The following is a 72089-nucleotide window of genomic DNA, read 5'->3' as shown; positions in this document are numbered from 1 at the left end:
ACTTACCTCAGCTCTTGAAGGAATACGATCAATTTTATTAACCGTAAATTTTGGATACAGCTTTTTATGAACCACTTAACACTAGATTTTTGGATTTTGGCCCAAATTTAGAATATGTCTTCATGATCATGTAGGTAAATTGATTTTTATCGAGTCAAAGTTAATTTTATTCATGGAATTTGAAAGTATTAAATTATAATTTATTAAAATTAGATAATATAATCTCTCCAGTTAAAAATTGTTTTATCCGAGTAAAAGACTATCTTGCTTATTAACCTGGCAGAGAGAATTATCCTTTATGTTATGAGTATCTTTGTTTTTAAATTGGAGTGTCTTGGGAGAATGTTGAAAAATTCAGATCATGGAAAGGAATATTTTTTGGCAAACCATGATAGACTGTGAAGTTGACATTCATAATGTTTCTTATTTGTGGGTAGGGATTTTTATGGATAGCTCAGCTTTTATAGGGATATGGATAAGGATAAAAACAACTATGGTTTGATTACTTCTTTTTCTTAGTATTCAAAGATTTTTTTTGAAATAATTTATACATGTGATTCCTGGACTTCAGCTAGCTATTTCTTTTTGTGGCAGAACCCAGTTCGCATTTCTCACAGTTGATTCAAAAAAATCAGAGTTCATTTTTTATGGGATTAAAAAATAATCTTGTTTCAGACCAGGTCCACATCCGATGTGCTAGATAGTCTTTTATACACGTGTTCCTAAATAAGTTGTCCAGCTCTTAATGTTAAAAGAGTAAAAATGTAACGTTTTGCTCTCCTAAAGAGAACTTACTTTATTTTGTCTTCATTTAGGTGAAGTTGTTACCACGCTAGTATACTTTTCTATGATTGTCACAAAGAGGATATTACTGTACAAATCATCAGACTTCATTTTTCCAACTTAAAATCATGTCATCAGAAAATACTGCAGCAGAAGTCATGTAAGGATCTTTGAAAAAAATATATATCTAAAAACTTTGAAAGTTTTTAGATATATGAAGTGTTTTTGTGCTAGATTTATCAAATATTAGTGTGTTCAAATTAACCCGCTCCAGAGTTAATGCACTTTTCAAGTAGGACTTTCCACTCGTTGAAAGCATCCAGGTACTCAACATTTGGAATTATGTGAAAATATTTATGCATCTCATCATTAGGTCAGTGTACCAAATTGCTGTGACAGTCCTTTGTCGCTTCAGATTAATAGCCTTTACCAGTCCCATATTACTTTCTTCACCGATTGTTGTGGTTCGATAACTCTATGACTTCACGAAATTGATCTCTTCCAACAGATGATACTGGTATGTTGATGAACCCAAGTTGTTATCAGGTACTGATAGGCACTCGGACTGTAAAAAAAATGATTACATAGGCGCTGCCTACTAAGGGCTCGAGGGGCTTGAGCCCCCTCAATGCTGCCGTGGTGAGGCTCAGCCCCCCATTTTGTACGAGGTGGATTGGTTATAATGTCATACTTACTTGATACTTGAAGTCTTCATCGATGACTGGAATTCCAGATAGATTGCGTCAGTTTGGTTGATCCCGGAAGGTGGGACTAGAAGAGTGGCGTCGCATCCAGCTCAGTGAGTGAATAGAGAGGCCTTTCTATTAATTTGTTGTAGATTTCACTTCTGAACTTTAAACTGTTCAACGCTTTTTTCTCTTCAGGTAGGCTGTTAAAGAGTTTCAATGCTGCTACGGGGAAACACTTTTGGGACTTTGACAGTCTACATTTCGGGATGTTCAACGCTTTTGCTCCTCTGGTGTTGTAGTTGTGAACGTCTTGTCTTTGGGTAAAATTTTGCTGGTTATTTTTTACGTACAACAACGAGTTTAAAACGTACTGCCCAAATACTGTCAAAATTCCCAGTCGTCTGAAGATCGGACGACAGTGGTCCAGGTGTTTGGCAGATGTTAGGGTGCGCATAGCCTTCTTCTGGAGCAGCAATACCTCACCACACATAGGGGCATGTCCCCAGAGAAGCAATCCGTAGGACAGGTGGCTGTGAAAAAGTGCATGGTACACAATTTCAAGGTATTTCTCCGTAATTACATGTTTGAGTTTCCAGAGAAGGAAAACTACCCTGGAGAGCTTTGTGCAGATTTGCGTTATATGCTGATTCCAATCCAGCTTAGGATCAAGCCAAAAACCAAGCAGCTTAACAGCCTCCACATTATCTTCCGGATTTGTCCGCTTCAAAGTGCACAAGATCTGCTGGGTTTTATCTTCGTTTAATTTCAGCTTGTTTGCTGCAAACCACATTTTTGCAACAGACAGCAGATCTTCGGCATCTCTGAGAACTTCATCCATGCACCCCCCTCTTGAGACCAGTGTGGTATCATCAGCAAAAAGTAATGCCTGGCCGTTTAGTCTGAGGTCGTTGACCAGGATGATGAACAGCAATGGTCCCAGTACGGAGCCCTGTGGGACGCCGTGCATAATTTCCCTGCTGCTAGATGTTGCGCCACCGATGGAGACTATCTGGCGTCTGTTTTCCAAGTAGTTTTTTTCCAGGGTCTGTAGAGCAATTTCCCTTATTCCATACTTCTTCATCTTATCAAGTAGGATTCTATGAGGCACACAGTCGAAAGCCTTACTCAGATCGCATAGCGTTAAGGCCAGCGAATCCCCATCCTCAAAGGCCCTGATAATTTCCGCACACAAAGACAGAAGAGCAGTGGTGGTGGAGTGGTCTCTTCTGAAGCCATGTTGGTGATCTCCCCCAACAGAAGGTGAGATTCAAAGAAATTTGTCAATTGAGTTTTTTAGAATTGTTTCTCTAGCACCTTAGACATTATCGGGAGGACAGAGATAGGCCTGTAGTTTGCAATGTCTTCTGCATTTCCCTTTTTAAAGATAGGCACAGTACGTGCAACTTTCAATTTGGCAGGAAAAACACCCTGTCTAAGGCAGCTGTTTATAGCTGTACACAGAGGAACCGCCACAGTATCAATCACCGCCTTTAATACCTTGCATGACACTCCGTAGATGTCAGGGCTACTTGATGCTTTGAAGTTTTTAACAATTTTGACTACCTCTGATGGGGTCACCTCTTTCCATTGGCTCAGGCAAGGGCCCTGGCCATGCTCGGAATTTATAGTTCTAAAATTTAACGGGTCCTGTAATCCAGCTGGTATGCTTGACACAATTTCTTCTACAGTGTCGACAAAAAAGTTGTTAAAGGAGTCTGGACTCGAAGAACTGACAACTTTAGGCTTTTTAGATCTAGAGTCGTTAACCACTTCCCAAGCAGCCTTGCAGGGGTTTGGGGAATTTTCAATGAACTGTACATTGTGGGCCCTTTTTGTGTCAGTAACCTTCGACCTGTAGAGTCTGTTTGTTCTAAGATAGGTCGAGTAGAGTTTGATTTGTTCCTCCACTGACTTGGCAGATTTGTAGCGATCATGAACTGCAACCACAAGAGACTTAAGGTGACGCAATTTCGGCGTGCGTGTACCATGTTTTTGTCCACAATTTTGGCAGTAGGCCTAGTTCTTTTACTCTTAACTCCACTAAGTGTTTTAGCTGGGAAGAGATTGTCAAATTCAAACATGAATGAGGTGAAGAATGAATTGAAACAGGATTCCGGTTCCAGAACAGTAGATTCAGGCATTTCCTTCCTCCAGTCCAGTTGTCCTAATTGCCAAGATAACAGGGGTAGCTGGTCATCTTTGACTGTCCTTTTAATAAAATTGTAGTCTTCATGCCATGAAGGAGGAGTTTTACCTTCAGATGTGGCTGAGCACGGATAGTTTAAGTCCATCACAACCGCGTCATGGTCAGCGACCATAGGGGTTACAACTGAGACATTATAGTCCCATGAGTCAATATTTGTAGCCATAGTGTCGAGACAAGAGTGACCTCTGGTAGGAAGCCTATTTGCCACAAATAGACCTTGGCTAAGCAGTAAGTTTGTGAAGCGTCTTTCCTCGGTGGATGGGGTTTCCAGATGTATATTGAAATCTCCGCAGACCACAATCTTCTTTTTTCTAAGAGAGAGATAACTCAAACAGTCCTCCAGTCGTTCTAAGAATTCAATGAAATTTCCTTCCGGAGAACGGTACAAACAAAAAACCGACATCACGATAACAGAGCTATCCAAGAGCTCCACTGCCGCCAATTCCAGGGTTAATTCTTCACAAAATTGTAAAACATTTATTTCTTTATGTTTAACTGAGGAGTGTACATACACTGCAGAACCTCCATGTTTGCAGGCTTGACGGCAGTACACACGCTAGCCAACGTTAAATTACAGAGTCTATTGTATAGCTCATACTCACATTCCCGCAGCCAGTGCTCGGTAACACATAAAACATTAGGATCTAAGTCCTCAATAAATAATGACAGAACATTTAGTTTGGTTTTTCATACATTGAACATTTAATGTAGCTATAGCTAGGGTACTATTTACAGTTTCTAAAGGCCTAGGTAACGGGTGTGTTTTTGGCTTAGAGTTTTGTAAGCCTACGCCTTGCCCTAACTCATGAGAGGTTTTTGGGTGGGGGGGGGGGGGGGTGGGGGGGGGGGGGGGTGGGGGGGGGGGGGGGTGGGGGGGGGGGGGGGTGGGGGGGGGGGGGGGTGGGGGGGGGGGGGGGGTGCAAAAATAAAAAAACTGCTAATTTGAGTAGAAACAAATTTTCTATTACAAAACAATTAGGAGCCTAAACTAGTGATTATTTATCCTGTTTACTAATATTTTTCACATAAAACACTTTATGCAAAACAAAAATTAATATAACACACTTACTTATTTTACTTATAAGGATAAAAACAATTGTTATCATTCAAATATTTACTACCAAGGGGCAATCTGAGTACTCACTTTTATCATGTGTCAATTGATAGCATTGGATAAGTGTTATCTCTGGTGTAACTAACCTAATTCCATGAACATCAGCTGATTGGATTCCTACAAGTGAGTTGAAAATAAATCCACTTTATAAGCACCTGATTGAACCATTGCTCTCTATCTGTAGACAGGACAAAAGCTAATGTTTGAAATGAAATTATTACAGTAAATGATGAATACAGTAATGTTTGTACTATAATAAAATGATGAATCAACTGATTACTAACCATGATTAATATGTAATCAATAGATTGCAATTAATGAGAGTATAATAACGAAATACAAAAATTATGAATAGAGGAATATTATAAGTATATAGTTTATTTGCAGTATACTAGTAAACTTACTTGAAATTTCAACATAGAAGCATCTTGTTAAAACTCTTTATCTTGAGTTTTGAAACACTTTTAAATTATTGCTTTTCTAAAATATAGATGAGTAGAATTAATAAAAAAATTAAAACTTTAAGAATTAATATCTCTTTATCAGAGCTATTTTTTGCTTGCTTCCTCTGCCACACTTTATCTTCCTGTCTTCTTGATCTCCTATCCTGTAGCAACATCCTGCCATCTTTTATATTCAAAGCTCATAATTGTACCCTTCCATCTTACCTTCTATTGTTCCTTGTTCTATCCAGCCCAAATTCCTCATTCCTTGTTCTGTCTTTCTTTATTATCGCTGTACAAATTGAGATTAATTCGTTTGCATGATTTTGACTAGTTGTTAGAAAACAAAATTCCTGTATTTCGATACTTTATAGGAAGTATTCTTAACACTTATAATGTTATATTATCTATTGATTTATTTAACTCTGTTTCAGTTGTACGGCAACTTCACTACCGATATGGGGCATACGCCATTAGAGTCTACGAATTCAACACAATTCCATTAAAGACATCTTGTTCGTTTAAATGTTTCAATCCTTTAAACATTTTATTAATTTACTATTATCAATTTGGTAACTAAAGAGTTATCAAGATCTGATATTTTTAAATGGTATCGTAATCTCATAGTAATAAACTATTTTAATTAATATAATTAACGTTTTATGACGTTTTGGGCAGCTACAAACTCACAAATGGTGTTGAAAACACTATCCGCTATTAGATGTCATGCATTATTCTTTTCCTGCTCTCATGTGTGTAGTATGGACCCACAGACAAAACTTTTATTGTTAAGAAAAGTAATTCAGTGTAACATTAATAATTAACAAAACCTGAGTCATTTTAAATCTTGTGGACAAGATCACAAGGATAACAATGCTTCTTATTAGGTATTTAAACAATGCAGCAACCCTTTTTATTATTATTTTCTTAATATGTGATTGTTTAAAATATAGTAGAATGAAATTGACCATGATGTAAAACAGTAGCCAAATTCCGAGACTAATAGAGGAACCATGGCGATCAATTGAGATCTACAAAATAAACATGTAGATTTTAACATAGTATGCATTTTTGTAATAAATTGTTTGAGAATGCAGGAATGCTCCTTTGGACTGGCAAAGAGGAACAGTTATCCTAGGTTGGGTGTTGATTACCAAGACATTTCTTGGAATAAAATAACAAAAGCTTTGGCCAAGACAGCTTCTGAAAGCTTTCTGGTAGGGCCAGAGCGAGGTTATGGAATAACCTTCTCCTAGAGTAAAGCTCTTGTAAATGCCTGGGAAAAGAGGATCAGATCCGAGACATAGAGAAAAGCCTGAAGGACTCAGATGGTAAAACATGCTTATTCCTCCATATACTAAAGGTTGGATTAGTCTCCATGATCTAAACAAGGCATTTGTCTTTCATTACAGGTATTTTTGCAAGTAAACTCAAAATTGTAAAGTAATAAATACCACTCTTTAAAAAGGAAAACAAACTGATATTAAAAGCTATAGAAGAATGTTTTTTATGAGCCACTAAAAAATAAGTTAAAATGTCCGCAGACGCTATTTATTCTGAAGAAACACTTACACCTTCAATACTTTCAACTCTAATATAAACCATTACGCCACTAGTCCTGGCGATAACATAGTAAAATTTAATAAACTGTATAAATCTTTTTCATTTTCATAAACCCAAATTTCAATTAAAATAATAACATATGGTCAAAATGTTTCTAATATGAATAAGCAAAAGATTTTGTCATGCTTCTTAAATTCTCATGAGCAATTATTTATTGTTACCTTTTCTATCTAAAATTTTATTTAATACAGTGTTTTACAATTATATTAAGAGTGACATAGACAAAAAATAAAACAAGAATGAAACATACTCATATAAATAGCATTGTTTAGACAAATATTTCAACTTATAATACGTTATTACCGTTCCAAACAGTAAAATGCTGAAAAGTAAAATTAAGACAATATTACCGGAAGAAAATAATTCACTAGAATAAATTAAGTAATAAAATAAATGTTCTTTTCCCAATAAAAAGGAAAAACACAAAAAAATCATTCAGACCAGAAAAGGCTCACAAAAGCCTGCCACAAAAAACTTGAATTCTTTGTTCTTCTTTAATTCTCTTGCCTTGGCGAAAAGGATTCTTCTGGTGCGGGTCAGGGATTCATTTATGAAGACCGGCCTGCCTATCGCCATCCCCATATGGCTAGTATAAAAGTTTTGTTTTTCAAGCTTCTTCTGCATCAAGGCTTCTTTGTCTATACGACGTACAAACTTCACCACAATGCCTGCTGGTTTAGTGGAATCTGTTTTATATTTAAGTTTGTGGCAGGCATCGACCATAGAACTATTGATTGCGTAGCCAAGTCCTGCTCTAACCTTTTTAAATAGTTTGACTGTTTGCTCTTAAATCTCACACCTCGATCCCTCAGGAACACCTTGAATTTCAAAGGTGTTTTTTTCAAAAATACTGCTCCGCTTCTTCGAGCCTCACTTCGTGTGCAGAAAGACACCTTCTTTTTCAGCATTCTGTTTTTCAGTTGCTAGTTCTTTGTATTTATTCTTTAGTACTTCCTCCATCCTCGAAATTTGTGAATTCACGGCAGTATTATTTTTCTCCAGTATTTCGTATAATGCCTCATGCGATGTATTGAAATCAGCAAAGGTCCTGGCTTGTTCTGCTCTTATCTCTTGTAGAATCTTCATTACATCGTTGACGTTTAACCCACCCGCAGCCTCTTGTGACTCTTGTGTCACGGCTCACACCAGTTGACTATACCTATCGAATTATCCTTGCACCCCAGAAACTCAACATTTGCGGTTAGTGATGTGCCACTCCTGGACATCCATAAGGTTGCCCAGATTTCAGTGACACTTAGGGCTTTTGTGCCCAGTGGTAGGTTCAACTGGAAGGTATAAATCAGCCAGAAGGTATAATCCCTGCTGGGTTCAGTCTAGGCTTCTTAATAGCCTTTGACACTTTGGAAGCATCTCTCATTCAAAACTGATCACTCACATTTCTTTCACCTATTTTCGTTCTTCATTCCTGTATTGCAACCTTTTCATGTCACTCCTGGATAGTATCCATTGGGCTGCCTGGATGTGACAGGATAAGATTGTCAAATACCTTAAATAAATCCTATTAAATGTACTCTCCAGCCAGGAGTGTAACTTTCTGCTCATGCTAATGAGTCTTACACCGAGCAACCTCCCCATCACACAAGAGTACTTACTCAGATACTGAGGGTCTCTGATTGAGAGAACTTTGACACAAGAGTACTTACTCAGATACCGAGGGTCTCTGATTGAGAGAGAACCTTGACACAAGAGTACTTACTCAGGTACCGGAAGCCCAGGATTCGAGATCCTGTTATTCCGGGTGGTTTTTAACCCTGACAGTCCCAGGATTTCAAAACGGCAATCCAGGATTTTTGGCATTTAAAAATCACAATATTTTACTAAAAATAAATCATTATTGAGAACGTGTGTAACATAGAAGAATAATTCTCATTCATTAGGCTATTCTACAAAAATTAATCTACATTACGTTGCACCATTAAAATAAAATGACTGTAACCCAATAATAGCGTGTGAATACAAGATCATTTCAACTTAAAACAAAACAAGAGGACTTAACATTAACTATTAAAAAAGATAGTCCTTTATAAAAATGGAGACACCAGAGGACATAAAGTTTACTACATATTGATAACACCACTAAGAAGTGTTAAAGCAGAGAGAGCATTTTCACCTTCGGGCTATACGTGCAATAAACTTAGAACCCTACTAAGAGATACAACATTAGATGCAATAGTTTTTCTCTGTTCCCACATCCAGTCATCAAAATGAAAATAAAAGGATTAGTGAATGATAATGAATAAGGGTTTATGTAATTTTAATTTTTTATTTAATTGTATTTAAATTCAATTTAATACCAAGAAGTATTAAACATATTTCATTTGGACTACAAATTTCTTTAATAAAATATTTATTTTGTAAATTGGATTTTAATATTTGAAGTGTATTTTTACTTAAAAAAAGATGTTTCATCTAAAATTTTTTTAATCAATTTTCTCACTCGCTGCATATTTTAAACGAAACAGAAATATAGATAAATAGGGCAGTAAAAATCATCTACATTCAACTTAACAAAATTATATTTATACTGCAATTAATTGTATTTACTTTGATGAAAAATGGTTTTAAACAACCAATTTTTCCCTTGACACTAGATGAGGTACAATTTTACACTGTGAATAATATAACTTAAGGTGTAATTTTTTTTTTTAAATGTTGTCATATAATTTAAAAAATAGATTTTATTAATTGTGGGATTCCAATATTATGCTTTCTAATGGTCTAGGACTTCAAACCCTAATCATGCAACAAGTAAGGTCTCTACACAATAAGGGGCACTTTGGAATCATCATTAAAGGAAAGAAATAATAAAAAATCGAAGGTTGGAATTTAATAAAACGACATAATTTGTCAATTTCTGAATTCTATCCATTTGGAGATGATGTAATATCAACATTACTCATTGCAAATACGTTCACTTGCATTTGAATGAACACATGTTCATTCTCTCAGCTTACATAGCTGACTATGCTGAACAGTCAATTAGTAAACACTGTACTAAATGTTAACATCGTATACTATAGCTAGATAAGTGTCAATATTTATCACATGTCCCAGAGCTTACACAAGCTATGCTGCTAAGCCATTATGAGACAATTTGCAGATTGGGAGTCAAAGTTTTCATTTAATTCACTTTGATCCATGAAGTTTTATTCATAAATATTGTTTAGCTTTAAAATTTCTTATATTTGCTTAAGCTATTCAACTTTTTGAATATATCTAAAATATTTAATGAAGAAACGAAAGGTTTATTCCAAAAAATATTAAGTCACAATTACAGAATTTTAAAGGTTAAGTAAAAAAAAATAGCATAACTGAATAAATAAAAAAAGAATGATATATTTTTAATTGCTTAACTCTTGTACTTATATTAAATCAAGTGGTTTACATATTGTATACTATTGTATATATAACATTACTGTGATTGTCTTGGAAATCAGCAGACATAGGCCAGATGTCTGTACATCTGCTGTGTTTGTATTAACGCACTAACTATGGTGGAAGAAGCTATTTTGACCAAAAGTGTCAGTACATATGTAATATAATAAATAAATGTTATTAGTACACGTTTTCATTACTTTAAAATATAAATCAACGGATTATTAATCCATAAAAAGAACATAAATTTAGACATTTAATTTTTATACTAGCGATGAAAAGACGTAATAGAATGTTTATTAAGAATAAACTGGAGCATGTTTAGTTTTTTATGAGATTTATTCTTATAAAGTTACATACACAGATTAAATGATTTACGCAAGTTGGAATCGATTGCAATACTGATGATACCTGAACTGCGGACAAAATCGACAGCCACGATGTTACAATAGAGGGCCCAGTCATGTCGGAACCAGTCTGTGACCTGCATGTTGGTGCGTGCCGCCATGGCCCGCAGTCCACCCTGCGTGTCCAACAGTACTGCCCACTTGTCCGGAGTCAGTTCAGCCATTGCTGCCCAAGCCTCCAGTGGTTGCCTGAATCAAACACTTAAAATACATCACTTAACTATAAATGTTTAAATTTCTATTAGGAATCCATTTCATCCTTCAAAACCCATTCTTTTTTTTGGATTAGGATTGACCCTTTTGAGAATCAGAATGTTGGAAATGCTGGATATGCCTTCAAGAACGTAGCCAGGAACAACTTTTGGGGGGTTCAGACAACTGATATTTTCCCAAGTGGGCAGATAGTAAGGCCCCATTTTGCCCTTAAAAAGTGCTTGACCCGTTTATTTGTTGGGAACGATTTTTTAGCAGTAAATGTCAGTAATACTGAATTATTTAAATAGTAATAAACATTTTTTTTTAGTAATTGAAAAAATTAAAAATATGGGGGGACCGGACCCCTTGAACCCTCTTGCTGGCTACGTCCTTGTATGATTTTGTATCCTATTATATTTAAAGCCCATGCCAAACTATTATATTTGCACAGTTATTATAAATACATTAGCATTCTGCTTTTATACAAGAAAATCATATACATTGTATGTTTTATTTGATAAATGAAATGAAAGTTTGATATGCGTTGCTGATGTTTTATGAAATGTTGAATTTGTTATGACAAAAACAAAATTGATAGACTCAAGTAATAGGCTTCACTAATACTCAGCCAATAGTAGTTTAACATAAATAAAGCATTCTAAACTTTCTCCTGAATGTTCAGGTTACATAAATATAAACATCTTATGACCATAGCAGTTGCTGATAGAACTGTTATGATTATAATCAAATTTATTTTACATACTTTTTTGGGGCACTTAAGTTTACACTAGTTGTAAAAAAATGCCTTATGGTTCATAATAATCTCTATGACGGAAAATGGTACGGTCTTAACACATACGTTGCACTGTAAAAAGACTTAAGTAAACACAAAAACACTTGTATGTACACTAACTACTGCGCTAATTGCAGCAAAAATTAAAAAAAAAAAAAACAACTGTGCAGTAGACTCATCTCTAAATAAAGTTGTAACGAATTTAAACAAACATTTTTTCCTGGCTTTTAATCAATCCATTTTATTCATTAAAAGAATTTTTTTACTGTGAAACTGTTAGTTTGTAGACATAACCTATTTAGGTTAATGATTAGATTTTAAATAAATAATATGTTTTTTAGTTATACAGAATATATTAGAATATTTATCAATGTTATGTAATTCTGTTATTGTACATTTTTAAGGCTGGTTTTACTTGTAGTTATTTGATTATTTGTTGTATACCTGTTTTAATTTGTTATTTACGTATTTAAATTGTGGCGTGACTGTTTTGGCAACTTCATGTTTTTGAGTACTAAATTTTCCTTAACTGGACTTCTGCTAGTTTTCATATTTTATACATGACTTGTGTAAGCTTTATGACAATAAACGTATTCTTATTCTTTAGAAACCAATTAAGCTATAGAATTGAAATTTTGCATGAAGGTTCATTTCCATATAGTCAACATCTAGTAATTCAATGATAGTACACTTCCCTCCATGTCAATTGGCTGAGTGTTACCAAAGACCTACTGTCCACAGGATATTTGAAGAACAAATGGGGTTATAGACTAGAAGTTTTGTCTGAAATTTGTTTATATGCACAGATTGAATTTTATGATGGTGTATTAGCAAAGCCTGTGTTCACAGGACCTTTCTAGAACAAATTGAGATATAGACTTTGAATTTTGCATAAAGCTTCATTTTCATATAGGCAACTCGAATTCAATACAAGGATAGTACATTTCCCTCCAAGGCAATTGGCTGAGCGTTAGCGAAGTAGCAGCCGGATATATCAAGAACGTACTGAGCTATAGACTTGAAACTTTGCATGAAACAGTGAATCGTTATGCAATATGCATTATGTGTGTGTGTACTCCTACTTTATTAAAAAATAAATAATTCAGGTTGTGGACCGGGTTTTTAATTGATCTTTTTTATACAAGCTGTAATTGACTATGCTTCATGGTTGATGCTCCAGAAGGGGCTACAATATGACGTACTCTAAACTTTTACCTTGCAGACTATCCTTCGTATCATTTACCTCCTCATGACAGACCGCAGGTACTCCCTGAGCCCCTCGACTGTTCTCTACATCCCCCCACCGTTGCGAGACTGGATACCACAACTTGTGAGTCCCCTTGCTTACAATGGCTTTGTTGTTGTAAGACACAATCAGCTGTTTTCCAGTTTTCCAAACGTCCTCTAATGTTTGCTCTCCAGCCAAGTGCTGGAGTAGCCATGTATTCTGACAGTTCTTTCTCCAGGTACCTCACCAGTTCTTTGTGGTTCTCCTCACTTTTGAATCCTGAAATTGCAATAAACATTTAAATAAGTGGAGTTTTACTTCATTGGATTCAGAGGTTATGTTTAAATGTACTTACTGTTACTATCAGTGTCAGTTTCTTTGCTCTTTTTTTACGGACAAGAAGCGTATAAATTGCACCTAGTCCTATAAGGTGCGGTTTGTATTACTTCCGAAGTGAAAGGATATTCTGAAAGGGTAAGGTTGGAGGTAGAGGCTCCCTTCTGTCGAGATCCATGACACAGAATGTAGGGTACTAATCTCAAATCATGCCCCCTCAAAAGAAGGGAAGCCAGATCTGAAACAGCCTCTTCAGTAAAAGCAGGCAGGCACAACCTTATGTTGAGGCTAGCAAGAACCTCTGATACTTAAGGAACAATCTTCACCAATTCCAACAGTCATCTCCCACAGTAGACTAGACCTATCGAACTACCCTTGCATCCCAGAATCTCGATATTTGCGGTTAGTGATGTGCCGCTCCTGGACATCCTTAAGGTTACCCAGATTTAAGTGGCACATCGGTTTGGCTTTGCCCAGTGGTAGGTTCAACTGGAGGGTAGAAACCAGGAGGAAGTGATCCCTGCTGATTTGCTTAACTCTTTTACAGTACATGTGTTTATTACAAAATGTATTGACGTTAAAGAAAATCATTTTCAAATTCCTGTGAAAACAATAGCGACATCTGAATGTCATTCAACTATGACATTGTGCTAGAGCTAGTCTTCCAACTCTGTGGATGAAAGCAACCCGCTGTTCCATATCTATAGCATCTGAGCGCTGTATCCTACATAAATATTGTCAGCTGCATCATGAGTTGTACCATTACTGGCTACTACCAGGGACAAACACTCACCAGTAGACATTTTCCTCACCCTATGCAAAAAGCAGAAGGTGAGACGTGAAAATTCCAGAAGATATGCCACATCTGTCCTCAATCCTCAACCAGAGATAAGAAGAGGAGGAATAAAACTTGCCATGGTCAATATTGTGAATATCCTTGCTTTGAAGAATTTCATACAAAAACAAATTTAAGTCCTCAATATTTTGTTTTCTTAATCAGAAGTCGATGTTTCATTTTTTATTAATAAAAAGAGATGTTAGACTACCTTTCATGTGAAAAAAATATCTCTTACTATTTTGGGTGTGTGTTGGATTCAATATCCTTAATCCTTACTCTTATGAACGAATCATTTAAGGATGTTCCAGAACGCCAATACTACTCAAAGGGTTGTGTAAAGCTAGGCAATAATTTCAAAGTTTAAGTACGAATTTGTTGTTATAACACCTGATTTAACAAATGAGAATTGTTTATTTCTTAATATTAACAAATAGAAACATTTCTTTTTACTTCTGTAATGTATATCCATATAGTAATGTATTCAGTGGCAAAAGAAAAATTTTTTGAGCAATATACAATGGAGAGCAGTGCGTGTTTGTAAAATTGACTAGCTGGTGACTACAGTCAAAAGCTATTCCATAGCAGCTTATCAATACTATCTAGAATAAAAGCATGAATCTTTAACTCTGACTTCAGCTCACATGAAATTCACTAATTTCTCCTTTTACAAAGAGTAAAGTACTTTTAGACGTACAAAGAAAATTCAGTACTATAATTTATACACATAACGTAGCTATGGTGGAAAGGGTTGACTCAATGTGAATGTTGAGTTAAGCTCCAGTTCACCTTCCTCTTAATGCAGCATCTGAAATCTGATACTGTCACAGACTTTACTCCTGAAAGTGGGAGTCCTGTTCATCTGAAGAGATCCAAACTTTACGTAACTGGTATTTTTGCGATCTTAATAGAGCACTCAACACAGTTAACCATCTGAAACTTCTTAATAAGCTGGAGGTTGTCACCTACAGTGTCTTTCAAATCGTTCTCAGAGTGTACAGGTTGCTAACTCTTTTGGCATGGCAAAGTCAGATTTCGTTGAGGACTCTATGGGTAATCCTCAAGGTTCTGTTTTGGGGTCTCTTCTCTTTGTATTATATGTGAACGACTTCAGTTCTTGTGTTCCTGAAGCTTGTGTTACTCAATATACTGATGATACTACAATCATCGCTCAGGCAGACTCTACAATAGGATTAAATTTTCAATTAAACTCTATAATAAACAAAATAAATTCTTGGTACATTAGTAACGACTTATTCCTCAACAGTTTCTAAGGGCGTTGTTGCTTTAGACGAGATCAACATCACTGATGTTGATTCATGCTGTTTCTTGAGTGTTCATTTGGATACTGGATTTTCTTGACGTCAGCACGTCGAATCCCTTTGCTCTAAGCTTAACTCCATACTGTTTTCCTTGAGGTGTCTTTCCAATCTCCTGAATTGTAGTGCACCAAAAATGGTATAACATGGCTACTTTTCCTCTGTGATGTCGTACAGCGTGATTTTAATGGAAACAGCTCCACCTTCTTTGATATAAAGTGTCTTCAAATTGCAAAAAAAGGGCTATTCATCTAGTTTTTGGCCATGGGAGCTGAGAGAGCTGTCTGCAGGTGTTTATACTAACCCTTTCCTCCATTTTTATCTACTCTGTATCAGTTTACACCTTTAAACATGTTAACATGTAAACTTGTTATCCTATCCCCAATCAAATATATATTCTACCAGAAATAAAAACAGTTTGATTGTACCCCACCATAATAATAACATGTTCCGAATATCAATAGAATATCTAGGGCCAAAAGTCTATAATAGATTGCCAGATTATTTAAAAACCAGCCATTCCTTTTCATCTTTTAAAAATAAGCTTAAAGATTTCCTTGTAAAAACTGATTTTATTCACTCTCTGATTTTTCCCCACCCACTCATACCAGTAAAACTTATCCAGAGTACTGTCATTTTAATCTGCTGCTTAGTTTCAATTAGTCAGTCAGATTATATTACATTGATAATATAAACACATTTTTAGATTACGTTTAGCATTTAGTTGCAGCGGTAATAACTATTCTTGACGTATGTAAATGTCCATGGGAAATAAATTATTTGATTTGATTTGAAAAATAGTCATAAACAAAGAAGCTCAACGTACTCTTTACATCATTTTGACATCAGAGACACCTAAACCACAAAATGTAGTGCAATCTAGATGAAGAGGTATTTTCATTGTCTCATCAGGTGCACAAATTGAGTCAATTGGAACACCTCTTCACCTAGATTGCACTACATTTTGTAGTTTAGGTGTCTCTGATGTCGAAACAATGCAAAGAGTTCGTTATGCTTCTTTGTCTGCAACTATTTTTGGATTATTTCAGACGAACATGATTCCAGATTTCATACGCTATACTTAAGAAGAAGGTGAACTGGAGCTAAATTCAACATTCATACTATAATTGTATTCTACTGTTTATAAAAATAATATTGAGTTACGAAATGTTATATTATAAATGTCACAGCTTTTTGAAGCCAGAGTTCCACCTAGAATTCTATATTGATCATACACTGATGAGTATTGGCTGGCTTAAAACACATAACCTGCAAGCTCTGATTCCAAAGGACTTTTCTCATGCCACCAATCATAGTTCATTTCAACTTGATGACTACTACTTTCAATTTATAAAAACAGACCCACAGGAAAATGGTGCAGATCTATTATCACTATGTCCTTGGAATTCTCCAGGAAGACAACCAGATCGTCGATGACCCCTTGGAAGTGCCGCAGCTTGGCAAACCCGTGGTGAGAGAAGAAGCCTCCATCGTTCTTGTGGTATCCTAATCTGAGGTCAAGATATCTGACACCGTTGACCAGTTGGGAAAGGACTGATTCTTCCTGAAATCAAAACAAGATTTTATTGAAAGATAAATTTGGAAAGGTTTGACCAAATTACATTAAAACTTTTTCAAATGTAAAATATTCTAAATCTTTTAGTTTGTGGAGTTGGCAATAGCTTTTGATACAACACAAAATGTAATAATCCACAAACATAATTTTAAATTGTGTTCTCAAAATTATTTTTAACAAATAGACAGATTCAGTGAAACTACTAGTACTTATTACTCTTTTCATCCTGATTCACTTTCAATCAATCACCTTCATCTTCGACTGGCCCATAGAGAGTCTATAATAGAGTCTACACATATCCTTAGCTACTTGGTCACTCCACCTTATCCTGGGTCTGCTGAGTGGTCTTCCTCTTTTTGGCTTCCATAGGTATACTCTCTTGATTATCGTTGTTTCACCTCTCTTCTTAATTTGGCCCATACATCTTAATTTGTGTCTATTAGCCACTGTCTGAGTACATATAGAAGCCTCTTCTTCCTGATTCACCTTCATCTTCGACTGGCCCACAGAGTGCTCAGTCTATACTTGAGTTGTAAAACAACTATAACTATTAGCTCAAAATATTATTGATGAAGCCTCAACCTGGTTTGAAACTAATGGATTCCTTTTGATTGAAGATAAAACTTCAGCCTTGGACCTTATGGCATTAATTCTTCACAGGGATATATTATGTGCAATGTTAAATTCCTTGGAATTCATTTGGATAAGGCACTTTCTTGGGGAGTCCATACAGATGACATTACTTCCAGGCTATCTAGAGTCATTTTTCTTATAAGACGATTAACTCAATGTATTGACCAAAATTACATTAAAGCCGCATATTTTGCTTATTTCCAGTCTGTCTTTAGATATTGTATAATTTTTTTATGGTAATTGCAGTAGGAGAGGAGAAATTCTGATTTTGCAAAAGAAAGTAGTTCGAATAATGTCAGGCACCCTCAATGGAACATTGTAAGCCCCTGTTTAAAAATTGCAAATACAATTGTAATTGATATTTACATATATGATTTGGTGGTATATGTATTAAGAAATTGTCATCTTATCAAACATAAATCACATGAATATAACATCAAGAAAAATATGCGATGCTTTAATTGATTTTTATAGACTTGGTAAAAGTTTAAATAGTCATATTGTTATATCAGTTAAAATCTACAGTAAGTTAATAAGCTTAATAACTAAATACCCTATACCTTTAAAACTAAATTTTACAACTGGCTTCTAGATATGCCGTTTTATTCACTGGATGAGTTTTTCAATGTGTTTAACATAAATGTTTAGCAACTGTACACCATATTCTGTTTAGGTTTTTTTAAATTGATTTTAACCCTTTACTTTAGTTTATATTACAATAGTATATAGAATTTATGTAATGAATTAAAAGTGTGAATCATATTTTGGAATTAATTATATGGATCAACCACAATCTTTATATAGATTTTCTTTAAGATAAGTAATGCCGTCAAGTATGTTTATTTGAAACCATTAAGGTATGTTGAAATATATTTTAAATGTTATATTTTAAAGTATGTTTATTTTAATTTTTAACTCTTGTATAGTCTTAAGAACTTATTTGACTTAGTTTCAACTGACTGTGTATTCTCGACTTTGTTAACAACTCGTAAGAGCTCATACGATAAATAAATTTGATTTATTTATTTATTGAAATTAAAGATTTATTAACAAGGAACCTGAAGGATATATGTTCCCATAGATCGTTACCAGTCAGATAATCTTCACCAGTTGACATCCCACAAACTTCAAAATTAATTCTGAAAATCAAAATTGTTTTATCTCTTAGAGAAATAAATAAATTTGTGAATGATCCTTATTTTCTTTTACCAGATAAACTTGACAACTTACTCCATTTCTTATAGTAAAGCTGAGTAAAATAATTTGAATGAAAGTTATCTGTAGAAAGTTGTAAAAACAAAATATCAATTTAACCTCAGAGAAAATAACCAACCTAATGAATAAATACCTAATGAAATACGTTTATTAATCAATAAAAATAAACAATAAAAATATTAAAATATTAGTACTGAAAAACGTTTCAAGTGGAACAAAGAAAATAATGAAACATACACAATGAAATTGAAAATGTAAATTACACCAACAAGAAACATAGAATAGTCAATTATGACTAATAAAATTAATTGAGTGACTCTTGGGCAACAAGTGTAGGCATCCACAACAAGAAGTATAAATAAACAATCAATGAAACCAAGGATTTTAAAGAAGCTGTAAACCAATTTGGCAGTTTCTTAAAACTTCTTACACAGCAATAAAATTAAAAACCTTGTTATAAAACATCTTAGAAACTTATGTTTTAGAATAAAATATTTTCAATCCTGGAATTTTTACATTGAAACCCACACATAACTCATATTTAAGTCAGCAACAATCTGTAAATAGATAGGAAAGTAGAAAATAAGAATAGAGATTCTTGTTACGAGAAACTGTAATGAAGTTCATCAGCATGAGGGTAGAGTCACTGATACTCTCTGTATTTTACTACTGCTTCCCTTCATATGGCAAAGAGTTTTTTTCGTACTTTGGCCCCAAACGTACACTGACTACGTACGATGACTACGTTGCTACATTGAATACGTTCATTATGTTGATGTAATATTTGACTCTATAGTTAATTATTTTAGACAATAGTTGTTATAAAAAATCTTATGTTTCAGAGAAACTCTTGCAAATAAAGGCATTTTGATTGTCTGAATACTCACCTGGGTGAAGACATATTTATCGTACCGAGACTCTTCCCGAGGCTGGTAGGTGACAGAGTAGGCTGCAGAGTCGTGAGTGCCTGGGATGAACAATTCAGTCAGTCGTAACCGTCCTAGATCCTCTCTATGGTCACTCATCCAGCTGGGATTTGTCCGGAGACAAGATGAGGCAATCTCTGTAACCATCAGTTACTCAATACTTTTTTTATTCAGATTCAGATTCAGATTCAGATAATTCTTTATTCATAGGTATTACAGTCAATACATTGAATAGTGTCATTAACTTAAAAGTATTCAACATTTCTTAAAATTAGGCTAATTTTACTTTATTGCATTTATAATTCCGTAAAAAGAGTATAATATACTTTGATTGTTAGGTAATCCTTAAGTATTTTTTTTTAAACTTATTGAATGATGGTTCAGCTTAATATGTTCTGGAATTTTGTTAAAAAAATTTAATTCCTGCATACTGAGGTTTCTTGCAAAAAAATGCCGAATGATGAGTGGGAATGGCAAAAATCTTTACTTTGTCTGGTGTTATACATGTGAAAATCACTATTAAATATTTGATCATGATATCTTTGTTTTTAAAGATACAATTACTTCGTAAACATAAAGGCCATAAACTGTAAAGAATGTTTAATTTTGAAAAGTGTTCTTTAACTGAGGTTTTTGGTTTCAGGTTCTGAATAATTCTAATAGACTTTTTTTTGCATTTTTAGAATAGAATCAAGATTTTTTTGGCTAGTTGCACCATATAAGGAGATTCCAAAACTGATAATTGAATGAATGTAAGAAAAATATATGATTTTCAGTGTATTATGATCACATAGGTGTCTTAATTTGCTCAAATTGGTGTCTTCTTGCATTTAAATTGCACCAGAAATAGAGAAAATGTATCCATAGATTTTTATAGACTAAACAAAACTATTAATAGTCACATAGTAATCGCTTTGAAAGTCTACAACTTTTTAAGACCACTTATCTCTAAATATAGTTATAATGAATTTAAAAAATTGTATACCTGGCTTTTAGTCAATCCATTTTATTCATTAAAAGAATTTTTGCCTGTGGAACTGTTAGTTTCTAGACAGAACCTATTTACTTTAATGATTAGATTTTAAATGTTAAAGTCATTAGTTTTTTTCTTAATACAGACTATTTTAGAAAATGTATCAATGTTATATAATTCTGATATTGTAATTTTTGAGGCTGTTTTACTTGTTGTTGTTATTTTGTTATTTATTTATTTGTTATATACCTGTTTTAATTTGTTATTTATTTATTTAAATTGTGGCGTGACTGTTTTGGCAACTTCATTTTTTGGGTACCAAATTTTCCTTATCTGTACTTATACTAATTTTCATATTTTATACATGACTTGTGTCGATGGTTGTGTAAGCTTTATGACAATTAATGTATTCTTATTCTTATTCACTATGTTTACTAAGTTACAATGAAATAAAATTTGATTGCAGTTAGGGTTTCAGTACTTTGCAGTTTTCTATCACAAATACTGGCTTTAATTTTGGTTGTTCATTCATTTTTAAAAAGCCACAATAAAAATGGTTATGTAGTTAATTGTTAGCTCATGAATAAGAGACGGGTATAGGTTGAGTAGTGGAAGAGGTTATAATATTACTCAGGCAAGTATTGAGATCAGTCTTCAATACTGTACAAAAATTGTCTATTAATTTCTGTATTCAACCGTAGAAAAACTCATGACTGGTACATTCAGTACTTTAGAGATGGTGGTAACATTGACTCCTTACAGTTTCCTGAAATCAGATCACAATTTGCCCATGCCAAAAAGGGTTAATTTTCTATTTAATAATTATGTATTAATTAATTAGCATAGACTTATATAATAATTTAAATTCCTAAATTTATGAATTTTGGAAAAAGAATTTTGGGTAAATAAAAATCACTTACTATCACGACCTCGCCAGTAGACCACCCAGTATCCGAGACAGACGGAGGTGAAGACGTGTCGATAGTTGAGGTACGTTTCACGCAGAGGAGTGTCACTCCAGCCAGTAGACGTGGAGGGGGGCACAGTGTATACAGGGGCAGTCAGGTTAACGGCAGGATCTGTCAGGTACAGGGCTATCAGATCAGCTGACTGCACCTGTGGGACCCACCAGCTGACTTGCAGACGACGACTGGTCTTTGTATCCAACTGCGGGGAGACCGTCAACTCCACCCCCGCCTCTATCCTCTCACACACACTCTCTGTAAAAAGTTTACACGTATGTTATGGGGAAATAGCAAAATTAAATAAAGGGAAGACTTTTGAATTTATGAATATTGAAAAGAGCAAAAGATATGGTATCTATAAATGTCAGTTGCCCCCTCCCCTAACCTGTTCCCCTACTTCAAGCTGGCTGGGGCTGGCCCCGTCTACATGTCTTTACTCTTTTTGTTATCTCGCCCAAATCTCTTCAGTATTATCAGTCTGTTTCTGACAATGAAGGTATCGTGCTGTAATACAATTTTTGTGTAAAGAATACACCCTTTACTTGTGCACAAATTAAAGAGTGCTTGGATGGAGTCTATGGGCAGTCCTCCCCCACATAGTCTACATTAAAAGAATGGGCAAACATTTTCAGGTTTATGAGAGAAAGTCTGGATAATGGACCCACATTCTGGTTGCCCTGTGGAAGTAATCACACCTGAAACAAACCAACTTGTGAAGCCAAAATACTGTCTGGCCTGGTATTTTGAGGACCAAAGAAATGGTCTGCAATGTTGGGATTTTTAAAAACGAGTGTTTTTTGAGGATCATCAACGAACATTCCCATATAAGTAAAGTAAGGTGCAATTATCCAGGTTTTCACTTCTTGCTGGTTTATACCTTCCAGTTAAACCTACACTGGGTACAGTAAAACCAAAGTGACACTTAAATCTGGGCAAACATAGTGAATGTCCAAGAGCAGCACATCGCTAACCGCAAATGTTGAGATATAGAATGCAAAGGGTAGATAGGTAGGTCTAGACTTTGCAGGAGATGACTGTTTGCAGTTGGCGGGGCTCTCCAAGTGTTTAAGGGCTGTTGCTAGCCTAGACATAAGGTGTGCCACCCCATGCCTGCTTTGACTGGAGAGGTTGGTACAGACCTGGATTCCCCTTTTATTCCAAGGAGATATGACTGAGATTAATGCCCAAAATCCTTTCCTCATGGATCTTGACAGGAGGCGGCCCCTACCCCCAACCTTACCCATCCAGAATATCTTGTCTCAACAGAAGCAGCACAAAGGTCTTTTTAAAACTAAGCATAATTTATCAGCTTCTTGTACTGGGAGAACCAAACTAAAAAAGTAAGTGAAAAATGGGTGCCAAAAATACTTTCAGCTGCTTAAAAAGAGGGAGTTGTTCGATCATCAAATGAATTTTTAAATGAATAAAGAGGCCTGAACCACACAATATCTTGGAATAAATTGTTGACAAGTAATGAAATAATGAGGCCCTCTACTATGGGGGGGGGGGGGGTACTCTCTCAGTAAAAGAGTGGTCCATGGAATGGAGAAGAAGAACAAGAAAGCACCCACGGTTAAGGAAAACAGTCACAAGTTCCAATAACAAAATGATGGCAACCCATTTTTTTTTGGTATTATAGAGGGATACTGCTGATTGATATTGAAGAAAAGTACACCTCTGTTAATGTAGAGTACTGTAGGCAGCCCTGGGGGGGGGGGGGTGGGGGGGGGGGGGGGTGGGGGGGGGGGGGGGTGGGGGGGGGGGGGGGTGGGGGGGGGGGGGGGTGGGGGGGGGGGGGGGTGGGGGAAAGAGAAGAGACCCAAAAATACTACCTTGATGGAACACCCATAGAGACCTCAATGAAATCTGTAACTTTGCACATGCCAATACGATGGTTAGCAAACCTGAAACACCTCTGGGTAACGGATTTGAAAGGACACTGTAGGGGGACAGCCTCTATAGTGACATAATACCTCCAGCTTATTAAGATGGTTTCAGATGGTTGTCTGGTTTTGATGTGCTTTTGCTAAGATCGCGTGGAAAAATATCCAGTTACATGATTTTTTGGATCTTCTTCATGAATTGAATCAGAACTCTACCATATTTCTGGAGTTAAAGTCTGTGACAGATAACAGATTTCAGATGCATGCTACTAAGAGGAAGGCGGTAACTGAATGCTGTTAAATCCTCAAACATTCATCTATTGAATCAACCCTTCCCACCATAGCTACGTGTATGGTGTTGCAAATTATAGTATCTCGGACTTTCTTTTTACGTTCTAAAAGTACTTCTTAAAAAGTTACTTTTTGTTAAAAGGAAAATTTGGTGAATTTCATTTGGTCGGGGTGAGCTGGAAGTGCTGTTGGCCAATGAGTTGAAGATTCATGCTTTCATTCTAGATGATAATTGATAAGCTTCCTATGGAATAGCTTTTGACTGTAGTCACCAGCTAGTCAATTTTACAACCATGCACTGCTCTCCATTGTATACTTGCTCATACAAATTTTTTATCTTGCCACTGAATAGAATAGAATAGAATTGAATATCAATAGAAAATAGAATAGAATATTCTTTATTTGCAACATATTCTTGGAGAACAGGGCAAAAGTCATGTTTATGTTTACAATTGGTGTCATGAGCTTATTGTTTGTCAAAATATTGTGTGTTCTTTACATTGAACAAATTCTTGGATTGTGTAAATTGGTCGCTCCAGTAGCCAGTTTCTCAAGGAGGCTTTGAAAGTTCTTTTCTGGCAGTCTTCTTAAGGGATTCAGGTAGTAATGTTGGCATAGAACATTGCTCCTCGATAAGAAGGTTTCCTGCTCAAATAAGCTGAGATGTATGTTGATTTTAGGTAGGAATGTTGCTCCTGTGTATGGTTTTATAGGAGTGTCTGTCTCCAGGTTCCTTGCGTGGCCCTTGATGGGGGGGTTTTGATTGTATAGAGGATTGTTTCTTGGATGTTTAGTCCTAATACAGTCAGAAATTTCTCAGTTCTTTGAAGGCTGTTCGGCATGTGTCAAGTGGTTCCTAGTCCTTTTAGAGCTCTAATTTGTCCTTATTTTGTTAGAACCAGCACTCTTTGGAGATTTGAGATTGTCGTGCCTCCCCCAGGCTATCAGGCCGTATCTCAAGGTTGAGATTCAAACAAAGAGTAGTATGCTTGTCATAGCTACATCAGTGTTGACTTGATTTGTGCAATTTCTCCTTATTGCGTAAAAGACTGACTATTTAGTTTTTGACAGAGCTGGTTCGATGTGTGGTTCCCAAGATAAAATTTACGGTCCAAGGTGTGGAAGTACCTAAATATTTTTATTTTTGCCCGAATTATATTTGTAGTTACTTCTGGGAGACCATGATAGTTATTTTCGAGTAGCTGTTAAAAAGTTAGTTGTTGGGTTTTTTGATTCATTTAAAACCAAATCATTTAGGGTTGCAATATTGGTTTTAGCCAATATTGAAAGCATACAAAGGAGTCAATGTCCTTAGTTGATCTTTGTTTTTTGTATTTGCTACAATAAGGGCTGTATCATCGGCGAGTACATTACCCATTTCACACATAGTTTTGAAGATATTCTGGAAAGTCGCTAGTCAGAAGGATATACAAGAACAGGTCCATAGAACAGAGCTTTTGCGGCAACTCCTCTGCTTACTGGTAGTGGTTCAGATTTTTACTTTTTTTGACTGTGTTGTGTGTAGTGTAAGTAATTTCCACAATCATGTGTCCTATTCGCCTGAGGTAGCTCTCTGAACCAGTCTATTTTCTTTTGTCAATGATTCCCAGAGTTTGCAGTTTTTTTGTAATGAGCTGTGTTGGTTCTAGACAATCGGAAGGCCTTGGTAAAGTCCAAAAGTATACTTGTGGCTATAATTATCCTGCTTCAAAATTTATCAATTGATGGTTTCAATTAGTTGGACCAGTGCTGTTGCTGTAGATCTGTCTTTTAACAAAAACCATGTTTGTCTCGGAGTAAGAAGAGTGCCGTGCTGTTTGAGATGGTCCAGTACGTCTATGTTAGACACTACTCGCTCCAGGATTTTGGAAAAAGTTGGAGATAAGTGAGATTGGCCGATTAACTGGGTGGCTTCGTCCCAGTTTGGCTCCAGTCCTTATATTTTTGGATAAAATTTTTTGCGAGTTTCAACCCCGCTGGGAAAAAGTCCCTTGGTAAAAGTGATTTGTTTATAAATAGTTCGTTAGTGGATGTGATAATTTCATGTTTGCATTGTGTTTGGACCAATTTAGAAGATATTTCTAGTCGTTCTCCTGTTGATGTTTTTTGATTTTAAGGTGTCTTATGATGTCTTCCTCGATCTTTCCTATTTCATTTGTCATCCTGGAAAATTTAGTCTTGGTATTTGGGGGGGATGTAATTTGGTTCTATTGTGTCGTTGTTGGTTCGTTGTTTCCTTTGGTATCAAGTGTTCTGTCAGCAATTGTTTATAGCAAGAGAAGCTATTTAAGTAATTGGGCAAAAGTCTATTGGAGTAAGAGACTGATGCGTAGTCCTGTATGTTTAAGCGTTCAAGTTGAGTTTTTTCTGATCTCTCTTTTCTTTCATTATTAATCCACTTTCCACATGGCTTTTTGATTTGTTGTCAGTATCTTTCAATGGTAGGAGGAGTTATATAGCTGTTTTTCTTAAGCTAGTTTTTAGTTTTAAATCGTTAGGATTTTTTCCTTTGGGGCTGTTTCTTTTTTGTCGTCAGGATGGCCCGTAATGTGGTTTCTCGATTTAGTGCTTCTAAGTATGCATTTTTTCAAAGCACCTGGGCTTCTTTCATCATCCCATATATTCTTGGTGGGGATTTCTTTTATGTTTTACTATTTTGAGAGGGCAGGCTATGTTCATTGCAGATTGGAGGATCCCATGAAACGCTTTATAAGCGAGCATCCACATTGGTCTGTTGAGCATAACTTGTGACCAGTCCTGTTGCTTGTAGATTATACCTCAGTTCTTCTACGGTTCTTGTGTTTAAATGGTCTTTTGTCATGATTGTGGGTCTTGCGTGGGGGCTTGTTCATGTTTGTTAGAGAGAGATTAAAGCATAACTGGGCAGTGTGATCTGATGAGGCCTCTGTTTATTAGCTACTCATGGTTTGATATTTCAGTTTCGTTTAATTGTTTGTGCATATGAAAATTCTATAGCAAAGTCTTGTCTGTGATACTGAGTTATTCTTCGTAGGGGGTAGGTGAAGTCCCTGCTCAGTCCATAAGCCGTGAATCATACTCGTCCAAGTTTCTTCTCTGTCGTTGCTTGCTACCAGGCTTGTCTACATTGACATCCCCTATGTACGTAGTACCGGGTTTTTAAAAGATATGTTTATTTTGTCCAAATTCAGCATGATAAAATAATCTAATGCTTCTTCCAAGTTGTCTGAGGGGGTACTCAGGTGGTCTGTATAAACCGCTAAAAGCGGCTGCAAAGAGAATCCTTGTTTTCAATACTCAGTTTTTAGACAGGATGGTTTCACATATAAGTTACCTGATGTGGTTCCTGATAAGGATATTACTGTAATTTTATTTTTAATGGTTTAAGTTTTGCTAAAGTCAGACCACTCCACCATTCTTTCTGTGTTGTTGTCTATTAAAGCTGCCTATAAAGTTCCTGTAATGCCAAGGATTTCTAGTTCTCCTCCTAGCTTTTTTCCGTTTGTTGTTTGTTTAAGCCACGATGACTCAGTAAGTATTAGTAAGTCTGGTTTGTTTGTTGTGGAGAAAAATGAGCAAAGTTCTGGTCGGTTTTATTTGTTCTGAAGGCCCGTCAATATTTTGGTTGTGCCAAATCATAATGTTTCCTGGTTGCTTAATTCCTAGGTTCTGGAGGAAGAATTTATATATTTTTGGGGATTTTGATTTATATTTTTAGTGTCATGTGCTGTTGACTAATTTCGGCTCAGCTATGTCCTTGTGGACTTGAATTTGTGGTTTTTTCTAAAAAAAGATGTCAAGTTGGTGGGTCGGCCATCCTGTGAAGAGGTTTTGAGTCTGAGGTCCTGGTATGTTTGTAGGGAGACTGGTTAGTAGGCATATCATGAGGGTGGACCAGTTATCACAATAATTAACAGAGGGTTTTGCCGTATTTTTTTTAACATTGTCTTTATTCTTTATTAAATGTTAGATATTGTCCTTGTACTCACTCAATGTGACGTTGTTGATGAACTCCTCCGAATACTTTCTCGCTTCATTTTTCTTGATTTTTTGACTAAAGCTTGGTGGTGATGCTTGAGATTCTTATGGGAAGATGTGTGGAAGGTGAAGTCTAATTTTTTATAAAGGCGCCTAGGCATTGCTGATGTTTGGTGGGGGGGGAATATCCGTCAGAGGACTCGTGGGTTCAGGATGGGTGCGGGGAGGGGGGGCGTGAGGACTTGTTCGCCCCTGGTTTGTTTTCTTGAGTCCCTGTCCTTGGAGTGTTCGCAGCACTCCTTGCATTTGGCTAACCTTGGCAACTTGTATGCTTACACTGAACTGAGTCTTCTTTTTGTTTTTGGAGATTTTTTTTTTTGATTAACACTTAAATTTTAGAGCAGTTTATTTTTCTGGACTATAGATTTTTGGTGATGTTTCATTTTGTGTGGGATTTGGGGTTTACTTGAGAGCAAGTCTTTTCCCAACTAGTTCTTTTAATTTTTTGGTATTTCACAACTCTGTTTCATTATTGCCTATCTTTTACAGGGCAGTTCAATTCGGTGTAATTGTTATCAATTGGTAAGAGAGTCCTTCTCCTGTATGGTGATGGGGGCATGTTTTGGAAAATACCAACGTCCCGATTGGTAGCTTGAGGGATTACTGATTTTTATTGTACTCCGAATTTGAAAGTGAAGTTTCTTTTTATAGTTTTTTGCTTATAGTTGAAATATTGTTTTCTCTAGATTGGTTCAATAAGTTTAGCGTTGGTTGTTTGTCTTGTTCCTTCAAAAAATTCTTGGAGCTTTGTTTGGTTATTTCTCTCGCCTTATGTCTAGCTGGCTCCTGTAACTTTTGCCTAGTTCTTGGTTGTAAAATTCTCTGAATTTTTGCAGTTCTATAATTTTTTTCCTTCAGTTATGCTCCATTTTCTTTAGGGTCTCTGTTGGTGTGTGTCCGCTTTTCTCGAATAGTATTCTGCACCAGCATCCGCCTCGCAGTCTCATAGCTATTTTTCAAGCAGCTTATTGGTTTCTCTGCTTTTAGGCTATTAGTATTCTCCTGTAGAAGGGGACACTACCTGCCTCAGCTGCAAGAGATTAAAGACAAATTGAGATTGGCTTGTCCTCAGGATTTTTACCTAGTTTTTTGGTATTTTCTCCACGATAGTATGAGTGTCATTTGCAAAAGATTTGTTTTCAGTAGAGACTGTGGCTCTCCAATTCCTTCTTTTTAATGAGTTTGTTTGCATAGCGCCTGTGGGTATCTGCTCACAGTTAACCCTTGTGTTATTTGGGGGTGGGACGCAGCAGAGCTTTTTTCTTTTATGTTAGGTTGGAAAATGTTCTTCAACCGGTGCCTTGGGAAAACTTCCTCTCTCTCCTGATAGTGCGTGCACAGTCTATGTGAAGTATAGTGGCTTTGATTTCGGGGGTATCTAGTATTGGGAGATTATTCATATACTTGGTTAGATGTCAAGGGAGGGTTTTGGTTGGGGATGGAGGAGAGATGTTGCAGTTTCTGCATTTCCAGTTTGATATCTCTTTCTTTGTGAGTTTTGTCACTTGTCTTTCTGTAAGATTCACACAACCACCATGGTACCAGAGGTTGCAGGTGCCTGTGCATAAAATACTGGAGTATTTTACCACTGAATACATTACGATATGGATATACATTACAGAAGTAAAAAGAAATGTTCCTATTTGTTAATATTAAGAAATAAACAATTCTCATTTGTTAAATCAAAACTTTGAAATTATTGCCTAGCTTTATGTAACCCTTTGTGTAGTATTGGCATTCTGGAACGTCCTTACATGATTCGTTCATAAGAGTAAGGATTAAGGATATTGAATCCAACACACACCTAAAATAGTAAGAAAATATTTTTTTCACATGAAAGGTAGTCTAACATCTCTTTTTATTAATAAAACATGAAACATCGACTTCTGATGAAGAAAGACAAAATATTGAGGACTAAAATTTGTTTTTGTATGAAATTCTTCAAAGCAAGGATATTCACAAATATTGACCATGGCAAATTTTATTCCTCCCACTTCTTATCTCTGGTTGAGGATTGAGGACAGATGTGGCAATATCTTCTTCTGGAATTTTCACGTCTCACCTTCTGGTGTTTGCAGAGGGTGAGGAAAATATCTACTGGTGAGTGTTTGTCCCTGGTAGTAGCCAGTAATGATGGTACAACTCATGATGCAGCTGACAATATTTATGTAGAATACAGCGCTCAGATGCTATAGATATGGAACAGCGGGTTGCTTTCATCCACAGAGCTGGAAGACTAGCTCTAGCATAATGTCATAGTTGAATGATGTTCAGAGATGTCGCTATTATTTTCATGGGAATTTGAAAATGATTTTCTTTAACGTTCAATACATTTTGTAATAAACACATGTACTGTAAAAGAGTTAAGCAAATCAGTAGGGATCACTTCCTCCTGGTTACTACCTTCCAGTTGAACCTACCTGTGGGCAAAGCAAAAACCAATGTGTCACTTAAATCTGGGCAACCTTATGGATGTCCAGGAGCGGCATATCACTAACCGCAAATATCGAGATTTGGGATGCAAGGGTAGTTCGATAGGTCTAGTCTACTGTGGGAGATGACTGTTGGAATTGGTGAAGATTGTTCCTTAAGTATCAGAGGTTCTTGCTAGCCTCAACATAAGGTTGTGCCTGCCTGCTTTTACTGAAGAGGCTGTTTCAGATCTGGTTTCCCTTCTTTTGAGGGGGCATGATTTGAGATTAGTACCCTACATTCTGTGTCATGGATCTCGACAGAAGGGAGCCTCTACCCCCAACCTTACCCTTTCAGAATATCCTTTCACTTCGGAAGTAATACAAACCGCACCTTATAGGACTAGGTGCAATTTATACGCTTCTTGTCCGTAAAAAAGGAGCAAAGAAACTGACACTGATAGTAACAGTAAGTACATTTAAACATAACCTCTGAATCCAATGAAGTAAAACTCCACTTATTTAAATGTTTATTGCAATTTTCAGGATTCAAAAGTGAGGAGAACCACAAAGAACTGGTGAGGTACCTGGAGAAAGAACTGTCAGAATACATGGCTACTCCCTGCACTTGGCTGGAGAGCAACATTAGAGGACGTTTGGAAAACTGGAAAACAGCTGATTGTGTCTTACAACAAACAAAGCCATTGTAAGCAAGGGGACTCACAAGTTGTGGTATCCAGTCTCGCAACGGTGGGGGGATGTGAGAACAGTCGAGGGGCTCAGGGAGTACCTGCGGTCTGTCATGAGGAGGTAAATGATACGAAGGATAGTCTGCAAGGTAAAATTTTAGAGTACGTCATATTGTAGCCCCTTCTGGAGCATCAACCATGAAGCATAGTCAATTACAGCTTCTGATATATCCTGCTGCTACTTCGCTAATGCTCAGCCAATTGCCTTGGAGGGAAATGTACTATCCTTGTATTGAATTCAAGTTGCCTATATGAAAATGAAGCTTTATGCAAAATTCAAAGTCTATATCTCAATTTGTTCTAGAAAGGTCCTGTGAACACAGGCTTTGCTAATACACCATCATAAAATTCAATCTGTGCATATAAACAAAATTTCAGACAAAACTTCTAGTCTATAACCCCATTTGTTCTTCAAATATCCTGTGGACAGTAGGTCTTTGGTAACACTCAGCCAATTGACATGGAGGGAAGTGTTACTATCATTGAATTACTAGATGTTGACCTATTATGGAAATTAACCTTCATGCAAAATTTCAATTCTATAGCTTAATTGGTTCTAAAGAATAAGAATACGTTTATTGTCATAAAGCTTACACAAGTCATGTATAAAATATGAAAACTAGCAGAAGTCCAGTTAAGGAAAATTTAGTACTCAAAACATGAAGTTGCCAAAACAGTCACGCCACAATTTAAATACGTAAATAACAAATTAAAACAGGTATACAACAAATAATCAAATAACTACAAGTAAAACCAGCCTTAAAAATGTACAATAACAGAATTACATAACATTGATAAATATTCTAATATATTCTGTATAACTAAAAAACATATTATTTAAAATCTAATCATTAACCTAAATAGGTTATGTCTAAAAACTAACAGTTTCACAGTAAAAAAAATTCTTTTAATGAATAAAATGGATTGATTAAAAGCCAGGAAAAAATGTTTGTTTAAATTCGTTACAACTTTATTTAGAGATGAGTCTACTGCACAGTTGTTTTTTTTTTTTTTTAATTTTTGCTGCAATTAGCGCAGTAGTTAGTGTACATACAAGTGTTGTGTTTACTTAAGTCTTTTTACAGTGCAACGTATGTGTTAAGACCGTACCATTTTCCGTCATAGAGATTATTATGAACCATAAGGCATTTTTTTACAACTAGTGTAAACTTAAGTGCCCCAAAAAAGTATGTAAAATAAAATTTGATTATAATCATAACAGTTCTATCAGCAACTGCTATGGTCATAAGATGTTTATATTTATGTAACCTGAACATTCAGGAGAAAGTTTAGAATGCTTTATTTATGTTAAACTACTATTGGCTGAGTATTAGTGAAGCCTATTACTTGAGTCTATCAATTTTGTTTTTGTCATAACAAATTCAACATTTCATAAAACATCAGCAACGCATATCAAACTTTCATTTCATTTATCAAATAAAACATACAATGTATATGATTTTCTTGTATAAAAGCAGAATGCTAATGTATTTATAATAACTGTGCAAATATAATAGTTTGGCATGGGCTTTAAATATAATAGGATACAAAATCATACAAGGACGTAGCCAGCAAGAGGGTTCAAGGGGTCCGGTCCCCCCATATTTTTAATTTTTTTCAATTACTTAAAAAAAATGTTTATTATTATTTAAATAATTCAGTATTACTGACATTTACTGCTGAAAAATCGTTCCCAACAAATATAAACGGGTCAAGCAAACTTTTTAAGGGGCAAAATGGGGCCTTACTATCTGCCCACTTTGGGAAAATATCAGTTGTCTGAACCCCCCCAAAAGTTGTTTGCTGGCTACGTTCTTGAAGGCATATCCAGCATTTCCAAAATTCTGATTCTCAAAAGGGTCAATCCTAATCCAAAAAGAATGGGTTTTGAAGGATGAAATGGATTCCCTAATAGAAATTTTAAACATTTATAGTTAAGTGATGTATTTTAAGTGTTTGATTCAGGCAACCACTGGAGGCTTGGGCAGCAATGGCTGAACTGACTCCGGACAAGTGGGCAGTACTGTTGGACACGCAGGGTGGACTGCGGGCCATGGCGGCACGCACCAACATGCAGGTCACAGACTGGTTCCGACATGACTGGGCCCTCTATTGTAACATCGTGGCTGTCGATTTTGTCCGCAGTTCAGGTATCATCAGTATTGCAATCGATTCCAACTTGCGTAAAGCATTTAATCTGTGTATGTAACTTTATAAGAATAAATCTCATAAAAAACTAAACATGCTCCAGTTTATTCTATATGTCTTTTCATCGCTAGTATAAAAATTAAATGTCTAATTTATGTCTTTTTATGGATTAATAATCCGTTGATTTATATTTTAAAGTAATGAAAACGTGTACTAATAACATTTATTTATTATATTACATATGTACTGACACTTTTGGTCAAAATAGCTTCTTCCACCATAGTTAGTGCGTTAATACAACACAGCAGATGTACAGACATCTGCCTATGTCTGCTGATTTCCAAGACAATCACAGTAATGTTATATATACAATAGTATACAATATGTAAACCACTTGATTTAATATAAGTACAAGAGTTAAGCAATTAAAAATATATCATTCTTTTTTTATTTATTCAGTTATGCTATTTTTTTTACTTAACCTTTAAAATTCTGTAATTGTGACTTAATATTTTTTGAAATAAACCTTTCATTTCTTCATTAAATATTTTAGATATATTCAAAAAGTTGAATAGCTTAAGCAAATATAAGAAATTTTAATGCTAAACAATATTTATGAATAAAACTTCATGGATCAAAGTGAATTAAATGAAAACTTTGACTCCCAATCTGCAAATTGTCTCATAATGGCTTAGCAGCATAGCTTGTGTAAGCTCTGGGACATGGTGATAAATATTGACACTTATCTAGCTATAGCTATAGTATGTTAACATCGTATTCTATAGTATATGATGTTAACATTTAGTACAGTGTTTACTAATTGACTGTTCAGCATAGTCAGCTATGTAAGCTGAGAGAATGAACATGTGTTCATTCAAATGCAAGTGAACGTATTTGCAATGAGTAATGTTGATATTACATCATCTCCAAATGGATAGAATTCAGAAATTGACAAATTATGTCGTTTTATTAAATTCCAACCTTCGATTTTTTATTATTTCTTTCCTTTAATGATGATTCCAAAGTGCCCCTTATTGTGTAGAGACCTTACTTGTTGCATGATTAGATGTTGAAGTCCTAGACCATTACATTAGAAAGCATAATATTGGAATCCCACAATTAATAAAATCTATTTTTTAAATTATATGACAACATTTAAAAAAAAAATTACACCTTAAGTTATTTTATTCACAGTGTAAAATTGTACCTCATCTAGTGTCAAGAGAAAAATTGGTTGTTTAAAAACCATTTTTCATCAAAGTAAATACAATTAATTGCAGTATAAATATAATTTTGTTAAGTTAAGTTGAATGTAAATGAATTTCATCGCCCCGTTTATCTGTTGAATAAGTTATCAGTTGAATGACTGTAGATGACTTTCACTGCCATATTTAACCTGTTAACTTCAATATAGATGACTTTTACTGCCCTATTTATCTATATTTCTGTTGTTTTTTTTTTTTTTTTTTTTTTTTTTTTTTTTTTGCGAGTGAGAAAATTGATTAAAATAAATTTAGATGAAACAACTTTTTTTAAGTAAAAATACACTTCAAATATTAAAATCCAATTTACAAAATAAATATTTTATTAAAGAAATTTGTAGTCCAAATGAAATATGTTTAATACTTCTTGGTATTAAATTGAATTTAAATACAATTAAATAAAAAATTAAAATTACATAAACCCTTATTCATTATCATTCACTAATCCTTTTATTTTCATTTTGATGACTGGATGTGGGAACAGAGAAAAAACTATTGCATCTAATGTTGTATCTCTCAGTAGGGTTCTAAGTTTATTGCACGTATAGCCCGAAGGTGAAAATGCTCTCTCTGCTTTAACACTTCTTAGTGGTGTTATCAATATGTAGTAAACTTTATGTCCTCTGGTGTCTCCATTTTTATAAAGGACTATCTTTTTTAATAGTTAATGTTAAGTCCTCTTGTTTTGTTTTAAGTTGAAATGATCTTGTATTCACACGCTATTATTGGGTTACAGTCATTTTATTTTAATGGTGCAACGTAATGTAGATTAATTTTTGTAGAATAGCCTAATGAATGAGAATTATTCTTCTATGTTACACACGTTCTCAATAATGATTTATTTTTAGTAAAATATTGTGATTTTTTAAATGCCAAAAATCCTGGATTGCCGTTTTGAAATCCTGGGACTGTCAGGGTTAAAAAACCACCCGGAATAACAGGATCTCGAATCCTGGGCTTCCGGTACCTGAGTAAGTACTCTTGTGTCAAGGTTCTCTCAATCAGAGACCCTCGGTATCTGAGTAAGTACTCTTGTATCCAGGGCCGCATTTACAAATTCGGCGCCCCTAGGCCTACAGACCAAAGAGCGCCCCCCCTCCCCCCCAGAGGATCTGATTACACTGACGTAGAAATCCAGTAAATTTCTTAATTAAGTAATTTTGATGAAAGATAATTACAATAGTATAAATAAATATATATATATATATACATATATATAATATATATATATATATATATTATATATATATATATATATATAGAGGAGTGTTTTGAATAAATAAAAGCAAAGAACCAATGAATGAGTCAACGTCGCACCCCGGACCTAGTTGACCTTGGCCACCCGCCCCGCACGAGCGCCAACAGAGACCCGCCGCCGCAACTTTTTTCTTTTGTGTACTTTAAAATTTATGCGCCCCCTAAAATTTTGCGCCTAGGCCTGGGCCTAGTGGGCCTATAGGGAAATGCGGTACTGCTTGTATCATGGGTAGGTTGCTCGGTGTAAGACTCATTAGCATGAGCAGAAAGTTACACTCCTGGCTGGAGAGTACATTTAATAGGATTTATTTAAGGTATTTGACAATCTTATCCTGTCACATCCAGGCAGCCCAATGGATACTATCCAGGAGTGACATGAAAAGGTTGCAATACAGGAATGAAGAACGAAAATAGGTGAAAGAAATGTGAGTGATCAGTTTGAAATGAGAGATGCTTCCAAAGTGTCAAAGGCTATTAAGAAGCCTAGACTGAACCCAGCAGGGATTATACCTTCTGGCTGATTTATACCTTCCAGTTGAACCTACCACTGGGCACAACAAAAGCCCTAAGTGTCACTGAAATCTGGGCAACCTTATGGATGTCCAGGAGTGGCACATCACTAACCGCAAATGTTGAGTTTCTGGGGTGCAAGGATAATTCGATAGGTATAGTCAACTGGTGTGAGCCGTGTCACTCAACAAGAGTCACAAGAGGCTGCGGGTGGGTTAAACGTCAACGATGTAATGAAGATTCTACAAGAGATAAGAGCAGAACAAGCCAGGACCTTTGCTGATTTCAATACATCGCATGAGGCATTATACGAAATACTGGAGAAAAATAATACTGCCGTGAATTCACAAATTTCGAGGATGGAGGAAGTACTAAAGAATAAATACAAAGAACTAGCAACTGAAAACAGAATGCTGAAAAAGAAGGTGTCTTTCTGCACACGAAGTGAGGCTCGAAGAAGCGGAGCAGTATTTTTGAAAAAAACACCTTTGAAATTCAAGGTGTTCCTGAGGGATCGAGGTGTGAGATTTAAGAGCAAACAGTCAACTATTTAAAAAGGTTAGAGCAGGACTTGGCTACGCAATCAATAGTTCTATGGTCGATGCCTGCCACAAACTTAAATATAAAAACAGATTCCACTAAACCAGCAGGCATTGTGGTGAAGTTTGTACGTCATATAGACAAAGAAGCCTTGATGCAGAAAAAGCTTGAAAAACAAAACTTTTATACTAGCCATATGGGGATGGCGATAGGCAGGCCGGTCTTCATAAATAAATCCCTGACCCGCACCAGAAGAATCCTTTTCGCCAAGGCAAGAGAATTAAAGAAGAACAAAGAATTCAAGTTTTTGTGGCAGGCTTTTGTGAGCCTTTTCTGGTCTGAATGATTTTTTTGTGTTTTTTTTCCTTTTTATTGGGAAAAGAACATTTATTTTATTACCGTACTTTATTTATTATAGTGAATTATTTTTTCTGGTAATATTGTCTTAATTTTATTTTTCAGCATTTTACTGTTAGGAACGGTAATAACGTATTATAAGTTGAAATATTTGTCTAAACAATGCTATTTATATGAGTATGTTTCATTCTTGTTTTATTTTTTGTCTATGTCACTCTTAATATAATTGAAAAACACTGTAATTATCAACATTTTAGATAGAAAAAGGTAACAATCTAATAATTGCTCATGAGAATTTAAGAAGCATGACAAAATCTTTTGCTTATTCATATTAGAAACATTTGACCATATGTTATTATTTTAATTGAAATTTGGATTTATGAAAATGAAAAAGATTTATACAGTTTATTAAATTTTACTATGTTATGTACGCCAGGACTAGTGGCGTAATGGTTTATATTAGAGTTGAAAGTATTGAAGGTGTAAGTGTTTCTTCAGAATAAATAGCGTCTGCGGACATTTTAACTTATTTTTTAGTGGCTCATAAAAAACATTCTTCTATAGCTTTTAATATCAGTTTGTTTTCCTTTTTAAAGAGTGGTATTAATTTATTACTTTACAATTTTGAGTTTACTTGCAAAAATGCCTGTAATGAAAGACAAATGCCTTGTTTAGATCATGGAGACTAATCCAACCTTTAGTATATGGAGGAATAAGCATGTTTTATTATCTGAGTCCTTCAGGCTTTTCTCTATGTCTCGGATCTGATCCTCTTTTCCCAGGCATTTACAAGAGCTTTACTCTAGGAGAAGGTTATTCCATAACCTCGCTCTGGCCCTACCAGAAAGCTTTCAGAAGCTGTCTTGGCCAAAGCTTTTGTTATTTTATTCCAAGAAATGTCTTGGTAATCAACACCCAACCTAGGATAAACTGTTCCTCTTTGCCAGTCCAAAGGAGCATTCCTGCATTCTCATAACAATTTATTACAAAAATGCATACTATGTAAAATATACATGTTTATTTGTAGATCTCAATTGATCGCCATGGTTCCTCTATTAGTCTCGGAATTTGGCTACTGTTTTTTACATCATGGTCAATTTCATTCCACTATGTTGGTTTTTTTCAAATTCAAAATTTCTTTATTTAGACATGTAACAGATTACAAGAATAGCGTCACAATAAATCTCAATATAAATTTATCATTTTATATAGTAAAACATAAAAATCAGTTTGAACTCACTGAAAAAGTAAGATTTGGCTATGTAGCCTTCTACAGAGTAAGTTAAAGCAATTTTTACATCAAGGCAGTTATTAGTTAAGGTAATTTAAGGGGATTTTATACATATCTAAACATACCCAACAATACTTAAAAGTTATTTACATATTGAAGCAAAAAAAGTTTTCAAAAGAATAAAAGGATAACGTTAATAAATAATCTTTAAGTAGTTTTTTAAATTTTTCATAATGTTGCTCATTTGGAATATTGAGAGGAAGGTTTCAAAACAATCAAATGTTTTTTTTTTGCTGCATTGTTTAAATACCTAATAAGAAGCATTGTTATTCCTGTGATCTTGTCCACAAGATTTAAAATAACTCAGGTTTTGTTAATTATTAATGTTACACTGAATTACTTTTCTTAACAATAAAAGTTTTGTCTGTGGGTAATACTACACACAAGTGAGCAGGAAAAAAATAATGCATGACATCTAATAGCGGATAGTGTTTTCAACACCATTTGTGAGTTTGTAGCTGCCCAAAACGTCATAAAACGTTAATTATATTAATTAAAATAGTTTATTACTATGAGATTACAAAAACCATTAAAAAATATCAGATCTTGATAACTCTTTAGTTACCAAATTGATAATAGTAAATTAATACAAATATTTAAAGGATTGAAACATTTAAACGAACAAGATGTCTTTAATGGAATTGTGTTGAATTCGTAGACTCTAATGGCGTATGCCCCATATCGGTAGTGAAGTTGCCGTACACTGAAACAGAGTTAAATAAATCAATAGATAATATAACATTATAAGTGTTAAGAATACTTCCTATAAAGTATCGAAATACAGGAATTTTGTTTTCTAACAACTAGTCAAAATCATGCAAACGAATTAATCTCAATTGTACAGCGATAATAAAGAAAGACAGAACAAGGAATGAGGAATTTGGGCTGGATAGAACAAGGAACAATAGAAGGTAAGATGGAAGGGTACAATTATGAGCTTTGAATATAAAAGATGGCAGGATGTTGCTACAGGATAGGAGATCAAGAAGACAGGAAGATAAAGTGTGGCAGAGGAAGCAAGCAAAAATAGCTCTGATAAAGAGATATTAATTCTTAAAGTTTTAATTTTTTTATTAATTCTACTCATCTATATTTTAGAAAAGCAATAATTTAAAAGTGTTTAAAAACTCAAGATAAAGAGTTTTAATTAGATGCTTCTATGTTGAAAATTTCAAGTAAGTTTACTAGTTTATACTGCAAATAAACTATATACTTATAATATTCCTCTATTCATAATTTTTGTATTTCGTTATTATACTCTCATTGATTGCAATCTATTGATTACATATTAATCATGGTTAGTAATCAGTTGATTCATAATTTTATTATAGTACAAACATTACTGTATTCATCATTTACTGGCACAATTTCATTTCAAACATTAGCTTTTGTCCTGTCTACAGATAGAGAGCAATGGTTCAATCAGGTGCTTATAAAGTGGCATTTATTTTCAACTCACTTGTCACTCAATCTCCAAGACTGTGAACCCAGCTGTGCTGTTTCAGTGTTGTGTCCTTTATTTTAATTTAAAATGTAGTTTTTTTACCCAATTAGTGGTTAAAACTATATATAACACAGTTCTTAAAACATTTTTGTTCATAATTTACATAAAAATGTTTAGATTTTTTTTTTTTTTTTTTTTTTTTTTTCGTAATCTTTTTTTCCAGTACTTTTCCTACAACTAACCTTACCCGTTAACTTTAATTGTTTTCAGTGTTTGTTTACTATTAGTAGTTTTTCAAGTGAGAAGGTAATGGCACCAACTTAAAATTTGCCCCTTCAAACAACTCAAACTGTTTGGATTTTGATACAGTACGCGCGCTGAAGGTTCGGCCCTGTCGTTGCCCTACTAACCAAATAAAAACATTGACTCTCCAATGATCCGTCACGGACGGCAATGTTCAATTCTCGCTCGACAATCAACTTATGGTTAGACCAACTTCCTGTACAAATAAAATTCTGAACTTCGCAGATCTATTTTCCTGTGTTTATTCCAATGCTAATGGATGTATTAAGTTTCAATGTCTTATTAATTTTCTGTAATAAAATATATTTTAAAATTAACTGTGCCAAAATTGTGATACAAAAAAGTTTGTATGTGAGGATTTTTTTTATTATTTGGTCAGGAAACTTTCACCAGCGGGAAAGTTTTTCTGAATGAACTGAAGTTACTTTTAGATTTAACTTTTTTCAGATACATAGTTTAGGTTAGCCGTAACTTAGTCTGAAGTGGAATGTATCACCGACACCGCTGCCCTACAGTTCACGGGCCCATTCACGTAAATGCAACACCGGCAATACCATTTGAAAGTTTAACATTGAATCACTTTGCAATAGTTTATTTCTGAAAAAAAAAAAAAAAAAAAAAACACTTTAGGCCATAGTGATGATCTGTGATATAAACTAAAAGTTTTAAACTTTAATGAAATTATGTTGAATTTCATTGTATTATATTCAATGGAAAGTGATTTGGGGTGTATTGTTTATAAAATAATTTTTATGACAGATGAACGAATACGAAACACTGTTGTATCAAGAATCCTGTTTATGAAAACTTAATTATTAATTATGTGGCATGACAATAAATTATTTTTTTTAGCATTTATACGAATACACTATACATATAGGCATTGGTTATATATGGATTAAATCGTATTACATTGTAGCATTCAATTCAAAATTCGAATACTACCTTAGCAATACATTGTGACATTGTATCAAACTCCAGTCCATGATCTTGTAGCCTCACTTGATCATTTCTGCTTTTTTGGAACCTGAATTAGGTGCTTTATTAACTTGGACGTTATGATAGGTGGCATTATCAATAATTATTAGAGAGTTAACTGGTAAGTTTGGAATGAGCTGAGTTCTTGCCCATGGTCATGAAGTTCGCATGGTTCATCTGATCATGATAATCTCCTTCGCTCGTTCCCGCTTTCCAGATTAAGCAAGCTCCAGGAATAAAACCCCATTTCACCCCCTGCGTGCAGTATTATGGCCCTCTCGTCCTTTACTTATTTTCTTTTTTAAAACCTTGAAGACTGGCGTCACTCCATTCCCTTTTCACATGAGATGATAATATATACGATTCATCAATGTTCTCTGCTCGCGCTTGTTTTATACTTCGTAAATAGTTATTCGTTTTATTCTTATGTCACTAGCTTCAAACAAAATTTGCCTATTATTTTCAATTTTTTTCCACCGAAATCCTAATGATGCTAATATTTTTCTGAGGTAAACCCCCCTTCATAGTTGATTTTTTCATTCAGCTTGTTTTTTTTTTAACAATTAAAGAGTTGGCAGGCAACTATCAGTTTTATAAAATTCATGGACGGTTTTTCGAACGACACATTTATCAAAAGTCGTCTAGTTCTACTATTTTCTTTTTTCTTTTGTATTTTTTAGGGGTAGTGAACGAACACTCCCCCTTCAGTGGAAGAATCCATAATTTTTTTCACGGCGAATCTTCTTAATCAGTGTCTTTGAAACACCACAAGCCGCGGCAGTTCTTTCTAAAGATTTATTTATAGGGATTCATTCATCATTAGATAGTTTCGACTCATTTGCCATGAATTCACTAACCCTCCATATAATTTCTCGAGCCTGGCTTCTCGCAGTTTTTCCTCGAGCCACTTTGGAAACGTATCGGGCCATTATACCGACTGAGATGATGAATCAAAACAAAACTACTAAAAACTTGTAATATAACCTTAATAGCAAAGGATATTATTAAATCATTTGTAACGCCTTACAACTACCAAAATTCACTAACCTCACTACTAACTAAAATAATGAATTGTGTAAAAACGCACTTAAACCACTTGTCCAATTCTAACAACAGTGAGTACTCGACTGTGAGGGAGAACAGGGACAATAAATATTCAGACTGCAGCGGGCCAAACATTGGCGGATGTCTGCAGAACAGTTGTTATATCGGGCAATCCACCCGTTCCCCCGCCATAGTCCGCTCGGTTGACTCGGAGCCGAACCTTCAGCGCGCGTACTATACCATAAACTAATGATCACAATTATTGTTCTAATAAGCAAACAATGAACATCATTTCAGGAAAAAACTATTTCTAATGACGATTGTCAATAATCAAAACGAGTGGCAAATCGAAACAACTAGAAACAAAAAGACATTTGTCAAACAGCACAACGTTTCAGATTGTTAAGAAACCTTGTAGACCTACAGAGTACGTTGCAAAAACTGCTAGACCTATTGAATTGCACAACAGATTTGAAATGCTGAGTAACGCCAACCTAGGCTCTGAAGAAGAAACGATGAATGACGACAAATGTATGACGAAGGTGAGGCCTCCACCTATTATTTGTCCCCAACATTGTCAAACATAAGTAAAATGATGGTAAACATTGAACAAGTAATTAAAAAAAGAGTCATATTCATTTAAATGCATAGCTAGAGATAAAGTAAAAATTAACACTGATACTATTGAAGCCTACTGCGCATTAGTCAAACATTTAACTAACATGAAAGTAAACTTCCATACATACCAAATAAAGGGTGACAGAGCTTATAGAGTAGTGCTTAAGAATATGCACTTCTCTACGGAACCCCAGGAAATTAAAACAGCTTATAGAAGCTTATAACCACAAAGTTAGGAATGTGTCGAACCTTTAGAAGTAGCAAATCTAAAAGATCCACTGTCCAATTTTTTTTGTAGACTTAGAGCCAGCATCAAACAACAAAGACATTTTTAAAATTGAATTCCTACTAAATGCCAAAAGTTGTGTTTGAGCCCCCTTTACAAAACGTAATGATGTGGTGCAGTGCAAAAAGTGTCAAAGATAGGGCACACAAAGGCTTACTGCTGGTACCAAAACCGCTGTGTAAAATGCGGCTCAGATCATGATACTAGCAGCTGTAATAAATCTGTAAATGTTCCTCCCAAATGTGTATTATGTGGTGGTGAGAGCACCCAGCCAACTATAAAGGTTGCTCTATTTACAAAGATATTAAGAAAAAAGGCTTTTCCACCTCTAAGACCAGCGTTAAAAAAAGACCACTCCTCCTCCAGTGCAAGATCGAGAAGAAGTAGATAGACCTATATCTGTTCGTACTCAAAATTCAACAGGTAATCAGTCTCATACCAGTATCACCAACCTTATCTTATGCTAGAGTGGCATCAGGTCAATCAAATGTAGAAGCAAATCACAATCTGAATCAAATAATTGATGGATTTTTAAATAAGTTCGAAATGATGATGTCTCAACAAGCCCAGCAAATAGGTACATTGATTAACCTATTTGACAACTGTCATATCAAAACTAAAATGAATAGATTTTATAGGATTGGACTCTGGAATGCCAATTGGCTTGGCCCGACATGGCCAAGATATTCAACTTTTTATTTCAATACACAAAATAGATATTATGTTTAATTTCTGAGACCCACTTTACAAACTTTAAATTTTTTCAAAAAATCCCAAATTTTACTTTTTATTCTACAAACCACCCTGACAATACGGCGCATGGAGGTAGCGCTGTGCTAATCAGAAAACAAATAAAACATTATGAATTACCTAGATTTCAAGAAGATCATATTCAAGCTACAAGCATAGTGGTTGAGGACTGGATGGGGACCACTTTACATTTTCTGGTGTTTTACTGTCCCCCGAGGCACAATATTACCAAACTTCAATTCAACGAATTTTTTCGAAACTTTAGGGGCCTCGTTTTGTAGCAGGTGGTGACTTTAATGCCAAACATGTCATGTGGGGTTTCAAGGTTGATTAACCCTAGAGGTAGAAATTTTGTTAAATTGCATGAATGACAATCACTTGAGTTACGTATCTACAGGGGGGAACCAACCTATTGGCCTTCAGATCCCAACAAAATTCCAGATCTTCTTGATTTCTTTGTTACGGGAGGTATTTCTCCTAACTATATGGGAGGCTGTTTCATCTCTTGATTTGTCGTCCGATCACTCTCCGGTCATCCTATCAATAAGTTCATCATTTGTATTGAAAGAAAAGGCACCGTCCTTATCGAATAAAGGCACAAACTGGTGAAGTTTCGTGAAACGTTAAATGACAGTTTAAGTCTTAATATATCACTTAAAACAAGAGAGGAAATAGACAACGCTGTGGAAATTTTTAATTATACTGTTCAGAAATCTGCTTGGAGTGCAACGCCCTGAACTTAATAATACAACGTGTGGCAATATCAATTACCCAATTTATATTAAGCAGCACATTGCTCAAAAACGTCGCTTACGAAGAATATGGCAAAATTCTAGAAATGTAAGAGATAAAACAATGTTTAACAGAGCATCAAGACAGTTAAAGATTTTGCTTAAAAACTTAAAAAAACATATGGTTTTCAAGAATTCACTTCAAATCTCTCCCCAACTGAAGCAACAGACTATTCTTTATGGAAAGTAACAAAAAGCACAAAGAAACCGCAAGTTGCCCATTCCTCCAATATCTAAACCAGGATGGTTCTTGGGCGAAAAGTAACAGAGAGAAAACTGATTTGTTTGCTGCATATTTTAGTAATGTTTTCAAACCATACCCTGTAGATAACAACTTTGATAATAGACATGTTGTAAGGGAGTTTCTTGATTCACCTAACCAACTCTCACTACCTATTGGCTCCTTTAAACCATCTTGAAAATATATGATGAGATTAAAAATCTTAATCCCAAAAAGGCCCCTGGTTATGAGTTAATAACAGGTAAGATACTACAAGAGCTTCCTAGGAAAGCCATACTCTTTCTTACCTTCGTATTTAATGCTATTTTGAGGCTTGAATACTTCCCATCACAATGGAAGGTGGCTCAAGTTATTGTTGTTCCTAAGCCAGGAAAAACCTCAAAACGAAGTATAGTAGTAATGTCGTACAGGCCAATCAGTCTACTACCTATACCTTCTAAATTATTCGAAAAGTTATTTTTAAAACGACTTCAGGTTTTTATAACTGAATGCAATTTAATTTCCCAATCATCAGTTTGGTTTCAGAGTGCACCACTCCACTATCGAACAAGTCCATAGAGTAGCTAATATAATAAGGCAAGATTTGGAATCAAGAAAATTTGTTCTGCAGCATTTCTCGATGTGAGTCAAGCCTTTGACAAAGTGTGGCATGAAGGGCTTCTATTTAAAATAAAAAGTCATCTACCTCACACTGTTTACAACATTATAAAATCTTATTTAGAACGAAGGTATTTTCAAATCAAGTTTGATGATTGTCTTTCAGATCTGAAAGAAATAAACTCTGGTGTACCTCAGGGAAGTGTACTAGGACCAGTGCTGTACTTAATTTTCACTGCAGACATTCCAACTAATCAAAATTCTTTGACAGCAACATTCGCCGATGACACTGCCGTACTGGCATCCCACTCCAACCATGTTGTAGCGTCACAAATTCTACAAACTAACTTTAAATTCTATCACAGTTTGGCTTAAAACTTGGAGAATTAAAGTGAATGAAACTAAAATCTGTTCACGTCACATTTACGTTGAAACATGACACCTGTCCACCAGTGTTTTTTTAAACAACATTCAAATTCCTCAAAGAAATGAAGCTAAGTATCTGGGTGTACATCTCGATAGGAAGCTGACTTGGAAACCACACATATGGAACAAAAGGCTCCAATTAAATTCAAAATTCTCAAAACTAAATTGGCTTTTTGGGAAACAAATCCCATTTATCAATAGAAAGCAAACTGTTGTTGTACAAGACTGTTCTAAAGCCCATCTGGACGTACGGAATTCAACTGTGGGGAGTTGCTTCTACATCAAATATTGAAATTATACAGCGTTTCCAATCTAAAGTTCTCCGAAAGATATTACAGGCCCCATGGTATGTTCGTAATGAAGTCATTCACAGAGACACGAATATCCCTTTTGTTACTGAAGAAATTCCAAAGTTCTGCATCAAGTATCAAAACAAATTAAACTATCATCCTAACTACTTGGCTATTAATCTGCTGGACAACAGTGACCATCAATTTCGGCTAAAAAAGACATGATTTCTTAAACTTAGCTGATCGATTTTAAAGATGAACAATCTCTTAAATGTTTATGTTAATTAAGGTTAATGGAACTTTGATTAACCATGTCCTTAAGATTTATCATCAAATTTACTTATTGTTTGTTGTATATAAACAGATTGTAAATAAATTAAAGTCAAAAAAAAAAAAAAAATAAACTCACTTGTAGGAATCCAATCAGCTGATGTTCATGGAATTAGGTTAGTTACACCAGAGATAACACTTATCAAATGTTATCAATTGACACATGAAAAAAGTGAGTACTCAGATTGCCCCTCGGTAGTAAATATTTGAATGATAACAATTGTTTTTATCCTTATAAGTAAAATAAGTAAGTGTTATATTAATTTTTGTTTTGCATAAAGTGTTTTATGTGAAAAATATTAGTAAACAGGATAAATAATCACTAGTTTAGGCTCCTAATTGTTTGTAATAGAAAATTTGTTTCTACTCAAATTAGCAGTTTTTTTATTTGTGCACATTGGGTCGTACCCATAGGAAAAAATAAATTAACTGCCACTACTAGGGTAACAAACCAGTCTGTAATAAAAAATGATTGTAGAAAACTAAAAATATAATAAAGTAGTAAAGTATAGTGTCCACAAATACGTATACAGTGTTCAGAAAAGGGTGTCACAAAAATTATGTGGTTGTACTCTTGATTTCAATTTAAAATTTCATAAAAACCTAGACAGAGAAATGTGTTGTTTAGCCACTTTTTAAAATAAAAAAACTAATATCTCTAGTACTAGTAAAACTACAGATACCAACCTTTGCACGTTGGTCACGACAAATAAGAGGAAATCTCAAAAAAATAATTATGTGATTAGCTTTAATATTTACATAATGGTGCCTGTTGACAAGTTTTAAAGTTAAATATAAAAAAAAAAATGATAGTTTGTAACTTTGAAGATTTGCACTATTTTGCAATTTTTATAAAAATTCCAACAGTAATTTTTTTAGTGAATTCTGTCAACGCATAAGTGAGCATGACTACTTTAAAGCAGGCTTTCAGTATGCACAGGCTTTCACAAGCTGATAGCAACAAACATTGTTGTCAGATCAGGCATCAGTTGTTTTGAAAGTGACATCATCCTTTTCTGAACACCATGTACAGCAGTACATAAATATTGATGTATTTTCAAAGTAAGGCAGTAATTTAGTTTATAAAGCTGAAATTTCTTCGTACCTGGATATTTGTATGGAGCAGGTTCAACGTCAAAAGTGATTGTCCAATATCTCTGATTGAGAGCAATGATTGTTACACTGCAATCAAATAGATTATGCTGTAAAGTATAAGTAAAAAAAACCACTGGTTTTTAATCCGTAGGTTCGTGATCAGTGAACGTATTCAAACACTTTTTGTGAACTCTGATGTGAAATTATTGCGATCCAAAAATGTTTTTGAAATATATTTAAAAGTTTGTATATATTGAGATATTGGATATTTACTTAAAACTAACTTTTAATTATTACATCAATATGATCACTTGCTCGGTTTTGATAGTAAATGAATGAGAGGACTATTTATTGAGTTGAGTACAAAGTATGGAAAATGAAGAGAATGAATTTGCAATAGGAAATTATAGAAAATGTGGAACCAAAAATGATTTAAATTTATAAAATTTTACAAGAGCAATGAGTTTTTAAGAAATAGTTGATTGTGCTAGAGCAAAAAAAATATATGGGACGAGAGCTAAAAGTCTGTAACTAACATGCACAAATAAATAAAAAAGTCCAATTATTTATAATAATTCAAAAAGTAGTGATAGAATATCCTAAAAGTTTAGATTTTAGTTCAATGTATGGTCAGAGTTCTTGTTTATTAAATAAAGTTTTATACTGGAAAAGATTCTCAGATGATAAAACCCTATAATAATTTTCATAACTTTATTTTAGATTATTAAGTCTAGAAATGGCGATGTTGACTATTGTAATCCTCCTCAAAAAGTGGAGTCTTTTTGCTAAGGGTATGTCTTGAAACTTCAAAATAATTTTTAAAACCTTTGTGGTTATTAGATATTAGTAACAGAACATTTTTTTATTTGCCCACATATACTACTACTATAATATTACTATACGTTATTATACAGGAAATTAATGGGATAGTAACCAAAAAAGTTGTTAACAAAAATTGTTTACTGTTTTTACTGAAAGTGTGGGGGAGAAATTTAGTTAAATCAAAATAAATTTATAATAAATAATTTGGGATGGTGATTACTATAATAAATTAGAATGAGAAATTATTGAGACACTGTAATATCTAAAAATGTACAGTACATCAATTTATTGTGGAAAAGTAGCAAAATGCATAAAAGCTTTTTCTTTTGTTCAAGCATAGTTCACTATTGAAAGCACATTCTGTGAAGGTCAGATGGAAACTCTTCTGATTTATTAACCAAGGATTTATGTTTTCATTAACCAAGGAATACTTACAATAGTTAATTTATATTTGCTTGACTTATCTGTTTACATTTTAAATAATAAGGACTTAATAAACCATACACAAACAAACACATAATTATAACACACGAAACAAAAATAACATTTTAATTGAATATTGTCGACTGAGCAAATCTTTGAATAGTCATGTTATAATTGGCTTGAAGGTGTATAACAAATTGAAACATTTGATAGAAAAATACCCTCTTAAAATTTATAAAAATAAACTTTATGAATGGCTGTTAAAAAACCCTTTATATAATATTGATGAGTTTTTTTCTATTAACAAAATAGATTTTTAACGATTGTTTTAAGATAAACTCATAATATAACTAGTATAATTATCAACTAGACAATTAATGTCTTATATTGTTTATATATATAATATTTATGTATTATACTTATTAAATATTATTTAGAGACAATGCTACTTAGTCTGTAGCTGAATTAGACTTTGTCAATGCATGTAACATGTTTTACGACAAATAAACGAATTTATTATTATTATGTTGACATAAACAATACTCATTTCAAACAAATGTTAAGTTAAGTAGCAATATTTGTTTTATAGATGCATGATTATTGTTCCTTTCAACTTTTAATGGGAAGGTCTTTCACAATAGTTTTGACAAGACAAGAATTTTTTTAAGGAGAAGCCGATCCCCTTTATGCCTTATTCTGCCCGTCCTCATGGGCCACTGGCCTGTGCGAGAATCTTACTAAACAGAATAAGGGGGAGAGTCATGCAGTACAAGGTTGATGGTACTGATAAAAAGTGCAAGGGTCACAGACAGGATTCTAACCTGCGTTATCTGTAACTCAGACTCAAAGTCCAACATCTTAGACCGCTCGGCCATCTGCACTCCCATGGCAGATTATTTTAATAATAATTACCAATATTATCATAAAAAAACCCACAGGCAATGAGTAAAGCAAACTTATTAAAGGAAACGAAAAGCCTGTTTGCCTTGTGAGATGAAGAACAAGTCTTTAGAATCTAATTTTGGAGTTTCTCTGAATTATTTTGAGCATTATTAGGTAAAAATGCACAAACACTTACACACACTGCAGCTGCTTGGTGTAAACATCAAACCCTGGGGGGGAGATCCAGTTGACAGAAGCTTCTCGAAGTTTATTGGAGGACCTCAGACACGCCAAATTCTGAAATTAACAGAATTTTTGTTGGAGTTTATTATCACTATTAAATTTTAAAAAGACATGCATCCTCATGCATTAATAAGTAAGAAGATTTGAATTGAATTGAAATATCTTTATTCATGTTAGTACATAAAAAGTACATGAATGGTGTCAAGCATTTACAATAAAATAACAATTATATATTTTGACTAAGGATTATACTATAATTGTGTACCTATTAATTAAGTTCTTACCCCAAACAATACAGCAGAAACAAATTCAATGGAACCCTATTTTACAATACTTAAAATCTCATAAACAACGCAAAGCTATGGAAATTGTTAAGATGTTACAATTTTTTTTACTTATATTTTATATTTAATATTAGTATTTAGTTTCATTGTAGTGATGCTATTCTTTGTACCTTGTACATATTACAGAATGAAGTAGTTTGACTATGACTATGCTTCAAACTCATCAAAATTGTATAAAGTTTTGTTAATAAAGTAATCTTTTAGATGATATTTGAATTTTTTAACACTTTTCATTTTTTTATATGTAGGAAGATTGTTTAAACATTGTGCACCAATGTAAGTGGTTTTCTTAACAAAATTTCTAATTTATGGGATTCAGTTGCTATAATGGCCTTTTGCCTAGTATTTTGACAGTGATTGCTTCCTAATAAAGGTAGTTTGTTAGCTTTCATTAATTGATTAGTATAGAGAATAGCTTGGTAGATTTAATGATTATAAACTGTCATAATACCTAAACCAGAAAATTTATTTTTTACTGTATCATTCCAATCCCAGTCCAAAATAATACGAATACACCTTTTTTTTAAGTATTAGTATCATATTTAAATTGAATTTTGATAAATGAATAAGCCAAATGCAAATTCAGAGTTTACATTAGCAAAATAAAAGCGTCTTAAAGTATCAATTGAGCAAATTTTTGACAACCTGTAAGTTACAAATAAAGGATATTAGCTGTTGTCCACTGCTTTGCTCATATTACCTCAAAGGATAATAGCCATCATAGTTATTTTTATTTGACACTATAAGTATTTCTGTAAGGGTTGATGGAATAAATGCCCATGCATTAAATCTTGTTGGGTCAAGCCTGGAATTTGTGACCTTCAACTTTACTGGGGGATGAAATAGTCAATATTTTTGACACTAAAGTCTCCTTCCTCTAAAAAAATTGAAGTTAAGAATAAGTTAAAGTTCTTAGAATTCAATTGTAGAATAAGTCTTTTGGATTCTCTCCCATGTCTCATTTTGGCTTATAGAATTTATGTTGGTGAGCATGGAGTAAAAAAATTCTGGTGTCCTGGGGAACTTCCTGTCATCAATCACATAACATTTACTGTTGTTTTTAGTCTCCACAAAAATCTCTATAGCTGTGATAAGGAGACCAAACTCATGATTGACAATGTTTGTGTTGCATTAAGCCCAAAATCCTGTATTATCAATTTAGCCAATCATGTCACGTTACACTATGCTTTGAAACTTTACTGTTTTGGTGGGAGGTCAGACTCATCTGATTGGCGTATTGGGACGAAACTTCCTCAATTGGCCCCATTTTGGTTAATCATATCTTGTTGTATTATGCTTGCTCTAATATGTCAGAGTCATCTGATTGGTAAAACGATTAAAGCGTAAATGATGTAAGTAGTATATATTGGGAGGAAACTTCCTCAATTATTGTGGTTGATCTTCCTCCACAATGGTTAATCACATCTCGTTTGGATGGACCCCATTTGCGTTAACAGGGAAGAAATATCACTTAATTGTCATGATGGCTCCAGACATGCATAGTAAGTCATTTTTATTAGTTGAAAAATTCTCATCCTTGCTCCCTATAGCTAAATTTGCCAGAATGTGGGCAATGTGTGTTGACCATATTGCATACTGGCTAGATGAGGGGCATCCACTGAAGGGACATCTATCTTTCCTGTAGAAATGAATCATTCACAATTCAATTCCATAGCTTAAGTTCGTTCTCTATATGTCTCCCTCAATTGACAGATCCCATGAGGGACTTGCATCATCTTCAAATTTTGTCAATCTTCCATAGCTAAGCTATATAGAAATTCAGTTTTCATCCAGATTTCAAGTCTATAGTTTAGTTAGGTACTGAGGTATTTCCCTCAGTATAACCTTCACTAATGCTCAACCAATTCCATAGATAGATATGCACTATGATATAACTTGACCCTTGCCTAAGCAAATGTTCATACAAAATTTCAAGTCTATAACTTAATCCGTGTTAGAGATACAGTGGCGTATATAGAAAAATATTTTGGGGGGGGCTGAAATAACCGGGGGGGGTCGGGGGTATGGAATACCCCCCAGTAGAAGGGGGGTCCGGGGGTCCTCCCCCCGGGAAAATGTTGCCAATTTAAGTCTTAAAAACACAGGTTTAAGGTTTTTTTGGCATGTATAAACGCTAAAATGGAAAGAATGAAAATCACTCTTTCGGAGAGATTTTTAAGTTTTTCATGGCGAGTTTCCTTCTTTTCGAGCAGGTTTCACTTTTCCATTTTAGCGTTATTATGTTTATATAGAAGGACCTGTATCCTTTGTATATTATTTTTGTATAAAATTAAAATTCAAAACTTAAGTGTCTGCTAGTTTGGTAGTTTTCAGTTGTTAAAATATAAAATAATAGAGGCTATAAAGTCCTATTTTTAAAATCTTTGGTTTTAAAATAGTTGTTATACAAAGAAATATATTGTCCTACGTATCTAAAACACAACACACCACAATATTATAAGTTTGAAAACTAATAAATGTTGACTATATACTATATTTATTTTAGCAATTGAATTGTTATTTTAGTTTTTTTTAATTTTTACCTTAATGAAATCAGAAATAGTAATTTCAATATGCACACAATTCAAATATTTATATCGTTAAAAAACTAAAATCTCAAACAGCCTTTCCAAGCTACAATAACCATTATTGTAGGCCTACTGTATGAACTGTTACAAGGGAAGAAAATGAAATATAGCTAAAAGTATTCATGAAACACTGTTTATTTGTCATTTTACAAAACAAAATCCAAATTTTCTAGACTTCAGTGAAAATTGTTTTAAAACTTCCTCATCAGTTATGGTAATGTCTCTATGAATAGATAAAAGTGCAAGACCATTCAACCTGTTTTCCGAAGTTGTGTTTCTCAGATACGTTTTTAAGTCTTCGGAGAGATGAGAAGCTCCTTTCTGCAGAAGCCACTGAAACGGGTAAAACCGCTAACAATTTCAAAATATTAAACATGTTTGGGAAATAGTCTTTATCACATTTTCAAGAGCAGAAATTGCAGTTTTTTGGCAAACTTTCTTTTTCTTCACGATTCCACTTTTGTTTCCACAGTAGAAATTCACTTCGTACCTCATCTCTGAAAGATAGATCTTTTTCATAAAAACGTTCAGGGCAGGTTCCAGGGATGAAAATTCCGTTTTAATGCAGTGCTCAGGAAGAACATTCTGTAGTGAGTCGATTACTTCCCTGTGGTTTTTAAAACCCTCCTGAAGTGAACAGCAGAAATCGTCAAGGTATGGTATATACACTACACGCCGGTTAGTATTCTTCCACGTTTGTATAAGGAGTATTGCAGCGATTAGTTTGCTTGCGACATGTACGGGGGGTTTCCTCTTTGATACCTAATTTGTCAGTGCTTACTTTTAGCTCACTGAACAAAGCCTGGAATGTCTCTTCTGCTTTGCTTCGCCTTTCCTTTACTAGTTCCAATACATTGGAAATCTGTTTGTTGGCTTGAGCAAGATCTATATCTTTTCTTTTGGAGCATCTCTGAAAGGCGGATAGTCAAAGAAAGCAAGTTGTTCAAAAATAAAAAGACATGCAACAAACTGAAAACTGGTCACGGAGGCAATTAGTGTGTGTGCTTTTAACAGAAGCTTCTGCAGTCGATTCTTCTTCAATAGTTGATAGAGCGGTAATTATAGGCTCCAAAGCTTCTTTAAACATTATAAACTGAATCGTGGCGTTGCACCCAGCGAGTCTCACACAGACATATAAGTTTTTTTCTTTTCATCTCAGGGCAGCATTCAGAAATACTTGACTTAAGTAATCGCAGTTCTCTTAGCTGACTTGTGAAAGAAACTACACACCTCACTGATGACACCCATACAATTCCTTATCATAGGGATTTTTGATGCATCAGATAGACATAAGTTAAGAGAGTGAGAGGAACAATGTGTGTATATGGCTGAGGGTACTTTTTTCACTTATGTATGCTTGTACCCCTCTGAACTGGCCACTCATGACAGAAGCCCCATCATATCCTTGACCACGTAAATTGTTTTAAATCAAGTCCAAGACTGGTTAGACTTGACATTAATGTATTGGCTAACACCTTGACCTGTTACATCATACACGGGTACAAAAGCCAGAAAATCTTCCCTAATTTTAAACAATTTCCTCGTCAACATATCGGACACAGAGGAAAATTGTTCAATTTGGCTAATGTCTGTTGTCTCATCTGCTAATACTGAATAAAATACAGATTTTCTCACGTTGGATACAATTTTTGACTGTATTTGGGAACCAAAAATACCTATAATTTCATTTTGGATAACAGAACTAGTATACATAGTTTTGCCACCACCAGTTTCTAGCTGTGTTTTAAGATTATTGTCCCCGTAATTAACCCTGTACCTTAATAAAGAGCGAAAAATTACCATCATTTTGTATAGGCTCGTCAAGATCCACTCATTCCACCATCACGATGCCCTCTAAGAGCAATTTGTTTGCCTTCCACAAAATCTAATTGTCTGGATTATCGGTATAATTCTATTTTTGTTTTCCTGAACATTCATTTTTCTCTGCATGTTTGATACTGTTTATCACACTTTCTGTTTTTCCATGTACTAAGGATTTTACGTTCTTCAGCCATTAACATTGCAGTTTTATGATATTGTTTATTTTCATGTTGCATGAAAACCTCCCTAGCTTTCTTAAGCTTTGTAGTAAGTGGTTTTGATACTAATACTCCTAAACTCTGATGGTTTCCTTTCCCACCTGTGTTGTGTGTGAGAAAAAAACACAATATTTACACAGGGCCCCTTCCTTTGCTTCCGAATAAGCTAACCATTTGAAGTCTTCCAACCACTTATATTGAAAACTTCTGTTATTTTCAACTTTAGGAAATTCGTAACTACGTTGAGGCTTCCAACAGTTCTCAATAATTGAAATTTTCTCTTCATTTTGAAGTGAAAAGGAAGTTGAGAGCAGTAATGACCAATATCATTGATATTGTGAACTAACAAAGTGTGATTACTCTCGTTAAGGTTATGTTCAATTTCACCTGTGTGATCCTTGATCTCAACAACGCTGCCAGTTGATGTAGCACAAGTGGAGGTGACTCGGTGTTATTTCAAACGATGTCTGCTCGTCGATCTCAGACGAAACACTTTTTTTTCTTCACGAAAAAAAGCTTGAATCGAACTCTGTCTCTTCATTTTAAATGTTTAATGTAGCCTATGTACTTCACACGTAAACTGTCAACTATAAAGTAATCAGATCATGTTTAAATAACGCGACAACAAAACATATCACTTGATAACAGTCACTACAATCACAGCACATATGCATACAGCACTTAAAATGTCACCACGGGTGATACGCACTAGACAACAGCAGACAATGGCGTGGTAGTGCGGAATGAGGTCAGTGTGGTGGGATGGGTGGGGGGTTGTAGGAGGAGGAGGGTTGCTAGGCAGCGGGGCCGCGGCGACACGTCATCGTCATATACGCATGCCTAGGCGCTGGCACTACACGAGCGGCCGACGCGACAGTCAGGAGCGTCAGGCTACCTCGCACTCTTTACAGTTGCAACACGCTTATTTGCATGCTTACAAAATATTAGTAATTTCAACCTCTGAAAAAAATAAATATTGAATATTGTTAGGTATCATAATGTATTCTTAAAATTCCACTATAAACTATAATACTAATGTAGTCGAAAGTATAGAAGCACAGCTTATTGAAAATAAAAATAAATTATCGTAATATAAAGTTATAATATTTTTTTTGTGTTTCAAATTTCGGGGGGGCTCGAGCCCCCTGAGCCCCCCCCTTATATACGCCCTTGTAGAGATATCTTACAGAGAGTTAAGCGGCCCATACTCTAGACGTGCATTGCACGCCGTGCAGTTTTTTATACTGGCACGCCGTGCTTGGCATGGCACTTTGTGCCCCACACACTGACAGTTTAGTCAGTCCCGTGACGTGCTAGAAGTTGGTTGTGGTATTGTGATATTGTGTAGTATTGTCGTGCTGTGATATTTTACTATAATGCCTCTTATATTTTACTACTAAACATAAAGCGTTAACAGTATTGTTGATTGGTGCGATTCATGACGATAGCAAAGTGAAGAAGAGAAGAAGACAATTATGGACGAAAAATTGGTTAAAAGAGAGAGAAATGTATTCTGATATGAGACTACTGAAAGACTTACGTGAAAATCATAAAAATGATTACAGGATCTACTTGCGAATGGATGACGAAACATTTAGTTATGTGTTGAAAAGGTTAGGCCACGCATCGAAAGACAAGACACTAATCTGAGAAAAGCTATAACGGCGGAACAACGGTTAGTTACCACGAAAAATTTTTGTGTCAGCAGTCGACGTGATAAATATAGGAGAGTATTTGCCGCGAGAGAACGAAAAATAACCTCAAAAGACACTCCACTCTCAGCACGTAGCGCGGGACTGGTCCACACACTTGCAGGATGGCACGGCGGCAGGTGGCACGGCACGCCGAAAATCAAACCGATCTTGATTGCCATCGTGCCATGCAATGCACGGCATGCTTAGCACGGAGACCTCCACACACTGGCACGTTTCTTCCAATTTTGGCCGTCGTGCTTGCACGGCATGCATTGCACGTCTAGTGTATGGGCCGCTTTAGGCTTCGCTAACGCTCAGCAGTTCTCATGAGGAAACATGTGTCATTATGGAACTTTAAGTTGTCTCAATACAAGTCACAATTAATTAGCTTTTGAGGTATCATGCGGACAGATAGACAGATAGACAGGTAAAAGTAAAATTTTCTAGCACCCTGAGTGTTTGGCTTTGCTGAAGCATAGCCAGAATACATGTCACAATTTTGTAAATTATTTCCAAGATTTAGATTTCTGTTTTAAATTCTTTAAATGAATACTATTATTTCTTATTTTTGTACGTACAATTGGAATGTGCTTTTATTACTGTTTCTTTGTTAATCATCCATAGGAGGTCAAAAATGTTAAGTGCAAATAAAACTACACATGTCTGGAATCATACGTAATTACACTTATATTACTTCTCACATGTGTAAATTTATTTGCACTTGCTTGGAATAATATATTAAGAGATAACATAATGCGTATTACAATGTGGCAACCGCACAATTTATAAGCGAATCTCTTAAATTTACACAGAATTGGAAAGGAGAAACATGCTTGGAGAAATTATATTGGCGAGTTCTTGAAACAGTGTGTTGTGATGCCATAAACCAGTGTGAAAATACAATCTGTTAAACTTTGCGAGATTACACCTTAGTTAAATACTAGTTACTACATTACACTGCTATCATGATACAAAAAGTTAAACAAAATTAACTTTCTGTAAAGAATTTCTATGATTCTCATTTCAAAATTTTCTCAAACCAAATATGCAAACTAGAATATGGCAATAAATGCAAATTTGAATATACTATTTTTACAATAAAATGGTAAATTTGGAAAAAACTGGCTATTGGGAGGCATAGATTGAAATGATAACTTTACTTTTATTATGTGTTTCATATAAATCACTTGAACCAGAATAATGACATGATTTGATATCTTTCAGATCCTTTTTCATCTCAAGCTCTTCCATCCCAATAATAGTTGTTCTATTGAAACAATTATTTGTTAATGCAGAAGCATAGGAGTGCTCCAAGGAATAGATCTAGGACCCATTTTTTTCTAGGTATGGCACACCCTTAATCAATTTTCTATTGAGTTAGGATGTATATCATAAACTCAGTGTGATATATTATAATTCAATAAAACAGTGTTATAGATTATAAATTAGCTTACAGATAATTTTGACTTACTTTTCTGCCAGGTGAACAGTCTGCAATTTCTATTTTGTTATCTGACTCGATCTCTCCAAACGGTAGATTCTGCTTCATGATCTGCACCATCATGCCGGAGAAGGTCATGTATCTGTCTGGTGTAGAATAGGCACTAATTGACAGTCTCTTATGGCTGATCCATTGACTGTCTATCTCCAAGTTCATTGGGTAACGGTTTTTCACAGGTTTTCTGCCGAGGTACGGAGGTATCATGTTGACGCACAGGTCTCGGGTGACCTGCATGGGTGCCACTTGAGCGTACTGGGCCTCATAGTAGGCTCTACATTCATGTGAGAGTATAACAACAGTTATACCCAGCAATAACAATTTCATCTTTTGCCTCTATCTGAATGCTCTAAAATAAAACATGAAATAGTTTAAAATTTTTGGTGATCGAGTGAACATCAAAATGATGTCAACATTTTAATATTTTAAATTAATTATTAAATAGATCCAGCATTTTTACCAGTGAGCATTAACATTTTATGATTGATAATGTAAACTGAATGATATTCATGGTTACTTTTATCGTAGTATAGCAGCCTATCCTATTTTGTCTTGGTGTCATTTTTATGCTGCATTTAATAATGCTCAAGAAGATTACTGCCCATCATTGACAGAAATAGTAAATGATGGAAAGAATGTATCACTCTTCATAATCTCTTAAAAAGGAATTACGAACAAAGTTGTAAATAATTACAGAAATTAAATGTACTGTTATAATAATGGGTGCTGCGAACAAGTGCTCTGCTGCCTGGAAGGTAATTAGGCAGGAAAAGTTGGGTACAAATATAACGACAGTTTCGGTTACACTGGATAAATTTAATGATTATTTCCTCAGTGTTGCGGAAGAGGCCCTCAAGAATGTTCAGGCTGCTCCCTTCAATCCGATAGACATGGCCAGAAGAGCTAATGCTCCAGTGGAAGACATGAGGTGGACACCTATAACGGCGGACCAGATTCTGCACACGGTTAGGCGGATGAAGGACAGTAAAAGCAAGGACATTTATTCGTTATCAAACAGCCTTATAAAATCAGTGGTTGGGTATATCTTGCTGCCTTTGATGGCCTGCTTCAATGCATGTTTAAATGAAGGTGTCTTTCCCGGTAAGTTAAAGGTTGCTCGGGTCACTCCAATTTTTAAGAAGGGAGATAGGTCACTGCCGGAGAGCCAAGGGCGTATATAAGGGGGGGGCTCAGGGGGCTCGAGCCCCCCCCCGAAATTTGAAACACAAAAAAAAATATTATAACTTATATACGATAATTTATTTTTATTTTCAATAAGCTGTGCTTCTATACTTTCGACTACATTAGTATTATAGTTTATAGTGGAATTTTAAGAATACATTATGATATACCTAACCATATTCAATATTTATTTTTTTCAGAGGTTGAAATTACTAATATTTTGTAAGCATGCAAATAAGCGTTGCAACTGTAAAGAGTGCGAGGTAGCCCTGACGCTCCTGACTGTCGCGTCGGCCGCTCGTGTAGTGCCAGCGCCAGGCATGCGTATATGACGATGACGTGTCGCCGCGGCCCCGCTGCCTAGCAACCCTCCTCCTCCTACAACCCCCCACCCACTCCCCACCACACCTGACCTCATTCCGCACTACCACGCCATTGTCTGCTGTTGTCTAGTGCGTATCACCCGTGGTGACATTTTTAAGTGCTGTATGCATATGTGCTGTGATTGTAGTGACTGTTATCAAGTGATATGTTTTGTTGTCGCGTTATTTAAAACATGATCTGATTACTTTATAGTTGACCAGTTTACGTGTGAAGTACATAGGCTACATTAAACATTTAAAATGAAGAGACAGAGTTCGATTCAAGCTTTTTTCGTGAAGAAAAAACGTGTTTCGTCTGAGATCGACGAGCAGACATCGTTTGAAATAACACCGAGTCCCTCCACTTGTGCTACATCAACTGGCAGCGTTGTTGAGATCAAGGATCACACAGGTGAAATTGAACATAACCTTAACGAGAGTAATTCACACTTTGTTAGTTCACAATATCAATGATATTGGTCATTACTGCTCCTCAACTTCCATTTTCACTTCAAAAATGAAGAGAAAATTTCAATTATTGAGAACTGTTGGAAGCCTCAACGTAGTTACGAATTTCCTAAAGTTGAAAATAACAGAAGTTTTCAATATAAGTGGTTGGAAAGACTTCAAATGGTTAGCTTATTCGGAAAGCAAAGGAAGGGGCCCTGTGTAAATATTGTGTTTTTTTCTCACACAACACAGGTGGGAAAGGAAACCATCAGAGTTTAGGAGTATTTAGTATCAAAACCACTTACTACAAAGCTTAAGAAAGCTAGGGAGGTTTTCATGCAACATGAAAATAAACAATATCATAAAACTGCAATGTTAATGGCTGAAGACGTAAAATCTTAGTACATGGAAAAACAGAAAGTGTGATAAACAGTATCAACATGCAGAGAAAAATGAATGTTTCAGGAAAACAAAAAATAGAATTATACCGATAATCCAGACAATTAGATTTTGTGGAAGGCAACAAATTGCTCTTAGAGGGCATCGTGATGGTGGAAGAGTGGATCTTGACGAGCCTATACAAAATGATGGTAATTTTCGCTCTTTATTAAGGTACAGGGCTAATTACGGGGACAATAATCTTAAAACACAGCTAGAAACTGGTGGTGGCAAAAACTATGTATACTAGTTCTGTTATCCAAAATGAAATTATAGGTATTTTTGGTTCCCAAATACAGTCAAAAATTGTATCCAACGTGAGAAAAAATCTGTATTTTATTCAGTATTAGCAGATGAGACAACAGACATTAGCCAAATTGAACAATTTTCCCTCTGTGTCCGATTATGTTGACGAGGAATTGTTTAAAATTAGGGAAGATTTTCTGGCTTTTTGTACCCGTGTATGATGTAACAGGTCAAGGTTTAGCCAATACATTAATGTCAAGTCTAACCAGTCTTGGACTTGATTTAAACAATTTACGTGGTCAAGGATATGATGGGGCTTCTGTCATGAGTGGCCAGTTCAGAGGGGTACAAACATACATAAAGTGAAAAAGTACCCTCAGCCATATACACACATTGTTCCTCTCACTCTCTTAACTTATGTCTATCTGATGCATCAAAAATCCCTATGATAAGGAATTGTATGGGTGTCATCAGTGAGGTGTGTAGTTTCTTTCACAAGTCAGCTAAGAGAACTGCGATACTTAAGTCAAGTATTTCTGAATGCTGCCTGAGATGAAAAGAAAAAAACTTATATGTCTGTGTGAGACTCGCTGGGTGCAACGCCACGATTCAGTTATAATGTTTAAAGAAGCTTTGGAGCCTATAATTACCGCTCTATCAACTATTGAAGAAGAATCGACTGCAGAAGCTTCTGTAAAAGCACACACACTAATTGCCTCCATGACCAGTTTTCAGTTTGTTTGCATGTCTTTTTATTTTGAACAACTTGCTTTCTTTGACTATCCGCCTTTCAGAGATGCTCCAAAAGAAAGATATAGATCTTGCTCAAGCCAACAAACAGATTTCCAATGTATTGGAACTAGTAAAGGAAATGGCGAAGCAAAGCAGAAGAGACATTCCAGGCTTTGTTCAGTGAGCTAAAAGTAAGCACTGGACAAATTAGGTATCAAAGAGGAAACCCCCCGTACATGTCGCAAGCAAACTAATCGCTGCAATACTCCTTATACAAACGTGGAAGAATACTACCGGCGTGTAGTGTATATACCATTACCTTGACGATTTCTGCTGTTCACTTCAGGAGCGTTTTAAAAACCACAGGGAAGTAATCGACTCACTACAGAATGTTCTTCCTGAGCACTGCATTAAAACGGAATTTTCATCCCTGGAACCTGCCCTGACGTTTTATGAAAAAGATCTATCTTTCAGAGATGAGGTACGAAGTGAATTTCTACTGTGGAAACAAAAGTGGAATCGTGAAGAAAAAGAAAGTTTGCCAAAAACTGCAATTTCTGCTCTTGAAAAAATGTGATAAAGACTATTTCCCAAACATGTTTAATATTTTGAAATTGTTAGCGGTTTTAACCCGTTTCAGTGGCTTCTGCAGAAAGGAGCTTTTCATCTCTCCGAAGACTTAAAACGTATCTGAGAAACACAACTTCGGAAAAACAGGTTGATATGGTCTTGCACTGTTATCTATTCATAGAGACATTACCATAACTGATGAGGAAGTTTTAAACAATTTTCACTGAAGTCTAGAAATTTGGATTTTGTTTTGTAAAATGACAATAAACAGTGTTTCATGAATACTTTTAGCTATATTTCATTTTCTTCCCTTGTAACAGTTTCATAAAGTAGGCCTACAATAACTGGTTATTGTAGCTTGGAAGGCTGTTTGAGATTTTAGTTTTTTAACGATATAAATATTTGAATTGTGTGCATACTGAAATTACTATTTCTGATTTCATTAAGGTAAAATTTAAAAAAAACTAAAAATAACAATTCAATTGCTAAAATAAATATAGTATATAGTCAACATTTATTAGTTTTCAAACTTATAATATTGTGGTGTGTTGTGTTTTAGATACGTAGGACAATATATTTCTTTGTATAACAACTATTTTAAACCAAAGATTTTAAAAATAGGACTTTATAGCCTCTATTATTTTCTATTTTAACAACTGAAAACTACCAAACTAGCAGACACTTAAGTTTTGAATTTGAATTTTATACAAAAATAATATACAAAGGATACAGGTCCTTCTATATAAACATAATAACGCTAAAATGGAAAAGTGAAAACCTGCTCGAAAAGAAGGAAACTCGCCATGAAAAACTTAAAAATCTCTCCGAAAGAGTGATTTTCATTCTTTCCATTTTAGCGTTTATACATGCCAAAAACCTTAAAACCTGTGTTTTTAAGACTTAAATTGGCAAAAATTTTCCTGGGGGGAGGACCCCCGTACCCCCTTTTTACTTTTACCTTTTACCCCCCGGTATTTCAGCCCCCCCCCAAAAATATTTTTCTATATATGCCACTGCGGAGAGCTACAGGCCTGTTTCTAATATTCCCATTTTTGGGAAGGTTTTTGAATCCCTTATTAAGTGTCAACTCCAAAGGTTTCTCAAGGAGAGTGGACTGATCTCGGATGCCCAGTATGGCTTTAGGAAAGGCCTTTCCACAGTGAGTGCAGTCTCTCACTTGGTTAGTGGCGTACTAGATGGGTTTGAGCATAGGCTAAATACGGGGGTAACACTCTGTGACCTCAGTAAGGCCTTTGATTGTGTATCACATATTATATTGCTTGAAAAATTAAGGCACTACGGTATAAATCACAATAATTTGGAACTGTTCAGGTCTTATTTGGGAGGCCAAGAGCAGATTGTCACAGTAAATGGTCATAGATCTCGGGTGGGCGCTGTTGTGCACGGAGTCCCACAGGGATCCGTTCTTGGGCCATTACTCTTTCTTGTTATGGTAAACGACTTATCTTGTAACATCAACTCTGATGTAATTTGTTACGCTGATGACACCAGTCTGATTGATGTTAATGCTGACATACATGACTTAGTCGTATCGATGCAGGACTCACTTGACTCTGTCTCGTGTTGGTTCCGAGCCAACCTTTTTATGCTTAACATGAATAAAACACAAAAAATTATATTTAGCTTGAGTGGTGTAGATATTTTTAGAGATAGTGTTAACCTACTAGGCATAACCTTAGATAGTAAGTTAGTTTGGCATGATCATGTACATATTTTAAGTAGTAAGTTATCTAGAGTAATATATCTCTTGATAAAACTAAGGGACTGCGTCCCCATTGAATATGTTAAGACAGCATATTTTGCTTTTTTTCAAAGCCTAATCCAGTATGGGCTCAGTCTATGGGGAGGTAATTCTGGTGTAAATAGTGTTTTAATACTTCAAAAGAAAGCTCTTAGAATAATATGCAAAGTTAACTCATGTGCTAGCTGTAGACCATTGTTTAAAACCCAGAATATCATGACTGTGGTTAATCTGTATATTTTTAATGTTATTATGAATATTAAGGAAAATTATGAGAGCTTAATATTAAGAAGTGATGTCCATAGACATGACACTAGGAATAAAAGTCTTATTGATATTCCATACAAAAGGCTCACTAAATCTAAATCTAATCTGCATTACCAAGGTATTGTATTTATTAATAAACTTCCAGGCTCAGCTCGGACCTTGAAGACAACAAAATTTAAAAACAAACTGACTGCTTTCCTTTTGGCAAACCCTTTCTACAGTCAAAGTGAGTTTCTTGCCTTATCTCAGAGTGACTTTAACCCTTACTTCTAATGCATGGAGTGCTTACTTTTAGTATTTATTAATCCTGCATGGTTTTTACATAGCCTTTGGTTTTTAGTTTTAGCCATGATTGTTCTTTTAGCCTCTACTGACTAAACCTATTACATGTATGCTCAGTGGCGTAACTAGACAGAGTCGCGCCCCCCCGCAGCGTACTGAAAATGCGCCCCTCCTGTCGGCTCCTAACACCCCCCCCCCCCCCCCCCCCTTCCTCCTACTGACCTACACGCATCGTTATAATTATAGCCTACTTCCCCCTGGTCTACCTTTATTCTCATGATGTTCACTCTACTTACGGTAAATTGTAATAGAAAACAAACCTTTACTTTTTAAGAGTGGCTTTAAATTTGTGTAAATAGTTGATAGTCCCGTGCTGTGCAATGTTTATTTTTTATACATTTTGTAAAAAGATCAAAAAGGAAAAGAAAACTTTAAAATGAATTATTCATCATAATTATTTATTAATGAAAACTATCTCAAACATTAAAATAAAAATAGAAAAAATTGTAGACATGTTAATTATTTCCATTTATTTAAACCCTCTCCTCTTCTTTAAAACTGAAATATTTTTCAGCTAACATCTTCAAGTTGATCCTACGAGCCCGTTTCATGTTCTATGCTCAAGACTCCCAAAGCGCTCAGCCTGGTAATTGGTCATAGTGTTTCTCAAATAATTCTTTTATGAGCTTGAGTTTAGAAAATGACCTGAAAATTTATATAAGATTAAAAAAACTATGTTGTTAACATATATGCCATTTTCAGGTTATAATACAAGTAATATAATTAAAGGGTATAATAACTCTTCTTAACACAAAAATTAATTTTAGTTAGTACGGGTTTTTATGATATTTTGGTGATTACGAACCTTTTCCGCTGACGCTGACGTAACTGGGGAGAGTCAAGAACATCATCATCGCTGTGCAGACATCAGGAAGGCTGCTTGACAAAGTCACGTTTTCTATCATTAAATATGAGGCTAAAATCCTTAACTTTTTTCAATCCTCTTGTTTTTATTTCATCCGAAAACAATGTTTCTGAAACACACTATTTGTGTCTCCAACCCGTGTGAAACATCTTCCTCATACTTCTCACAAAACTTCCTGGCTGAAAAAATTAGTTCATCATCATCACTTTTCTCTGTGAGGTACTTTGGAGTTTAAAAAAAAGTTGAACTGATCGTTAATCCTGACCATGCTCTCAAAACGTCTGGAGATTTGAGCAATAACTATATCCAAGCTCCTGTAAAATACTTTTACTTTGAATTCTTGCAATGGATTAGAAAATTCAACATCGTTGGTCAGTTCGTCAAAAAAGTTTTTTACTTTTTTACATCGTTTAGTCGGCAGAGAAGACTCAATATTCCATCCCCTGGCTAGCGTTTCAGCTTCTTTAACAACACCTTCAAACTCATTTCTTGCTCTCTTTAGTTCAGTCATTACTCTTTCCAAGAAGGGCTGTAGCTTCGTCAATTGATACATCCTCTTTTTTGTAGTGTTTTAGATGTAATATTAATTCTCTCTAAAACCTTACTTTGGAAAGTAAGCATCAATACAAATTGAAAAACACGTCATTTGTTTTTTTGAGTCCAGTTGCCTCAAAAACCTCTTTATTCTTTTTAGAAGTCAGAATAATATTCGTCAAACAGCTTAAGACAGAAACAAAGTTACACTTTATGGCCAGTAAACAATCGTACCTAGATGACCAACGGGTCGGACACAATCTTTTGAGTGTCTTGCTAAGTATAGACCCCTTTGCTCCATAGATTTCTCTCTCAAAAGCTTGCCATCTTGGCAGGCTTTCGCCGAAAAACACGTAAATTTGAATTGACCAAATCGTAAAATAAAAATCATTTCTGTTATGTCAGTAACTGAGTCATTGAGTACCAAATTTAAATTATGCGAGGCACAATGCACGTACTCTGCATTTGGCGACTTTTGCTTTATTCTAGATTGGATTCCAGAATAGTTTTTTCCACTCATTACGGCTGCCCCGTCATAACCCTGGCCTCTACACTTTTCAATTTTTAATGTTGTTTTCTTCTTCTTCCAAAAAATTACAAACCTCGTTAGTAATTTTTTTTCCGAATTTTGGCCTGTAAGAGCTATGAACCCTAAGAATGATTCTTTAATTTCAAGTTTTTTCGTAGTTTTGGACTGCCACATGTCGTATTACTATCGATAGTTGATCAGTTTTTGAGACGTCTTGAGTGGTGTCTAATACCAGAGAGAAGAAAGGAGCTGCTTGGATTTCACTTACAACTTCATCCAGAACATGCTGTGACGCAAACATGATCATTTTCATTTGGGATTTTTGGGAGACAAATACTTAACTTTGCTTTTGATCGTTTTTCTAAGTGACTTTTTAGAAGAGGATCGTATCGTGACAACAAATCTATAATATTCAAAAAGTTTCCAGAAGTAGTGTCCACTGTTTCAATATTTTCATTCCGATGCCCTCTGAACGCTAAGTTACAAGTAGCCATAGTTATTACTACATCTAAAAGTCTTTTGAGAATCTCACAATTACTCAGGTTCATACTTTTGAATAAGTGATTTTGCATCTTGGCTATTTTTTACGGTACTATATGCTAAACATGAATTTAAGTGTATACGAGATGTTTCATGTTCTTTAATTTTTTTGCTTAAACCTTGCCAATCATTTATTAGACCTTTACACCAAGCATCTTTAAATTTAGGGTCAGTTCTGGTCAGCGAACAACCAACAAGGTTCACAGTATACGCCATTTAATAAAGGTGAATAACAAAGCCAAAACCGTTCTAGTTTTTGGCCCGTTTTGGCAATTTTGTAATAAAAAATCACTGCTAAAAGATCTATTGTTTTGTCGAGTCTTTAGGAAAAGGCCCTGTGGGCCTACATGGTTCAGAATTCAAAAATGAAAAGTTTTATCTTCTTCTTTTTAAGAGGGATACTCCGTCATTAGTGTAGAGCCCAATGTCAGTTTTAAAAAACACCACGTTGTTGACTGATTTCATTAGTATCAATATGCAAAACACAGTTTTTATCAATGTCTACGGTACAGCTACAGCTATCATTTATTTATCTTAACGTCTAGACTCACGTCTGGTTCGTTATTTGTGAATTCAGGTGGGGTCTGAGTAGATGTTCCATTTTCTGTCTCGATGGTAGGTAGGTCAGAACTTATTTCACTACACTCACAAATTAAACCGGAAGTTATTTGTTTCCTTACACTGTCATTGTTTTTACTAAGAGATATGTCAGATTTAAAAAATAGATCAATTTTTTGGTGTTTTTTTTGCTTTTTCTTCCTCCTCCTTCTTCCGCTTTCGGTATTCTGCACCACTAGGTTTTTTAGACATTTTTGTTTAATTATTGATTTAGTTTTCTAGTACATCGTCCCATTAATATAAGTTTTCCTGTAAGAGGTGTAGTTTGCAAACACTTTTCACCGCCACCACAGTTGTAGGCTACTGAATAAATCACAACTTTCGAAAATGCAGTAAACGTAACGAGTAATGAATATATGACTGAGTGACAAGGAACCACAGTATACTGTGAAGGAACTACCTAACAATAATTGGTACTTGGTAGTGTGGAGGGAGGGAGGGGAGTATTCAAGTCGCAACATGAAACAAGGCAGTACACGCACGCACACCCCCACGCTCACACACGGTCCTAAAGAAGCGCCTTAAAAATACACTTCCGTGGCGGTTCAGCAAATAGTTTGCCTGCTTTAGTTTTGAAGGCGTTTAAAAAACTAAAACAAGAAATGATAATAGGCCTACGATATTCCTCGCTAGCTTCATTTATACAAAAAAAATTATAAGGAATTACAATGAAAATAGTGATATTCAACCTTAAGAAATTTGGTAAAATCGGTATAATTTTTTTTATTTTTTTCATTCCTTCGTGTGGCGCCCCTTGACACGCCGCGCCCCCCCGCATTGCGGGGGTTGCGGGGGTATGTATTACGCCACTGTGTATGCTACTTGTTAAACGGTTAATAAAGTTGTCTATTGTCTATTGTCTATTGTCTAAAGCCTCTGAAAATGTTATTAAAGTGTAATACTCATATGATGAAATTTATATCTATATAAATTTAGTATTAGAAATCTTTGCTTTCTTAATTACAACTGAATCGATTTAAAAGCCAGCTATACTGGCAGCCATCTTCATTTTAGCTCTTTAAGAACAACACTTAATTTCTTAATTCTTGTACGCTCTTATTTTTGGCCCTAGAACTATGGGAGATGATTCCTTACAAATATATATATTAATTATGTATTCCAATGATTTTTATGATGCTGTTATTGGTTATTCAGAAAAGAAATAGACAATTTCATCAAGAAATGCAATAGTGTTAGATTTCAAGTATTTTCAGTACAAAATAAACAGCAAATTACAATGTTGCAAAGTACTAAATCAACCTTAGCTCAGAGTTTTGTAAATTATATGTAAATTGTATGTGTATTAAATTACATCTTAAAAAAGACATTTAATGTATTCTATCACAAAAATAATGAAGGTAAGTGTTTACCATTATTCTTGTGGGCCAAATCTGTACGTCGTTTCAGTACAGCAAGCTATTAAGAAATATTTAAAAACAAATTGCTATTTTGACATTAAAAAAGGTTTAGAATATTCATGTGACTATGTTTATAATAATTATAAGAATAATAATTTTACGTCTATGTAGAGGCACAACAGCTAGTATAAGAGCCCTGTACACTTTTAAGTCCCATCTAGAAGCCACAGTAAGATTGCTATTAATGCACCAGTAATAGTTAAATAGAAATATATAACACAATAGTTGGAATTTTACATACAAGAAACAGAACTTCTAAACCTCCTCTCTAGATTATGGTGTACAGTGTGTCCTTGTTTCATGTTAATTAACACAATTATTAGTTTATGTAGAAACTTAGGAGTGCCCAAAGGGTCAGGTGTGGGACCAATTCTATTTATTTTGTACTCAAATGGCCTAAGAAAAACATTCAATTTCTGAGAAGGAAACAAGATTTCTTTCAAACATTTACCAACGTTCAGTGATACAAAAAGTCAGTAACACTAGTTTTGAGATCTGCAATCTGATCGCTTCTTCAGGTAAATAACTAACCTAACAGATAATTAAAATCTAGGTTAAAACAAACAAATCATACCAGAGCATAGTGAAACGCAGGAAATTACAACAACAGTCAGGAATTACTACAACCATGTTGTGCGTTAACTTTATGTACAATATATCTAAAACATTCACTTAATAGAAACAAAACATAACACTAATTTATTAAATGAGTTCAATTTATGCTTTTTACATTCATTTTCTGATGATTGTATTGAATTTAATACCATTTAATAGCCAAAGCAATATTCTGGCAAGTGCAAGATTTCCTGTTGTAACACTGAGTTAAAATACTACAAATGTTATAAAAAGTACAGTCTAAAAATAAAGTTCTCTGTTCCTTTGGTATGCTCCTCACCACTTCTTAAAAGTCAGAAGTTGAAGGATGCAACTAAACAGGTAAATGTTCCTTAAGGATAAAGCAATTGTTAGATGGTTATAACCTCAAATTTAATCTTGAGGTCATTATGTTTGACATTTTTGCTGCAATTCAACTTAATTCTTCTTACTTTCCTCTGTGCACAATTGTGATAGAGCTGAAGCAGCATTGTAGATGTAAACTTCCTTACCATATCTGATTTAGTAAAAGTGATAATGATCAAACAGTATTTTGCTACCATGTCAGAAAAAGTTGTCACAGAGGTTAGATAAGTTGGTACATTTCACTGATTGACAAGTGTCTCACACTACCACGTTTGAATTAGTGAGCAGTCTAACCTTTAGAGTAGGTGATGCAAGTAAATTATAAAGATATCCATATGAAATAAAAAATTAAGGTTTGTATTCAATCGCAAGAAAAATTGGTCAAAAGAATACAGTGAATGGATAAAAGTTCAATAATGCTTTGCGAAATTGGAAAAAGGTTTTCATACTGGATATTGGGTATGTAAGCATGTAAACATTTAAGTTCTAACTTCACACAGAATTTTAAATTTACGAAATGAGTCACTTAATTTAGTAGCAACAGTTGTGTAAAGCTAAAGATCATGAACTGAATATAAAAGCACCATTTTTTATTGTACAATCAGGCAAGTTCACTACTCTTTATGTATTTGCAGAATCGTGCGGTAAATATTTGTAGCTAGAAGTCTTGATTACACTTTTGATTGTAATTAAGTAATTGTTTCTGCAAAAAATAGAGAAAAGAATAAATTAGAAGTACTTGCAACAATATTTATTAACAGGAAACAAGAATTGTTGCTGTTAATCCTAATGTTATCTACTGTATGCATCTAGAGGGTTAAAATTTTATTTCATAGCAAATTCCATCAATATACTTTAAATAATACATACAGAATGTTTCTACTGCCACAAACCTTTAAAACAGTTTTTTGAAAATCCTTTAAAACCAGTGATCTTTTCAATGCAGATATGATTGGAGTCCATATGGGTTCTTCAAGAGGTTAACATTGATACATTCACATTACAAAGCAATCCGGTTGTCACACCCACTATCCATACTGTTATTGCTGTTAATCAGCATTATCTCTCTGTTATCAGATTGTGTAATGTCATGTTAATTGATGTCTCTACACTTATTTAACAATTAAAATTAAAATGTGTGTAGATGATGTTGTAAAAAGCAAACTATGGATACAATACTGTTTATGCACTAGTTTTCTTTTTTGTTTTTTTGAGGACCTGAGAAAGCTTATAAATGTCCATTTAAAATCTCGTTATTTCAAACTAAACAAAAATTGTAGGTCCCATTAAATATTTTTTACGCATGATATTTTAAGACCTAACCATATTTTTTATAGATTTCACATATTATAAATATTAAACTAGTGGATTTTTATAAAATCAAAAGTTTTTGTACAGATTTGGTTTTACTAGTTATAATTCCTTTTGTAATCTTTTTGACTTAGAAGTTTTGATTTTGGATTTTACTACACAAATTACCATAATTTTATTTCAAATAAAATCAAAGTGAACAACTACTTTCAGGGGTGAAGAGTACTTTTAGGACATTGCTGTTAACAACTGGTTGTTGCTAAAACAGCTCAAATATACCATATTTATTGGGCTGACCATAAATATCCAAAACCTCATGGAAATCTTAAATCAGCACTGATAAAATTTGATAAATCATATTAAAACGTGTCAGACTATAAAGACGATTAAGTTTGTTAAAATTTTGATTAAGAATATCAAAATGGATCAGGCATAATCACGATGATCTTGTTAAATAGTTAATCAAGTTTGATTTGGGTTTATGCCAAAATTTCACCAAATTTTGGTTGATCTCAGGGCCGTGCGCAGAATTTTATTTAGGGGGGTTCTATACTTATTTTATGAAATAAAAAACCACCGTTATCGCTCGCAACAACGCACCTATTCACACCTATTCGTGGCTGCAGGAGGACTGAGCGCTGCACGCTCCGTCGCTCTATCGCTCTGGTCCGCACATGCGCGCTGCGTTTTTGGTCCCGCGCGACCAATTGTGTAGCGCGTCGGAGCTCCAATTTTTAAATAGTATATAACACAAATCAGGCGGAAAGCGCGCGCAATCAAACGATTGGAAATATTTGCGCGCGCATGCGCGTAAACTGACGGCGCAATAGAGCACAATTAAACTGACATATGGAAACAATATGATA

At 34.8% G+C, this 72089-nt stretch overlaps 4 protein-coding genes across 4 annotated transcripts; 1 reads left to right on the top strand and 3 right to left on the bottom strand.

Annotated features, from left to right (window-relative positions):
• Window positions 1-2765: 2765 nt before the first annotated feature.
• Window positions 2766-10825, bottom strand: LOC124365309. Its single transcript, XM_046821279.1, has 2 exons — window positions 10666-10825; window positions 2766-3409 (listed from the first exon to the last, which is right to left on the bottom strand). The coding sequence occupies exons 1-2, from the start codon at window positions 10823-10825 to the stop codon at window positions 2766-2768; spliced, it is 804 nt and encodes a 267-aa protein (XP_046677235.1).
• LOC124365308 lies at window positions 10713-31061 on the bottom strand. Its single transcript, XM_046821278.1, has 7 exons — window positions 30982-31061; window positions 29251-29404; window positions 21611-21932; window positions 19679-19854; window positions 16730-16931; window positions 12893-13156; window positions 10713-10850 (listed from the first exon to the last, which is right to left on the bottom strand). Exons 1-6 carry the CDS (start codon window positions 31059-31061, stop codon window positions 12897-12899), a joined length of 1194 nt encoding a protein of 397 aa, XP_046677234.1. The 3' UTR covers window positions 10713-10850; window positions 12893-12896.
• LOC124365151 lies at window positions 30888-33247 on the top strand. Its single transcript, XM_046821105.1, has 2 exons — window positions 30888-31067; window positions 32972-33247. The coding sequence occupies exons 1-2, from the start codon at window positions 31060-31062 to the stop codon at window positions 33213-33215; spliced, it is 252 nt and encodes an 83-aa protein (XP_046677061.1). The 5' UTR covers window positions 30888-31059; the 3' UTR covers window positions 33216-33247.
• A 5736-nt stretch (window positions 33248-38983) lies between these two features.
• LOC124364147 lies at window positions 38984-70979 on the bottom strand. Its single transcript, XM_046819390.1, has 5 exons — window positions 70806-70979; window positions 58071-58446; window positions 49888-49988; window positions 47575-47651; window positions 38984-39074 (listed from the first exon to the last, which is right to left on the bottom strand). The coding sequence occupies exons 2-5, from the start codon at window positions 58422-58424 to the stop codon at window positions 39004-39006; spliced, it is 603 nt and encodes a 200-aa protein (XP_046675346.1). The 5' UTR covers window positions 58425-58446; window positions 70806-70979; the 3' UTR covers window positions 38984-39003.
• Window positions 70980-72089: the final 1110 nt, after the last annotated feature.

This window comes from Homalodisca vitripennis, chromosome 6 (genome assembly GCF_021130785.1).
Source record: "Homalodisca vitripennis isolate AUS2020 chromosome 6, UT_GWSS_2.1, whole genome shotgun sequence".
NCBI lineage: Eukaryota > Metazoa > Arthropoda > Insecta > Hemiptera > Cicadellidae > Homalodisca > Homalodisca vitripennis.
The sequence above is the reverse complement of the archived record's forward strand: the minus strand, read 5'-3'. Positions and strand labels throughout refer to the sequence as shown.

What these genes read in the sequence shown, in the direction of transcription:
- LOC124365309 (XM_046821279.1), bottom strand. Translation starts at nt 10,825, where the DNA reads ATGGCTGAACTGACTCCGGACAAGTGGGCAGTACTGTTGGACACGCAG. An exon ending in CGATTTTGTCCGCAGTTCAG is followed by an intron (nt 3,410 to 10,665) that starts GTATCATCAGTA and finishes TTGTGGTTGCAG; the next exon opens with TTCATGATCGCTACAAATCT.
- LOC124365308 (XM_046821278.1), bottom strand. Translation starts at nt 31,061, where the DNA reads ATGACAGACCGCAGGTACTCCCTGAGCCCCTCGACTGTTCTCACATCC. An exon ending in CTCCCTTGACATCTAACCAA is followed by an intron (nt 21,933 to 29,250) that starts GTATATGAATAA and finishes ATTTCCCCATAA; the next exon opens with CATACGTGTAAACTTTTTAC. An exon ending in CTACTGGCGAGGTCGTGATA is followed by an intron (nt 19,855 to 21,610) that starts GTAAGTGATTTT and finishes TGATGGTTACAG; the next exon opens with AGATTGCCTCATCTTGTCTC.
- LOC124364147 (XM_046819390.1), bottom strand. Translation starts at nt 58,424, where the DNA reads ATGAAATTGTTATTGCTGGGTATAACTGTTGTTATACTCTCACATGAA. An exon ending in ACTGTTCACCTGGCAGAAAA is followed by an intron (nt 49,989 to 58,070) that starts GTAAGTCAAAAT and finishes TGTTAATTTCAG; the next exon opens with AATTTGGCGTGTCTGAGGTC. An exon ending in ACCAAGCAGCTGCAGTGTGT is followed by an intron (nt 47,652 to 49,887) that starts GTAAGTGTTTGT and finishes ATTTGATTGCAG; the next exon opens with TGTAACAATCATTGCTCTCA.